Source organism: Babylonia areolata, chromosome 21 (genome assembly GCF_041734735.1).
Source record: "Babylonia areolata isolate BAREFJ2019XMU chromosome 21, ASM4173473v1, whole genome shotgun sequence".
NCBI lineage: Eukaryota > Metazoa > Mollusca > Gastropoda > Neogastropoda > Buccinidae > Babylonia > Babylonia areolata.
Window position 1 is genome coordinate 11592899 of NC_134896.1, and position 72089 is coordinate 11664987.

At 41.1% G+C, this 72089-nt stretch overlaps 3 protein-coding genes, 1 long non-coding RNA gene and 1 pseudogene across 4 annotated transcripts in view; all 5 read left to right on the forward strand.

Moving 5' to 3' along the window:
• The window catches only part of LOC143296013 (tubulin polyglutamylase TTLL5-like), a 98822-nt gene extending 97704 nt beyond the window's left edge, over positions 1-1118 (forward strand). The window contains exon 34 of the mRNA XM_076607752.1: positions 1-1118. This exon is cut by the window's left edge and continues 1308 nt beyond it. The gene's annotated coding sequence lies outside the window, so the exon portion shown is untranslated.
• A 10901-nt stretch (positions 1119-12019) lies between these two features.
• LOC143296208 (ribosomal RNA processing protein 36 homolog) lies at positions 12020-22666 on the forward strand. The gene is made up of 9 exons (XM_076608027.1): positions 12020-12158; positions 14089-14104; positions 15651-15711; positions 16247-16321; positions 17170-17233; positions 18567-18674; positions 19351-19425; positions 20424-20541; positions 22344-22666. Exons 1-9 carry the CDS (start codon positions 12129-12131, stop codon positions 22472-22474), a joined length of 678 nt encoding a protein of 225 aa, XP_076464142.1. The 5' UTR covers positions 12020-12128; the 3' UTR covers positions 22475-22666.
• An 8372-nt stretch (positions 22667-31038) lies between these two features.
• On the forward strand, positions 31039-33803 carry LOC143296046 (uncharacterized). Its single transcript, XR_013057101.1, has 2 exons — positions 31039-31204; positions 33060-33803. It is a non-coding gene; the product is annotated as an uncharacterized LOC143296046 (long non-coding RNA).
• A 5873-nt stretch (positions 33804-39676) lies between these two features.
• On the forward strand, positions 39677-58200 carry LOC143296231 (kelch-like protein 11). The gene is made up of 9 exons (XM_076608060.1): positions 39677-39727; positions 46884-47077; positions 47607-47697; positions 48064-48263; positions 50427-50620; positions 52341-52482; positions 53149-53490; positions 55655-55859; positions 56774-58200. Exons 2-9 carry the CDS (start codon positions 46901-46903, stop codon positions 57367-57369), a joined length of 1947 nt encoding a protein of 648 aa, XP_076464175.1. The 5' UTR covers positions 39677-39727; positions 46884-46900; the 3' UTR covers positions 57370-58200.
• On the forward strand, positions 40091-40205 carry LOC143296766 (5S ribosomal RNA; annotated as a pseudogene).
• Positions 58201-72089: the final 13889 nt, after the last annotated feature.

Below are 72089 nucleotides of genomic sequence, written 5' to 3' on the forward strand. Positions count from 1 at the left end.
TTTTTCATCATGTTTGTTTGTTGTTGTTTTTTACCACAGTGATTTGCATGCTTGTTTTTGTACAGCTGACCGACAATGTCTGGGTTATTTTCTTTTTTTTCATTGTTGTTTCTGTCATTTTTATTCTCCTTTTTGATTGCTGTTTGAAAATAATATGGAACTTTGTGAAACTGTGATTAGCCTGATCACCCAAACATGTCCAATAATCTTAATGATAATAAATTGTATTTATGGGGCGCTATATCTTGTGCAGAAACAAATCAGTGCACTTTCACACCCAACTTCCACATGCATGCATTACTCTGATACAAAGGGATGAAACACAAAACTTATTAATAAAAAAAAAAACAAACATGTAGGTCGAAGACTAAAGAAACTATGGACAGAAAGAGGGAGGGTATGGAGGGCCTGTTTTGGAAACAAGTAGTTTTCAAGGTCAGACTTGTGAAAGCTGAGTGCAGGGACTCATGCTGGACATGGCCACAAACAAATGGCTGTATTAGGTTTTTTTCTTGTACAACATGTTTCTTTGCATTACTTTATCAAAAACAAGTTGTAGTCAGTCTGAGATGCTCAATAGGGTTTGTGCGGTTCATGTCTTTATCACAAAATAGTAGTCTGTGAACTGAGACAGTGAAATTGTGTATAGCTCATTTTGGTTTTGTTTGGTGAAAATATTTGAAAAAAAAAATGTATACATATTTTTATTTGTTTGTTTGAAGCCCATTTGGATATTCCAGACCTTGAATTGTTTTTGAAGTAATTTGTGTCTAACCTGCCTAACTTCTTTTCTGACCAGGCCAAGACTTGCCACACTTTCTATACTGACGATAAGAGTGTTGGGTTTTGAACATGGAATTGTTGCTTCTATTATAAAACTATCTTCTGCACATGCTTTAAATACTAGCAAAAAGTGTTGAGTTTAAAACGGGAATCTATCACTATCTCATTTGTGAACACATATCCCTATTGATTTTTCTCTTTCAGTTACATGCTGCACTCCCACAGCAGGGTGAATTTGAAACTCATTTTTTGTATCCTAGATCAAGCAATAAATGTGATATGAATCTTCTGTAGTCTATATAGCTGGCTGAAAGAGACACTTTTTGCAGCAGATGAAGTACACAGCAAGGGGATTAACTCACTCAGTACGGCCAGTCCTCTCTTCTCCTCTACACAGACCCCTCAGATGTCCTGTGGGTGTCTGAATGACCCAACCTTTAGCTTCCGTCGTCAGAATTGTGGTATTCTTTTGTCAACATTCACCTCTTCAGTATAAGAGCCTTCCACTTGCAATATTTTGATGATGGTAATTGGGGTGAAACGCTGTTAATGTCGTCTCTTTCGCCGTTCGTATGGAGAGAGTTAATGCTCAGCATCCTATCTGTCACATAAAAAAGGTGGCTAGGTAATATATTTTGAATCAGAAAACCTTTCATTTAAAACTCAGGATAGTAAAACAGCTGGATCGGGAACAAAATTTCATTGTGATCACTCTTACAAAACTGAGCTTATACTACTACAAAGATCTACTACAGTGTGATCGCTTTTATGATGGTGCCATGGCAAAATCGGCTTGGTGGTAGACTTGATTGATCGATTGATATGGGTATTTATGTAGCGCCTATCCTCGGTGGGAGACGGAGCTCTAAGCGCTTTACAAACACGGGGTCATTTACACAACAGGCTGCCTACCTGGATACAGCTGACTGACGGTTGCCATTTGGCACTCATCATTCGTTTCCTGTGTCGTTCAGTCATATTTCAGACACATACAGACTCAGGAAAACATGTAATATTTAACATTTTACGTGTATGACCATTTTTGTTTATTTACCCCACCATGTAGGCAGCCATACTCCATTTTCGGGGGGGTGCATGCTGGGTATGTTCTTGTTTCCATAACCCACCAAACGCTGACATGGATTACAGGATCTTTAACATGCGTATTTGATCTTCTGCGTGCATATACACACGAAGGGGGTTCAGGCACTGGCAGGTCTGCACATATGTTGACCTGGGAGATCGGAAAAATCTCAACCCCTTACCCACCAGGTGCCACTGAGATTCGAACCCAGGACCCTCAGATTGAAAGTCCAACGCTTTAACCATTCAGCTGTTGCGCCCGTCAGACTTCTGATGTAGTGTTCACAGTGATCAGGGTTCACGGCCGCATTTCAGCATGGCTGTGTCCTTGGGAAAGGCACTTTAATCCAGTTTTCCTCACTCCACCCAGGTGTGAATGGGTACCTAACTTTGGTTGGGGAGGGTTAAATGGCAAAAGGAGAGGATTAGGCCCAGCCTTGCTATGCTGAGTCTTACACACAGTTAATATATATGAGTTCACAGTCCTGATGGCCATGAAAAGCTAGGGAACATTCAACTTTTTAATAGTGTTTGTCCAGAAAGTGCAAGAAGCTCCACTTGCATTTGCAGCTGTAGGAGCCAGTCAGTGTTCTTTTCTCTTTTTTTTTCTTTTTTTTCTTTCTACTGGTTTTTCTTTGGTTTTTCTCTATCTTTCTTTTTTCCTCTCTCTCTTCTTCCATCTCCATTGTAACAGATTACTTTGGATTCTGTTTCCAAAGTCTTTCTTTTTCCAGCTCAAAAGCAATAGATCACTCTGATTTAAACATACATGGATGACTATCAAGTTTCAAACAAATAAAAATTTGTATTCCATTCTTTTTTTTCCACTTACCAGTAGTGGAATGGTGGCTTAGAGGTAACACGTCCGCCTAGGAAGTGAGAGAATCTGAGCACGCTGGTTCGAATCACGGCTCGGCCGCCGATATTTTCTCCCCCTCCACTAGACCTTGAGTGGTGGTCTGGACGCTAGTCATTCGGATGAGACGATAAACCGAGGTCCCGTGTGCAGCATGCACTTAGTGCACGTAAAAGAACCCACGGCAACAAAAGGGTTGTTCCTGGCAAAATTCTGTGGAAAAATCCACTTCGATAGGAAAAACAAATCAAACTGCACGCAGGAAAAAATACCAGAAAAATGGGTGGCGCTGTAGTGTAGTGACGTGCTTTCCCTGGGGAGAGCAGCCCGAATTTCATACAGAGAAATCTCTTATGATAAAAAGAAATACAAATACAAATATTTTCTGTTTGACTTTGCTGCAGTATTACATCATTTGTCTTTGGTGCTGTAAATGTTCACATGCTGATTGGCCATAAATTTCACTTCCATGCATGGTCGGCTGTATGTAATCTCTGGATAGCAACTGTTTTGTCAGTTGTTTTTGCTCTTTGTGGTGAGCTACTTATTTTGTATGCTTATCAGGCCACCATGGTGGGGGGGGGGGGGATGTCATATGTATTCACTTGGTTGACAAATAAAGCTGTTTTCACATAAATGCCGGCCTTAAGATAACATATAATACAGTTTCATGTAAACAGTTTTTGGGTGGATAGCCAAAATTATGTTTCATGTTTAGTAAGTGATAGCCCAAATTCCTCACCTCCTGCCTCCCCAAGCTTTTTATTTTTATTTTTTTTTATTTTATTTTTTTTTAATAAATATGAAATGTAGTCTTGTGACTGATAAATGAATATCTCTTTTCTGAGCAGTTGGCAAACTGTTTATTCAAGAGGCATTCCAAAAGTTTTGAATGGTTGACCACAGCTGTTGATTGTATCTGTGTTACTTTTGTCTGTGTTTGGAGGCCCAAGCACCAGGTGTCCATGTTTGTGTGGTCCTCATGTCACTTCTTCAGGGGAAAAGTCCACAGCAGCATATCTTTCAGGGACTTGGCGAAATGCGTGTTGTGTAAGTGTGCATTGAACTGTCATTTCCTTCGTGGCACTTCTTTGAGTTGTTAGCCTGTTGCCTTAAGTTTGGCTGCACATGGCTTTGTATTTGTTTGTCTGGTTGTCTTTATTTGGCTATATGTTGATTGGATGTCATTATTCTGTCATGTGGTGATGGACCTTATTCAGACACAATTATATTGATTGATTGTTTTTTTATTTGGGCATATGGTGACTGATTGTCCTTATTTGGGCATATGTTGACTGAATGTCCATGTTCGGGCATACATTGACTGGATGTCCTTATTTGGGCAAATGTTGACTTTTTTAGCCATATAATGCTTATAAGTCCTTAATCTGGTCACATGGTCACTGTCCTTATTTGGCCATATGTTCACTGAACGTCCCCAGTTTGAACATGAACAACTTGACCACATGTGATTTTCTCTTTGGAGACAATGATGGTAGCATGACTTTGTATGGTAAGTGTCCTCAGTCTGGTCATATGTTGACTGGATGACTGGATGAAGTTTTTTTTGTGTCTGTAGTCTTTATTTGGCCATGTGTTTATTGTTTGTGTTTGAGTGGTGGACTGGGGACAGCACAAATGTGTGTGCTTGATTATGACCTGTCCTTCTGTGCATGGTTTGGTGCATTGTTTCTTTATGTGATGGACCTTTGTCACTTTTCTGGCAGTTGGTCAGTTCTTTGTGTGGGTGACTAGTGGTCATTCAAAAGCGATCAATTGATTGTCGCATTCATGGAATTCAAAAGGGATCGACCGAATGTCGTGTTCATGGAGTTTGAAAGTTGACTTACTGAATGTCACATTCATGGCGATGTCTTGTGTTTTAAAACTGGTCAAATTGTAATCACTCTTGTCAGCCAGCCAAAACTACGAATGTGTCTGCAGTGTATATAGTCTGCACATGCTCCTCATGACACAACACATGCCTGTGATTCCAGAACTCTTTAAATGTGAGGAATGAAACAGTATGGTGTGGTGTTTTGTGAATTTTCAGTTATGCTCTGGCATGTATGTTTTGGATAAAGGTGTTTGTTTTTATATTCTCTTCTGTATAGATTAGCTGAAACTTAAGAGTGATTTATCTCTGTTCCTTTTATTGTTGTAAGGTACAATGTATTTATTTATTGTGACAGTTTTATGGGATATGATTTCTACTGGTATATTTTGTTTACTTTTGAATTTTTCTTATTATGATTTCTACTGGACTTTTAAAACTGATTATTGATACAATCAAAAAATGTGTTGTATTGGTTCTATGTTAATATCATTATGTAGTGATTTTTATTTGGGATCATATTAGTATGTTGAGTGTATGTTAATCAAAAGTGTATGCCATCAGTATTTAAGCAATATGTAGCCTAGTTTATTTATTTAAAGTAAATTGCACTTTACCCATTACTCTTTTTATTTCACCACGTGATATATTCATATTTCATATCATCAGCAGTCCAGCTATTCTAGTTACTGTTTCAACAATCAAGGGCTATGTTTTTTATTGTGTCCATATTTGTATTGATGTCTCTGTATGCTAATAAGAAGACAGTGTTAGCATGCACAGTCAAGCACACACACACACACACACACACACACACACACACACACACACACGTGCGCACAAACATAAATGCAACTTGCATACATGCAAACACAAGTATGCATGCACACACATACAGACACACACACACTGTCACAGCTTTCCCCCTTCCTTCCCCCTTCCTCCTGTTCCCCCTCACCACCACCACCCTCCACACACGCAATCCCAGCCCCCACTCCCCAATCCCTTCTCCTTGCCATATCACCCATGCCACATCTTTTTTCTTTTCTTTTTTTTTTTTTTTTTAATGTCAGAGTGGAAAGACTAGACGTAAAATTGAAGGTGACTACAACTACCACACACACAAGCATATGTGACAGAGGATTGCATGAATTGGTTCCATTGTTGAGTGCTGTACCCTGGGTACTACACCTGTGGATTTTGGAGCAGAGTTTTGTTTGGTTGATGGGTCAGCCTTTTTTCCTATTCCCCCACATCATGCACTGGGCCTTGTGTGTATGGAAGACGACACACTGATCTCAGTTTTGTCGTCAAAACTATGTCAGGGATTGTAGATCAGGTAGTCCAATGTGTTGAGTTTATCCCACTGAGCAGAGAAGCAGCTGGAGTCGTTTATTCACCCCATTATACTTGGCTCATTGGAGCTGGGATGGAAGATTGATTCATTCACGCGTCTGTGTTTGGCTACAGTGAACATGGATATATCAGGAATGGAAGATTAATTTATTCACTCTGTTGTGTTTGACTCCTGTGAGCAAGGATCGTTGTGTTTTTATTGTTCAGACACTACTTTTTCAGTGGAAATCATTTTCTTTCCAGATATTAACCAGAATTTTTTTTTTTTATTCCCCTCAGATTATAAAGAGGATGAGGAGGGGGTAGGGAAGCAACTTAACTCCTGTGCAGAAAACAAATTGCGCTTGATCATGGTCTTGACAATGGTCTTTCACAGCAAACGTAATTATACATTAATGAACAGAAACTCAAGAAAGATATTCCACAGCCAGTATGAGAAAACCAGTCCAGTGAAACAGCACCAAAAAGAAAAACAAAAGGAAATGAAGTGGATGCATACATTAAAATGTCAAAACATAAGGATGAATCATTTCCCTTCCTCCCACCCTATCTCCCATCAATATATATAGATATATATATGTGTGTGTGTGTGTGTGTGTGTGTGTGTGTGTGTGATTTAAGTTTATTTCAGTTGGTTTTTTTGTTGTTGTTTGTTTTTGGGGTGGGTTTTTTTTGTTTTTGTTTTTTTTTGGGGGGGGGGGTTGTTGTTGCTTGTTTGTTTATATGAAAAGTATGTTAATACTTTGAGACTTTGTTTACAAGTAGCTATAACTCCTTTGCATTCCATTGACACTGACATAAAAAAACTAAGAATCTTTTTCTTTTCTTATTTTTTAAAACAGGAATTACCTTTATTGGATACTTTTGGTCACAGAGTATGTGTGTCATGTCTTTTATTCTGAGTTTTGTTGGACTGAAATCACAGGACTTGCTTTGCTAAAAATCAAAACGGTGTTACCTGCACAATTGTATGAAGTTTTGTTCAATATCTGTAAGCAGCAAACACTTTTTTTTGTGCATAAAGTGAAAGTCAGCCATATGCATGTGAATGGGTGCAGATGCTTGATATAGAAATATTGGTTTGTTCTTTTTTCTACATTTCTGACCGGCCATTCTTATTTTCACTTCTTTCCATGAGTGAGCGGTTACATTATGAACTCTTAAACAACCATTTAGATAGCCATACTCCATTTTCTGAGTTGACTGCTGGATGTGCTCGTGTTTCCTCTGCTAACTGAACACTGACATTGATCATGGGATCTTTAACATGTGTACTTCAATCTTCCCAAAATCATAATCCTTGAATGAAAAAACGTTTTGAGTTCTGAGTTCTGAGCTCAGTATGGGTATACACATGAAATAGTTTAAGGCACAGGTAGGGTCTGAAGACATATTTATGTGGAAGACTGGAAAAGTCTCCACCACTAACTACACCACTAACCCACCAGGTGCTTCTAGATTTCAAACCATGGACATTACAGACTCATGAAACACAAGTCTAACACAATAACCAGTGGCTGTGATGTTTTCTCAAGGCCTGATTAGCACATTGGGTTATGCTGCTGTTCAGGCATCTGCCTAGCAGATGTGGTGTAGCATATATGGAATGTCTGAACGCAGTGACGCCTACTTCAGAAACTGAACTGAAACTGTGATGTCTGTCATACAGATTGTATACTTGATAGTTGTACATGATCTGTTGAAAGTTGTTTTCTTCTGTGCATGTGTATGGATCCAGATACTTGATCTAAAGATATTTGTTCTGTAATTGATAGTTATGCATGACATGTCATGGAATGTTTTCCATGTGTATGTCATATTTTGTGGAATGTTATGCTTCCATCACTCAAAAGAATATATTTGTGTCTTGACAATTATTGTCAGATTCTTATGTGTGAGTGAGTGTGTGGGTATACACATGCATGAATGTTCTCTCTGTGTGTGTCAGCATTATGGATTCAAAACAAGTGCACACATTATTTAACACAAAATCCCATGGTACCTTTTCAGGCCATAAATCCTCTCCAATGATGGTATGCATGATACAATGTCTTGTGACAGAAAACTTAAATGTTCAACATGGTCAAAATAAAGTTGGTTATTTTTCCTTGGAACCATATCATATACATGGAATAGGTCTCCTGTCGCGGTTAACAACCATGTGCTATATTGTCTCAAATGACAGATGTCCATAACCAGCCACTATTGCGAAATGATTAGCAACACAAGCAGACAAGTATGAGGTCTTGGATTTGAACCCTATCAGATACAATTATCATACAATTATCATAATGGCTTTATTCTGCTTTTGGTCTTTTTTCCCCTATAGGTGGTTCCTAGCCAGAGCTGAGTGTGACAAGGCTAAGATGGACAGACTGGGGCTTCTCAGACTTGATAATACCAGAATGTATTCAGATTCATAGTGTAGAGTTCGTGCACATGCTTTGTTTCCACCAAAACATCCACCCACTTACATGTTTCATTTTCATAAAATCATAACAACAGTTGCCCACATGCTCAATTTTTATTAAACCAGTCACCCACATGCTTCGTTTACATAAAAAAAAAACACAAAAAAACGTAACAGTCGCCCACGTGCTACAGTGCAATCAAAACAGCCACACATGTGTTTCATTTTCATAAAAATCATAACTGTTGCCCACGTGCTCTCTCTTGATCAAAACAGTCATCCAGGTGCTTTTTTCTGTCAAAACAACCACCCACGTGTTTGATATACATATAATCATAAGAACAGACACCCACGTGCTCCCTGTTGATTAAAACAATCACACACATGCTCCCTTTCAATAAAAACAGTCACCCACGTACTTCGTTTACATAAAAACCATAACAGTCACCCATGCACGTGCTCCAATGCAATCAAAACAGCCACCCATACGTTTCATTTACATAAAAATCACAACAGTCGCCCACGTGCTCTCTATCAGCCAAAACAGTTATTCACAAGCTTCACTTCCATCAAAACATTTCCATAAGAAATATAACAACATTCGCCCACGTGGTCCCTTTCAATGAAAACATTCTGTGCTCCATTTCTATCAAAGCAGCCACCGACGTGCTTTGTTCCCGTCAAAACATTCACCCACGTGCTTCATTTACATAAAAATCATAACAGTCGCCCACGTGCTCCAGTAAAATCAACCAGCCACCCGCCTAGTGTTTGCCGTACTGTACCGTTACACAAATATATACGCATGCACTTCGTTTACATAAAAAAAACAAAAACGTAACAGTCGCCCACGTGCTACAGTGCAATCAAAACAGCCACGCATGTGTTTCATTTTCATAAAAATCATAACAACTGTTGCCCACGTGCTCTCTCTTGATCAAAACAGTCACCCACGTGGTTTATTTCCGTCAAAACAGCTACCCACGTGTTTGGTTTACATATAATCATAAGAACAGGACACCCACGTGCTCCCTGTTGATTAAAACAATCACACACGTGCTCCCTTTCGATAAAAACAGTCACCCACGTGCTTCGTTTACATAAAAATCATAACAGTCACCCATGTGCTCTCTTTTGATAAAAACAGTCACACTCATGTTTTGTTTATATAAAAATCAAAACAACATTTTTCCCACTTGGTATGTTTCGATCACGACAGTCACTGAAGTGTTCAGTTGTTGTCAGAACAGTGACCCACGTTCTTCATTTAAATAAAAACATAACAACAGTCACCCACGTGCACTCTATCAACCAAAACAGTTATTCACAAGCTTCACTTCCATCAAAACATTGATTCACATGTTTCATTTCCATAAGAAATATAACAACAGTCACCCACATGCTCCCTTTCAATCAAAACAGTCACCAGCTTGCTTTATTTATACGAGAATCACAACAACGTGCTCCCTTTCGATCAAAACAGTTTCCATCATGGTCTCTTTAAAAATAAAACATTCACCCACGTGCTTTTTAACATAAAGATAAACAACAACATTTGCCCACGTGCTCTCTTTCAGTCAGAATGCACACGTGCTCCATTGCCGTCAAATCAGTCACCCACGTGTTTCATTTACCTAAAATCAAAAGAACAGATGTCCACGTGCTCCCTGTTGATCGAAACAATCACCCACGTGCTCCCTTTCGATAAACAAAAGTCACCCACGTATTTCGTTTATATAAAAATCATAACAACAGTCACCAATGTGCTCCAATGCAATCAAAACAGACCACCCACATCACAACAACAGTCACCCACGTGCTCACTTTTGATCAAAACAGTAACCCACGTGTTATATCTACATAGCAACAAAGTAACAGTCCACAGTGCCACAGACACTTCAGAGCCCAGATTAGACTTATCAGCCATTTGCAGACCTGCCCAATGTAAAGCTCATGCTCTGCATGCTTTGCTTGCAAAGGAGAAACAACAACGTATCATGCCACAAACCAAGACTTTTTCTGCATTCAGGATCTGCAGCTACCATATTCACTCAGCTGTCCATGAGCAGGCTTTTCTTCTTCTTCTTCCTTTATACAACCAACATCATTATATTGATGGTTCTGTTGTAGTTTGGGGAGGTTGCAGAGGATTGCACTGTTGTGAGGATTGGGAAAACAAATTTTTTTAAATAATATATATATATAATTTAAAAAAATAAAAAAATAAAATAATAATAATAATTTTTGCGACCTGGCCAGCCAGTGTACGTTCAGCGTGCACTGACATGATGCCAAGCCTCTGCATCAGCTGTGAGCGGGGAGAGGGGGGGTGCAGGGGGGCGGGGGGGGGGGGGATTTTAGGGTGTATGGGTGGTTAGGAGGAGGGGGGAATGGGAGGGTGGGGGGGATTCACTTTTAGAGATGAGAGGCCAGTCTGGACTTGAAGCAGTCCAGTGACTCGGCTGTCACAACTTCCTGAGGCAGCTTGTTCCACTGTTTTACTGATGTGTACATCACCTTTGCCCTGCCAGTTATAGGCAATGCATTCTGAGTATGTTAGAATTCTAATCACAGTACCAATGATTTGCACACAATAGATAAAATATGAATAACATTTTTTAGATCACTCATGTTTGATATGAAACTGAGACTAAGCCGCTCAGTTTACGTTTTTCCTGAGATAGCAGTCTGCATCTTCTTGTTGATGTGTGTACAGTCTAACACACAGGTTGGTGATTTTATCATTATATTCTAAAAACTAGCAGCCATTCTCAGGCTACACTGTAGCCCCAATCCAGAAGAACTGAATATTTGAAAGACTTTAAACATGAAATCATTGTCTACCGTGCTGAACTGAGGCATTGTTGAAGTCCTGGTATATTAATTATGATTTTACGTATTATTCATCATATGTGTAAGTCAAATTTTATCAGACCATAAAAATGGCTGGCCAAAACGCCAGGCAAGTAGGTCTTCACTACTCAGATATATTTGATCTTTTTTTCCTTGTGGCCCCATATGATGAATAATGCACATTTGTCGTCACTGTCCGAGTTAGACTGGATACGATGGGTCTGAGCCGCCGGCCGGTGAATGTTTTCGTGTAGTTTGATCATAAGCGAGGTGGCCGAATGGTTAAGACGCTTATCTGCCAATACAGTGTCCGTGAGCCGGGTCCGAGTTCGAATCCCGCTCTCAGTCACCCTTCATCACTGAGCGGTTCTTCTACTGACGGAACTTCTTCAGTTGACTGGACTCAGTTGAAATCAGGTTAAGCCGGTGTCAGTTCAGTAGTCATTCGGATGAGACTGATGATAAACCGTGGTCCCCATGTGTGCATCACGCATCTGATGCACTGAAAAAGGACATTTGCAACAGAAGTGTTGTCCTCTGGCAAAATTATGAAAAAGAAATCCGGGCAATCTGATAGCGCGGCCGGCCGGGGTTTGCCGTACTGTACCGTTACACAAATATATACGCATACACTCCAGGCCTGATGACCAGCGAGTTTCGATATGCTGCTGTCGGGCACCTGCCCAGCAGATGTAGTGTAGCGTATATGGATTTGTCCGCACGCAGTGACGCCTCCTTGAGAAACTGAAACTGAAAGTAACCACGAATAAGAAACGTTACTACTTTTTGTCGATCGATTATTATCTGAACAAGAAAACGTATAGCTGTGGTGTGTGGTCAGAGACAACCGGAAACGACGAAGGAAAACGAAAACACATGCGTGATAATTTCGTTGGGAAAGACTACGCCAGTTAAATTGTATTATTTCAAGCAGATTTTCATTGCCCAGAAGCATGGTTTCCAGATCTACAGATGGAACTCTGGTAATTATTTCATTGACATCTTGTTTTGTTTGAGATAAAATATGGTTTCATCAGTTCAGTTTTCCATATAGAATTTATTACCTATCGAATGCTATAAAAATTAAAATGCTGATCTTCTTGCATTCACGTGATATTTTTCAGGACATCTTTGCACTTTTCATTCAAGCCATCGTGCCAACAAATAAATGAAAACGTCAAAAGAAATTCAACAAAGCAAAGATAAAAGCTTGGAAGAACAGAAGGGTAACACTGTATTCACATGAAAAGATAATTGTGGAGGACCAACACACTGGTAGTCGACAGGCCATAGCTCTAAGTTGAGTACCTGTTAGAGATGATTTTATGCTGATCATCATTTATTAGACTTAGATTTTCTTTTAAACTAATCAAGTAGTATTTTACTTGCAGTTTCAGTGTTAGGTTTGAGCCGTACAAAAGACTTGGGTAGAGTTATTAGCTGGTGAGATCAGAACAGACTAATCAGGAGATAATTTCTTTATTTAAACAACAACAACAACAACAACAAAACAGGCAGAAATATCAGATACTACAACAGTTTTAACACAGGCAGATCAATCCCACTGTTCAGTAATCTATGGGTGCAAATCATGTTGTCTCACAGCCTCTGTGAAGTCTGGTCCAAATAAAAAAAGCAACAACAAAAAAATCAAAGTATAATAGTTTATAACGAAAACAGTGAAATATATTCATGAACATTTTTCCCCTCCCCATGACACATCCCATCATCAAAATTGATATAGTACAGATTTTAACAGGCAGTGCAACAACCAGTTTTTCATATTGGAACAAAGTTAATGACTGTTTGATTTTCTACAGATTTAAAGATTGGTTAAACTTATTTTTCTGAGCGTCATCCCCAAAGAAATCCAATAATTACTTTCTATTTATATTGCCAATTATTGGCAGGTGAAGAAAAGGATGCTGAATAATCATGTTTTAGATTCTTGAATAATGCAGCATTTTGTAACACCCCACACTCAATTAGATTAGAAAAATCTTCATTTCTCAGGTCTTGCTCTTGTTGATGAGGAAATTTCTTCATAGATCTTATGTATCAGTATTAATATTTATCTTACACTGTGCCATTATATGTTTGTGTGTGTGTGTGTGTTTGTGTGTGAGACTCAGTCAGTGTGTTTGTCAGGGTCACTGCATGTATGGTGAGTGTGTGTTGTGTGTGTGTGTGTGTTTTTGTCTGTCTGTGTCTCTCTGTGTGTTTTATTGAAATGTGCATGTATCATAATTCCTATGATCACACTTTGCGGTGTTCTGTGGTTGAAATGCATACAACACTGCAATTCAGCTATCATGTTAACACAACATTTTCATTTGTAGAGACCTTAAAACATTCAGTGTGTGTGTGTGTGTGTGTGTTTTGTGCGTGTGTGCGACTCAGTCAGTGAATGTGTGTTTGACAGTGGCACTGTGTGTTTCTGTGTCTGTGTGTCTGTGTGTGTGTTTTATTGAAATCTGCATGTATCATGTATGATCACACTTTGTGGTGTTCTGTGATTGAAATGCATTTAACACTGCAATTTAGCAATCATTTTAACATTTTCCATTGTGGAGACCGTAAAACATTCGCCACTGTGTGTTTCTGTGTCTGTGTGTGTGTTTTATTGAAATCTGCATGTATCATGTATGATCACACTTTGTGGTGTTCTGTGATTGAAATGCATTTAACACTGCAATTTAGCAATCATTTTAACATTTTCCATTGTGGAGACCGTAAAACATTCATGTATCATGTGTGTCTGTGTGTTACTATGTGTGCTTGCACATGTATACTGTTATCTATGCATGTGTGCTTGTACACAGTTGTAGCAGATCACACATAACATTATTATGATTGTACATTTTTAAAAAATACAAGTCATTATCTCTCTTTGTTTTGTTTTTTAATTTTCAGGCCAAGTTGCGAGAGGGTGAGTTGATGTTTTCATTATTACTTTTAGAAATTATTTAAATTACAAATTTGCCATGACCAGACACTGAGACAGTATCATGAGTATTACTTCTTTGATAATGTGTCAAGTTGCCAGACTGGAGATGTTGTGCTGGCTTGCTGTGGCTGCTGCCAGACAACATCAAGAGGTGTGCTGCTCTTTCTTGAAGTGGATTTTAACATTGATACATGTATTGGCAAAAAAGTCCTTAGGCCATTAAGGTCAAGTTGTCTAGGGCTTGGGTCTTGGTTCAGTGATGGTTGCATTGTTCGAGGGGGTGAGTCCTAGATGTCTGGGGTGGGGGGCAGGGGGGGTCAGGGTCTGTCTGGCATTCTAAGGGGGGAGCCTTGGTTGTCAAAAGTGGGGTGAAGTCCTGGCTGTTCTTGTGGCATTTTGAGGGGAAGTCGTGCTGTGTGCTGCTCCACCAGAACAATGTTTGAGAACTGGATCATGTTCGACACTGCCAAGGCAACCATTTTGTCAGTGTGGTTTTGACTGTCTTGATGTTCCCATGTTTTCTGTATTTTGTTTGGCTTCCATTTGTTCCTTAGCCTCAGAATACATCAAGTTGGATTATGTACAGTTGATATTTTCATTTTGGTAATGGTCATTTGTGGAAAGTTTCCTAGAGGTGCAGTTGGAGTCCTCATGCCTGAGTGAGAGAGATGCAGAAATTGTGGCACTCCTGAAATGAGTAGTTAGTCTTTTGGATGAGACAGTAAACCAAGGTCTCATGTGCAGCATGTATTTAGTTCCTCACAAAAGGACACATGACAACAAAAGGGTTGTCCCCGTAAGAATCCACCTGAGAAGCAAAATAAACATTAAACTTGCAGACAGAACAAAAAAAGAAGAAAGAAATGGGTGGCCCTGCGCTGTGATGATGCACTCTCCCAAGGGAGAGCAGCCCATATTTCACACAGAGAAGTCTGTTTTGAGAAAAAGTAATACAACAGAAATTACAACACAAAACAATATGATAGAGTTGCCGTATGACTGTAGGTGTTTAAAAAATTAAAGTGGTCCAAAAATATGAAGAACATCTTTGTGATACCCATGAACATTTGAAAGATGGATTGGGTTTAGACATTAATTTTGTAGTTGCTTTTGTAGCATAAGCATTTTGGGGGATTGAGGGGAAAATCCTTCTGCTCCCCATCCCCAACCCATTCAGCCTGTTTCTTCAAGCAAACCTGGGTTCCATTATCAGTATGTGTGATAATCATAAATGCAATGTTTTTGTGAGGAATGACATTTTCATTTCAGAAAAGATGAAAACTGAAAAAATTATGGAATGTTACTTTTCTTTTCTTCTCTCTCTGTATCAGACTAAAGTCTCTTAAGTGTTCAAAAACTGCTTTTTAATGATTTGAACACAGTCTCTGTTTCTCTCTTGTTTTGATTGTTGGCCATCTAAAGGAGTGTGATGCATGCATTTGTGTGTATATATGTGCATGGGTGTGTGAGTGTGAATGTGTCACTGTGAAGGTACATTTAATTAGATGTTATCTATATTTAATTGCAGAGTTGGCTGACCTGACTGCAGAGGAAATGCAGTCTTTGAAAGAAAAAATGGGCCTGAAAGCGTTAGTATGAAGTGTAACAAATCTGTGGCATCATATGATCACAAACCAAACATTTTTTTAAATGCAGTTGTATCTGGCACTTAGTACTTTTCACTTCTTGTACGAAAAGTTTGGCCTTCACATGTAAAGGACCTTGAATTTTTCTGCCTTTTTCTAGATTACGGTTGTACTGATTGTAGATAACTCTGATAAGGAAATAATCCTGGGGTTCTCCTTTTTTCAAGCACTAATATGTATAACATAAGTTTTTACAAATTTCTGATAGATCTGTATGTGTGTATATGTTTTGAGAGAGAAGGAGATTTGGACATATGCATTTGTATGACAAGTGAAATGTTTCAGTGTTTGTGTGGTGAGAAAGAGATTACATGTGTAAGATTTCAGTTTTTGTGTGGTGTGAATGTTTATAAATCCCTGTGTGTGTGTGTGTGTGTGTGTGTAAATCTAGCCTATCTTATTTTCAGATCTTTTCTGATTAATTTTGTTGTGTGTTTACTTGTTATAAATTAAAACATATGGTACTCTTATGCTACAGTTTTCGGCGTGTGTTTGACCACATTGAAGAAGCAAAGGTGAAAAAAGGCCCACAACCCAGAGCTAACAAGAACAGGTTGGTTGCTGAAATGGTTTCTATGTTGAATTTGGACATTGTGTTATTGTGTACACCATTTTAAAACATGGTTACATTTGACGTCCAGGTGTAGATGTTTTGCTTTAAAATGTTTATTATGTGGTTAAACTTATATTCTGTTTATCTATATATTTTTTTAAATGATGAACCATATCATATTATATTGAATTACTTTTTGTCACAACAGATTTCTCTGTGTAAAATTTCTGCTGCTTTACATGGGAGAGGGTATAGCCACAGTGCAGAGTCACCCTTTTTCTGTTTTTTCTTGTCTGCAATTCTATTTGTTTTACTATCAAAGGGGGTGTATTTTCTTCAAAATTTTGCCAGGGACAACCATTCGGTTGCCATAGGTTCTGTCATTTGAGCAAAGTGAATGCTGCACATGGGACCTTGGTTTATCGTCTCATCCAAAAGATTAGCACCCAGACCACCACTCAAGGTCTAGTGAAGGGATGGTTAAAATCTGGGTCCATATGGGACTCAAACCTGAGGACATTCACATCCCAGTCCGAGCATTACAATGCCACCACTCCATGGGTATATTGTATCATTCCCACTCTGTCAGTTTACATTTTTGTTCACAATAGTTCTTGGTTTCACTGTATTTCAGCCTGTTTTTCCTTCTTTTGGGAGGTTATAATTGTTTTGTTGTTGTTGTTGTTGTATTTTTGAATGATTGTGACATATATTTTTTGTGTATCTGCATAAATTATTGTATGTTTTCGTGTGTATATATGTACAAGGAAGATGTGGGGAGGTATAAAGCCCATCTATATTTTCTTTCTTTCCATACTGATACTGTTTATCTTTTTTTATATTTTCAGGCCTCTTGAAGTATCTAGCAAACACCGTCATGATCCTCTGAGCAAACTGCCGCAAATGAAGAAGGTAATTTATTTATATCATTTTTAATGTTTGTTTGGTTGTGTTTTTTTTTGTGTATGTCTTGTATTGTTTTAAAAAAAATATATTCATTTTTGATTCATTCAATTCATGTTTTAAGTCCATTTCTTCCCTAAAGGACTGTTACCTGGAAATCAGTATGCCATGGTTCTAACTGACTCATTGAACCTCCTACAAAAAACTGAAACTGGAACAGGGAGCCCAGAGTGGCATGAGGCAATGCACAGCTATCAGATGCAAATGCCTACATGGCTAGACTGCTCAGAACATGCAGAGAAATGAGTGAGCTGACAGGCTTGCTGGTAATGCAACAACAAGCAGTCTGTATCTGGGAAAATCTGATATCCTAAGAAAAGTAAAAGAATACCTCAAAAACCAGGTACAAGGCCATCACAGCATTGATCACCTCACAGAAAGAAAGATAGAGAAAAGGAGCAGCTGAAAGTAAAGCATGAAAGGTAGAGCACAATCCTTTGCACATCAAAAGAATATTGGTATATATTTGCAAACCAGCAATGCGTAGATTTCTTCAAAATGGGACAGAATCTCTTTGGGCTTTCCCGGATATATTAGTTTCAGCAACATGCTAGATGCTATTTCATGGCATCAGAGGTCTTTTCCCACCCCTCTTGTGGCAGATTGGTGGCAATATATGTGTGTGTGTGTGTGTATACATGTATGCATCATGAGAGCTCTTTGCCTATACATGTGTGTGTGGGTGGTTAGGAGCTGCAGTATGTAGGAATGTGTGTGTGTGTGTGTGTGTATTGGGGTGTAGGTGTGTGTGTATGTGTGTGTTGAGGGTATTGTGTGAGCTGCTGAATAAAGGAATAAAACCCTCCCCAGTACCAGATATTTTGGGGCATTTCCACTAAACCGATAGTAGATACCTTTGATGACCTGTCTGATAAACTATACAAGATATCAAGCATTGTCCAGCCCTTCACTGTCAGAATATTGAAATATCATCTGCAGCAACACCTGAACATTGTCACCCTGAACAACTCTGGTCACAAAGATGCTATTGTGAAAACATACATTCGAAACTCAGTCACATGATTCAGTTTGTGTCAAAACAGGACAGTGGACTTGTTCACTTCAAACTCGGTCAAGGGGGAAAGTTAGTCAGTTACTTATTGCATGGGAAACTTGGTTGCAGCTGTCAAGCTTTGTAACAATGTGAAAAACAGTCCATTTAAAATGACCACTCAGTGTTGACTCGGGTCATGTGTGGTGGTAAACTGTCTTGTCAACTGAAGTCGCCCATAGTAGTGAAAGATTTAACAAAAATCTTCTTTATGTTTTTTCATATTTTCAGAGGGTGGTGAGAGATCCCCGTTTTGATGACATTTCAGGGACATTCAGGGAGGACATCTTTGACAGGGATTATTCCTTCATCAAGGATCTGAAGGCTGAAGAGAAAAAGGTACGATTTGTGTGAATTTGGTTTTGCACATGTCAGTGTGTGTGTGTGTGTGTGTGTGAAGTATGCAAGTGTTGGAAACAAAGTGTACACATAACTGCGATAATGAACTGTTAGGTACTTATTTTCTTTCATTTCATACAGAGAAAACAAGTCCAAATAATGCAAGGTGAATGGTGTTCAGACTTTGATATCAAATTTCAGATCATTAAGAAAAATGAGAATACAAAAAAAAAACACAAAAAAAAAATAACTTGACTTCAAACTTTTTCATCTTAATTTTACAGGAATTTTTTAGTCATGCAAAAGCCAAAAGTCCTTCACCCAAGTATCTTGAACAGGGTTCTCAGCAGTGAACGGAAGGAAGTGAATAGGTTAGAATATTTGTCTCAGCGAAAAAAAAGTCATACTGTCAGTTGATCATCCATTCAATTGGAAAAAAAAAAGTGATGAGCATTGAATGTTGATCATAGGATATCTCTTAGGTAAGGAAAATGTTCAATCTGGTCTGGAAAATTTATGGAATTTGGTTTGGTCACATCTGTGGGAGCCTGGATTGTTTGAAGACAGGAAAGATGTCTTCTAATCATTTTCCTAAATGGTGTGTGTGTGTGTTTGCATGTGTACATGCATGTAAATTCAATATATATATATATATATATATTTCTTTCTTTTTCAGAAAGTCAAGAAACAGCTGAAGAAAGAGAAAAATGAAGAGAAAAAGCAGAAATTGAAGCAGATTCTGAACAGAATGGTGAGTCGCTTTGCAAACACCATCAGCTGTGTGGAGTCTTACAGCTGTTGTTACTGGCTCTAATAGCAGGTTTTTTAACGTCAGTAAAGAATCACCTATCACTGTTGTCCTCAGATGATGTAAGCTGATCTGAATTAAGACAATGGTCATTTTTGTAATGTTTGTTTTTAAATTGTGTACTTACTTCACCATTTATTCATTCTTTTATCTATCAGATTCAGTACAATTACTGAGAAATTATCAGCCTGTAATTTTTGTGGGTTTTTTTAAGCTGCAACTGTTGTCCGTTTAACCAAAAAAAACAACAAAAAAATGCTTTGCAAATACTGTAATAGTACAGTTAGGGTTTTACGTTGTGAGTTGGCTTGTTATTCCTTGCAGTCCATGCTGTAATCTGCATATTTTGTTTACTTTGCGGGATGGTGACTAAGCCAGAGAGACCATGGTTCAGACATTTGTTAAATTTGTGACAGCTGGCTAAATTCTAGTTTGAAATAGTTATGAGTACAGCTGGCTAGATTCTGGTAACAAATGATGAAGAGTACACCTTCCTATTTCTGATTCATGTGGTAAAAAAATAAGGCTGCCTAAATTCTGGTTTAAAAGTTACGAGTACTGGCTACATTCTGGTTTTAAATGGCTTTGAGTACAACTGCCTAAATTCTGGTTTAAAATGATGAAAAGTACAGCAGCCTAAATTTAGGTTTAGTCACAAGTACATCTGGATAAATTGTGGTTTTAAATGGTTGGGAGTGTAGCAGCCTCGACTCTGGTTTGAAATTGTTACAAAACAGCAAACATGGGAGTTGCAGCCCACAGATGCAGAAGAGTTACTTTGCTGCCACAGAGTCCTGGAAACTAGCCTGTTCTGGTCATTTTCAGTTCCAATGAATTAAAGGGCTTCACCAATAATTGGATAATTTTGTTTTATTTAACCCAGCAAAAAAACAACAACAACAGAACCAGATGATCACAACATATCTGTCTGTCTCATTCAGGCCCAAGAAGAGCAGACAAAGGAAAGCAAACAGAACAAAAAGAAGCTGCTGCAAGAATGGAAAGAGAAGGAGAGAGAGAGGGTGAAGGAAGGAAAGACTCCCTACTTTTTGAAGAAATGTAAGTCAGTTTTCCTTTGATTTTGTGTGTGTGCATTTTGCATTTGTGCTTGTGTGTGTGTGGAACTGTATGTGAAGGGTAAGCTCTTATTATTAATGAATACTTTGCATCCTTCAGGATCATCAGGCGTAAGCTTAAGTGGTTCAAAGATAAATTTAATCCTGAAGAGACTCTATATGGGAGAGTCTGACCTGTAGTTGAGTATGGGACATCAGCATGGGCATCAGCTGCAAAGTCTAACCTCGACCATCTCAACAAGATACAGAACCAGGCTCAGCGTGTCATAACTGGCGCCATGAGATCCACCCCAATCCTGAATATGGAGGAGACCACTGGGCTACAGTCACTGGAGGACAGAAGGGACACAAAGATCCTCATCCAGGCAGCAAAATTCAAATGCCTTGAAAACCATCCAATGAACAACTGAATGAGCAGACCCACCAAGAGCTGGCTGAAAAGAGGCAGCTTCATCCACCAGTCAAGATGCCTTGAAAGACAAACCCCAGTCTCGATGAAACACGAAGCAAAGCCTATCCTGGCAAATGTCACCCACCCATCTTGGAAGAGGCGGGTGTTCCCAACAGTCGTCACCAGCATTCTCGGAGTGGAGAAGAGAGGAACACAGTCAGACACCCAAAGGAAGGCCCTGGCTGTGGAGTACATCTGCAACCAGTACCCCCAGGAAGACTGGACCCATGTCTTTAGAGATGGCTCCGCCACAGAAGTAACGAGGGATGGTGGAGCTGGAATCTTCCTCCGATACAAAGACAGAGATGAAGAAATTGCAGTCCCAACAGGAAAATACTCCATCAACTTCCAAGCTGAGCGAGAAGCCCTCCGTGAGGCAGCCACAATAGTCTCGCAGAACTCCACAAGAAGAACAGGGCAGGTGGTGGTGTTCTCAGACGCTCTCTCCATGCTCCAAAGAACAGAACCATCTCACTTCAGCCCTTGTTGCCCTGAGTGCCAGAGTGGAGAAAGTGGTGATACAGTGGGTACCAGCACACTGTGGCATCAGAGGCAACGAAAAAGCAGACATTCTGGCAAAAGACGGTGCACAGAAGGAGCAGGCCAACAAACTGGTGTCATACGATGAAATCAAGACAATCATCAAGGCACAGCAAGGAATAAAGTGGCGCCTCCAACCCCCCAAATATAACCCAGAAGACAGATACCATTTGCTGGAATGACGGGAACAGGTCAAGATCTTCCACCTGAGAACTGGACACAACCGCCTGCTCCACCACATGCACACAAAATTTGGCATTGGACAGAGTGGAGAGTGCCCTTGTGGTGAGGGACCAATGACAACTGACCACATCCTTCAAGACTGTACGACGCATGCAGCATCCAGGAGGAAGTACTGGCCAACACCAACAGCAGTGGAAGCCAAGCTGTACGGAACCCTGAAGGAGCTGCGACGGACGGCAGCCTTCATCGAGGACACCGGGCTGCTCATCTAACGGGAGGCAAACGCGGAAGAAGAAGAAAAAGATTATTTGTCTGCTACTTTTACTCTTTTTTTCTTCTTTATATAATGTCATTTTATATTCTTCCTAATTTCTTATTTCACTGGTGGCTTTGGGAAATCACTGGTCTGTTGTTGCTTGCTTGTTGTGTTTTTTTTTTCTTTTTGCGTGTTTGTTTTTTCTTTTGCTAAAATGAAATGGTAAATATATTGTTGTTGTTGTTTTTTAGATAAAGAAAAGGAATGGTATATATACAAAAAGCCCCTGGATATGTGTATGGATGAAAAGTGTAACTGGTCAGCTGATTCATCTTTCCACGTATCATTTGTGCAGCCGATATGCGCAAGTTAGAGCTTGCTGACAAGTTCCGCTCGCTGAAGGAGAAGGGACAGGTCGCCAGACAGATAGAGAAGAAGAGGAGAAGGAATGCTGCCAAGCAGAAGAAGAAGGGGATGCTTGATTGATGTGTCTGGGAATTTTCATTTTTGTGCATTCTCTTTGTGTGTGTGTGAGAGAGAGAGAGAGAAAGAAAGAGAGAGAGAGAGAGAGTGAGTTTATTTAGAATAAATAGTTGTCATTTATGTGTGTATGTGAGAAAGCGAGCATGTCTTTATTTGAGAATAAACAGTTTATGATCTTCAAGTGCTATGTACAAATCTCTGTGCCTTCTCTGTCAGTCTGTGTGTGTGTGTGTGTGTGTGTGAGAGAGAGAGAGAGAGAGAGAGTGCATGTCTTCATCTACAATAAACAATTATCTGTGTGTTTGCATTGGAGTGAGAGAGTATGTTTCTGATTGTCAAGTGGTGTTGTGTTAAAAAAACAAAACAAAAAAATGTAATTCTGCTGTGGAATCTCTTCCAGTGTAAATGTATGTAGAGAATCATTGTTTTTATCTCTGGATGGAAACATCTACTGTTCTTGCTGTTTGGATGGAGACATCTACAGTTCTCCCTGTTTGGATGGAAAGTTGCCAACATATATTTGGGATGGAAAGTCAGCAACATGTATTGTTTTGAATGGAAAAGTCACCAGGCTGTATGGATGACAGTCACTGGTCTGTGTTTGTGTGTATGTCTATCTTATCTGTCTTTGTATTACATTTGATCAGAGAATGCATCATTCAAGACAGAAAGAACAGACCCATATATTGGGGGTGGAGGTTGAGGGGAGAGTAGGACAGGGGATGGGCATGAGAGATTGGGGGAGGATGAGTAGGTGGGGGAAATGGGGGGAAGGGACAGTATGACAGGGGGTGGGGGGGGGGGATATGTGCTGTTTTGTCTTTCTTTTGTGTAAAGCGTCTTCAGGTGATTAGGTCAAATAGAGAGTTACTGCAGGGGGTAGGAGGTCCAGCAGTGGAAGGGGTAGCCAGACTGAGGGCGACGGGAGTAGGAGCATGTAAGAGGGGGATAGTAGGAAGGGAGGAGATGGGGTAAGGGGGAGTAGGACAGGTGGTGAGACAGGAAAAGGGAGAGTAGGGCAGGTGAGAGATGGGGTAAGGGAGAGTAGGACAGGTGGTGAGACAGGAAAAGGGAGAGTAGGGCAGGTGAGAGATGGGGTAAGGGAGAGTAGGACAGGTGGGAGATGGAAATTGAGAATAGGACAGGGGGAAGAGATGGGGTGATGGGAGAGTAGGAGAGAGGGAAACAGGGGGAGTAGGACAGGCGAGAGATAGGGGAGAATGGGAGACTAGGACAGGTAGGATGGTAGGGGGAATGGAGAGTAGGAGAGGGGAAAATAGGGGGAGTAGGACGGGTGAAAGATAGAGGTGGGGGTGGGAGACTAGGACAGGTGGGGTGGTAGGGGAAAGGGAAAGTAGGACAGGCAGGGAGATGGGAATGGTAAGGAAGAGTAAGATGGGGGGATGGGAGTAGAACTAGGACGTGGGGTAGGATGGGTAGAGGGAGATTAGGACAGGGGTGGGGTGGGGATAGGACAGTAGGCCAGGGGGAAGAGATTGAGGGAGGATTAAGATGAAGACGAGTTTGGGGGGGGAGGGGAGGGGAGGGAGAGTAGGAGTGGGGAAGAGATGGGGGGGTGGCTGGAAGAGTAGGATAGGAGGGAGACGGAGGAGGGACAGTAGGACAGGGGGTGGGTGGGAGGGGATGACACCCAATAATTTTATTCCCCCATTCTTTGGAGAAAAATGCTTGCTCTTTTTTTTCTTTTTGTTTTTTTTGTGAAGCGTCTGCAGGTGATTGTGTCAGATGTAGGGTTTTTGCACAGGGTAGGAGATCGATCTGACACAATCAGCTGCAGATGCTTCGCAACAGAAAGAAAGAAAAAGACGATTTAATTTCCTCCAAATAATGGAGTACAATTATTGGTTGTCCTTCCCCCCTACCATCTTACTCATACTCCCCAACTCTCCCTTCCACACCCCCATCTCCCACCTGTCCCCTCCTCCCTACCCTAGTATCCCCACTCCCACCCTACTCTCTCTCCCTCCACTGCCTTACCTCTTCCATCTGATCACACAGGGCAAAAAAAAACCACACATAAAAAGGAAGAAAGACCACACATTTTCCTCTAAAGAACAGAGGAGTATAGTTATTGGGTGTGATCCCCGCAGAGATCGCCCTATCTCAGAACTAGTTTGTTGCAAATATTTTTTCGCTACAATGCCACCCAACCAAACTCAAATACTCATAATGTCCTGGTGTGTCCTCTTTTAGCACATTTTAGCGTCTTTCCTAATTTCAATTCTTTTCGTTTTCCGAACATTTACTGCTTTATCAATTATACTAAAGCCCTATATTCATTTCATACAATGTTCTTACATAATTTGGTACAGCATGATTACCATATTTTCTTGGTTTTTCACCCTTTTACAAAAACAAATTTTACATAATTATCTTACAAACATAAGACGTTGCATGACAAAAAGATAAGGTGTGATACATAACTTAAGTTACTCAGCTGCTCTCAGCGTGTAAACACATTAGCAAACAATGCTTTACCATCGTGTCAAACCGCATGTGAAGTGGAGACATCAAATGATTATGTCGTTTGGGTAAAAAAAGCCAATCGGTTCAGTTGGAAATTACTGCCCTTTGATTAACAGAGGGAACAGCCACCTTCACTACCCTTTGTGCCAAAATTCAACAATCGACTGAGTCATATCCGTTCCTCACCACCCCACTTTCCTGTCTTTCTCTGTCTTATTCCTCATCAAGATCAAAATATAATCTGCTCAGTCTTTAGGATATCGTCTATCAAGCACGGAACTGAACATATCTGATCATCAGTAGCTTAAAAAGATGCACACACATAAACAAACAAATATAAATCTATCTCCATGCCTCTCTCACCCCTCTCTTGGTGAGTGTGTGTGTGTACCAAGAGATAGGAGAGGTAGCAGGTGAGGAAGGGATGGAGAAAGATATATAATTTATGTATTTATTTGGTGTGTGTGTGTGTGTGAAAATGTAAATTTGGGACACTAGTTTACATTCTTCTTTGTGTTCCTTCGAAACCAGTATACACATTGCTGGTCCTAATATTCGTGAATAGATTGTTGATCTAGTGGAGAAAATGTGGATAGAGAGAGAGACAGACAGACAGAAACAGAAAATGAGGGATGGAGAGAGAGAGAAACGAAACGGACGAAATTTTATTTTACCAGGGTAATGAGATAAGCAGAACATATGCTTCTTTTTTCCACCCAGCCCTCCAGTATAAAAGAAAGGGGGAAAAAAGATGGATGTGTGGGGTAGGGTTTCATCAAATAACACAAGAACACAAAACTATTAACACGAAAGATGTCAACGACAAATTTCACTGAAAGTCACATGAGAAACTTATGAAAAAAGACAACTACAAAGCAACAAACTGAAGAATATCCCCACCCCTACCCCAGTCTCATTCCATCCAACCCCATGCACATAGTGAAAGCCTTAGACATTCAGTCGTAAATATGATTATAATCAAAGATATTAAAATTCACGATGATATACCAATGACTTTTTTTTTGGGGGGTGGGAGTGTGTGTGTGTGTGTGTGTCTCCAATAACACTGGTCAACGTGAAGAAAAAAAATGAACAAAGCATCTAACTAGATAATCAACAAATTGTCTACATTGAAGTTTTTATTTCCTGAAATATAAATATTTTGTAAGCTGATTTAAAGGAAGAAATACTGCTTTAATTTTGATAATCGAAGGTAAAGAGTTCCAAAGTGTCCCTCCTGAGTAAACAAGGCTAGTTTTAAATAGGTAAATTCCGGGTTTTTGGATGACAATATTATCTGTGTACCTTGACTGGTTTTGTTGAAATCTTACAGTTAGTGTTAGAGAGGCAAATCCGTTCATTATTCGAAACATCATCACTGCTTCATTATACTGTAGTTTGTATGTTAGTGGAAGAATTTCCATGGTTAAATAATCTCCGGGCGCTAAACTAGTAGATTCTGACAGTACAATCTGAAGAGCTCGTTTATTGATTCTAGATAGTAGTGTCAATGTATTGGCACTACACATGTCATACAGAGTTGAGGCGAGTGGATTCCTGTATATGCGCGCACGTGTAGGTGTATGTGAGTTTATTCAATAATCTTTAGGGTAGCAAATGGTAATGCTTACTCTGGAAAAGTTCTAAAAAGTTCTTCTTCACTGCTGAACTCACAACAATTCTGGTGGTGTTAAAATGTATAATTTCGTTTCCGAAAACCGTTTTTCAGATTCTATTTTGTGTTGATAGTAAATCAGTTCTTCATGCCATCAGATCTTTAAAAGACACAGTCAGGTCAAAACACATTGAAATAACTGACCATTTCGTTCACGAACTCGAGGCTTATTACACATGTTGCGGCACATATTGTCGCGAGGCACATAATTATTGTCGTCGGCAATGTATGGCAGGAGAGACACAACAAAAAATCAACTGCGCCGGCGACACTGCATGCAAGCTCAGTAAAACATATATTGCGGCATATTATGCCGCCGGGAATCACCCCAACAGTTGTGTTGTTGTGGTGGTGGTCGTCGTGGTGTCAGTGTATGCGTGTGTGAGTATGTGTGAGTATATGCGTGCGCGTATTACAAGGTGTGTTTGTGTGTGAGAGTACGTTGAAGTTGTGTGTGTGTGTGTGTGTGTAAGTGGGTGCTTGTGTGCGTGCGCGCACGGCGGCGATCACGCCCTATGTTATCTTATCTCTGGCGTTATAATCTTTGCCATCTTGTTATCTCAGCCTCTTGGCTGGGTCGTAAAAACTCACAACTTTTGTGTCTGTTGTGCTCACTGTGTCGATGTGTGTGTGTGTGTGTGTGTGTATGGGGGAGGGAGGGATGGGTGAGGCGGGATAAACTTTACGGGTTGGTGATAACATATCGACTGAGGTCCAAAAATGTATACGTGCACGCGCGTGTGTGTGCGTGTGTGTGTGTGTGTGAAAATAATCAATAAAAACGAAACGAAAATATGTTTTTTAAATGCAACGAGCGGTAATTGCTACACACAACTGATTAACTGCCTTCTTTATAAGAATAAGAATAAGAATAACTTTATTATCTCCAACTGGAGAAATTTGGTCAGGTGCATTATCACAACATAGACAAGTAAACAACATGGGGAACATAAATGTAAAAGTCAACAACAGCTTTTACGAATATTACGAAGACACAAATGTAAAAAATATCACATACACCGTTTCATACATACATCCACACACTGCAGGTAATAATTGGTATTCTTAAAAATTTCTGTAAAAACAGAAAGAATTAAGAAACATTATTTTGAATATAATTATAAGCATAGCCTGCTATATTGCACATTGATTATAATAGATAAGAATAGAGATAAATTGCGGAAAACCACAACCAGATAATCAGCACACACCCGCACCCACCCACCCCCACCCACCCCACACACGTGGTTTACTTGATTAAACAATGTGTGTGTGTGTGTGTGTGTGTGAGGCTCTCATTAGTTCCGGATGAGACGATAAACCGTGACCGAGGTCCTGTGTGCAGCATGCACTTAGCGCACGTAAAAGAACCCACGGCAGCAAATGGGTTGTCCTTGGCAAAATTCTGTACTGGAAAAATCCACTCTAGTCGACTGATAGGAAAAAACAAATAAAACTACACGCCGGCAGGACTCAGTCAGTGAAAACAAACTACAAAAAAGATGGGTGGCGCTCTCAGCCTGAGTGTAGCGACGCTGGCAATCTCCCTGGAGAGAGCAGCCCGAATTTCACACAGAGAAATCTGTTTCGACAAAGAGAGAGAGAGAGAGAGAGAGAGAGAGAGAGAGAGAGAGAAATACAAATATAATAATACTACTACCTACTTCCGTAAATACACCGAAATCAAACAACGCTAAATGCCCTAGCCGAGTTCCCAGCATTGACTTGCATAAACCCAATCTTGCTCAGTAAATCTGGTTCACGACCTGACTCTCAGTGGAACTGGTCTAAAATCAGCGTGGTATGATAAACAAACTGAAGTACGAACAAACATATTTTTGTGACTCAGCACCACTGAAAGAAAAAAAATCGCCAATCGGCTATAGCGCCTTAGCTGGCAGTCAGGGGAAAAAAAAAGTATTACCTCAAGTTCTGACTTCAGCGGCACACAAAATGTCCCACCAAACCTCTTCTTTCTGACTGGTTCATTTTCTTGTCACTGACAACCGCTGAACCTCAGTCAGCCAGTAGTAGGGGCAATGTAGCATAAGTGCATGCTGCGTGTATACGGACATGCACAGTCAGTTGACTGAGCCCTCGCCGCGTGTATTTAAAGGGAAGACCTGCTGGTTCTGTTCGACCCCAGCCACAAAAACAAACAACCCCCTTACCATCAAACATACAACCCCAGCCACACACACAAACAAGCCCCTTACCATCAAACATACAACCCCAGCCACACACACAAACAACCCCCTTACCATCAAACATACAACCCCAGCCACACACACAAACAAGCCCCTTACCATCAAACATACAACCCCAGCCACAAAAAACAAACAAGCCCCTTACCATCAAACATACAACCCCAGCCACAAAAACAAACAACCCCCTTACCATCAAACATACAACCCCAGCCACACACACAAACAAGCCCCTTACCATCAAACACACAACCCCAGCCACACACACAAACAACCCCCTTACCATCAACCATACAACCCCAGCCACACACACAAACAACCCCCTTACCATCAAACATGCAACCCCAGCCACACACACAAACAAGCCCCTTACCATCAAACACACAACCCCAGCCACACACACAAACAACCCCCTTACCATCAAACATACAACCCCAGCCACAAACACAAACAAGCCCCTTACCATCAAACATACAACCCCAGCCACACACACAAACAACCCCTTTACCATCAAACATACAACCCCAGCCACACACACAAACAACCCCCTTACCATCAAACATACAACCCCAGCCACACACACAAACAACCGCCTTACCATCAAACATACAACCCCAGCCACAAAAAAAAAACAAGCCCCTTACCATCAACCATACAACCCCAGCCACACACACAAACAACCCCCTTACCATCAAACATACAACCCCAGCCACACACACAAACAACCCCCTTACCATCAAACATACAACCCCAGCCACACACACAAACAACCCCCTTACCATCAAACATGCAACCCCAGCCACACACACAAACAACCCCCTTACCATCAAACATACAACCCCAGCCACACACACAAACAAGCCCCTTACCATCAAACATACAACCCCAGCCACAAAAAACAAACAAGCCCCTTACCATCAAACATACAACCCCAGCTACACACACAAACAACCACCCCACCACCAAACACATACAACCCCAACCGCACAAACAAATACGTGCACTTAAACAACTCCCACCGAACAAACTTGACCTTAAGGGTGTAGGCGCCATTAGGTCGTTAAAACTCCAACAATCTGGCACTGATCACTTTCTTGGCATTTCTCGTTGAGAGCGCCGACCCAAAGCGAGCAGCTCCAAAAAATGACAACAAAAGTCAATAGTATCAAAACATCGGCGATCGTTCTTTGCCTCCCCTCCCAGCCCCTCCCACACACATATAACACTCGTGTATGCTCAGTAGATCTACACGTACGTTCACACACGCCCTGAAAGAGAAACACACACACGCGCGCGCACATGCACACACACACACATATCTGTGAGCATGCCGTGCAGATGCATGTATTCTTTGTCTCTGTCTCAGTCTGCATCTTTGTCTGTCTCATCTTCTTTTTCTCTGTCTCTCTGTCTTTGACTGTCTCCGCGATCTATCTTACACCCCCACCCACCACCCCCATCCCCCGCGCTCCCCCACTCTCTCTCTGTGTTTCTCTTGAGTTTTTTTCTCTCTCTATCTTACTCAGTAAGTCAGTTGCTCGCCCGTGAAAATGAAGGGACAACGCACTCTTGCATTCTTATAAACGAAACAATAGGGGGACGGGGGGGAGGGGGGGGGCAGACACAGACACATGGAGGCAGAAAGACAGACAGCCGGAGAGCGCGCGGGAGGGTTTCTGGAGATGGAAAAAGATGAAGTGTGACTTTGATTTCATATATCATGATGAGCAGTGTTAATGCTAACGAGGGTGTTTGAAATGACAAAGAGTGTGTGTACCGGATGACAATTAGGAGTGTATTCTGGTTTAAAATCACACTGAATTGTGGATAGACGACGATGATTTCTTTTGACTAAAACAGGCACATTTTCTGACAAAAAGACACACACACACACACACACACACACACACACACTGGCACAAACAAACAAACAACTGAAAAACAAACAACAGCTGTATTTATTTTCAACGCCTCTGCTGGCAGTCGGAAGATAGTGTGACCTCACGCCGGCTCTAATAACTTCAGCATGCATAGGTCCCAGTAAGCAAACCTCTAATTTTCTTTTCACTGCCAACCAAAGTCAGTTGAGGCATTCAGCACAAGTGTATGCTGCGTGTATAAGGCACAGGCAGAGTTGGAACCCTCAGGTATAAAAAGGGGGTGAGCTCTCCGGCTACACTTCACCGTCTTTCAAGTCTCGCTGTGAGCGCCCAGTGAGTGCTGCTCCAAAACAACCCCCCCCCCCCTCCTACACCCAACTCCCCACCCCGCCCCGACACACCCTCAGTGTGGATCGTTCCTGTGACGTCATTCGGTCGGAGGGTGGACGGAAAGGTGATTCGTGGAGCATGTCAACACAATAATAAGGTAAGTGACAATAATTTAAACGATTTTTGTAGGGAGGAGGGGATCAGTGTCAGTTTCAAAGTATATTTTTCACTCTTTCTAATCATTGTTTTCTACAGATGTAGCCTCAGTTGTCGAGGAAAAGCAGGAATGTTGATTTTCAATGAGTTTTTGGCGTGCGTGCTTCAGTGAAACCAAAAGCAGAAATCTCTCTCTCTCCCCCCTCTCTCTCTCGCTCTCCTCTTTATTTCTTTTTTTTTTTACTCTGTCTCTCTCGATCTGTCTCTCAATGTCTCTGTCTGTCTGTCTCCCCAGTATCTCTGTGTGTGCATATCTTTGGAGTGGATTCACACTTATGTGCGAATTACAAATGATGATTATTGTTTTTTGAATAAAAGAATATGGTGGGCCGTAACCGCGAAAACAGCTGTGTGAAAACACACTGTAAAAATAGATCTGATTGCAAGGAACAAAAATAAACCTGGCGGTAAGGATTATAAATAGATTTGTTAGAATGCGATGACGAATTTGTTCTTTGGAAATGCAGCAAGGAAGAATAATATCAGTCTGAGGGTAAGGGGTTTATATATCAATTATTTGGTGACGTAAATTGGTTTGTAAGAAAGGAACAAAAATAAGTCTGTTAATATTGGCAGTATGCTTAATATTGATAATGATACCGCCGTCACCACCACCGGCCACTAAAGATCGTGGAGAAGAAGAAGAAGAAAGAGAAGAATTCCCCCAGAACAAGAAAACTGAAACCGAAAGTAGAAATCCCAGTTGTATGGTGACTGCTCACCATTGGCCAATTGCCATCTGTCTGTGTACCTTTTTCAAGTTTACTTAACTAGAATTGATAAATGATTTGGTAGATGAATGAATAAACTGGAAGAAGAAGAATCTCTCTTTCTCTCTCTCTCTCTTTGTGTGTGTGTGTCTCCCCCCCCCCCCCCCCCTCTCTGTGCTCTTCTTTTCGTTTCTTTTACTGTTGTTCTCTCCCCCCCCCCCCTCCTCCACTTCCTACTCCTTCATTTTCTTCTTGAACAGGCATGATTTGTGCAAACATGTCAGAAGACAATCAAAATTAGCGAGCCGACTGATTATAGCTTCTAGTAAACCACGAATCGGAACCACGGCCAAACTTCTCAGTGCTTGGCACTGGGACAGCGCGGCTGACGAGCTTTATTGGCTGTAGCTGGCGCAATTCCCAGGGTGGGCGGCGCAATGGGAGGGTGGGTGAGGGTGGGGGCTTGAAACGGTGCGGACCGTTCATAGACCTGTACTGGCTAAACATTATATTATCTAAGTGGTGCCGTCATGTGTGCAAGTTGATTTATTAGAAACGCTGTGCACTAAAGTTTGGGAGTTGAGTGCCCCTGTAAAAGCGTCAATGGCGGTTGTTGTTTTTTTGTTTGTTTCTCTCTCTCTGTGTGTGTGTGTGTGTGTGTGTGTGTGTGTGTGTGTGTGTGTGTGTGACATTGTTGTGTATTTGGAAATGTTTGTTCGGGCACGAAAATATTATTTTGCAGTAATCCTCCATACTCCAATAGGAGTGAAAGGATAATTAAAACTTGAAACTTGTGTGTGTGTGTGTGTGTGTGTGTATGTGTGTGTGTGTGTGTGTGTGTGTGTGTGTGTGTGTGTGTGTCTAACGCTCCTATAATAACAGAAATGCGACCTTTGCCTTTGCTGTTGTGGGTGTGTTTGATTTCGATACATTTTGAGAAATTGACACAGTTTGCTTCCTCCCCCCCCCCCCCCCCCACCCACCCACCCCCCGACTCCCTTTTTTTTTTCTTTTTTTAATATTTTTTTTATAGGCCTACCTCACAGCATGTCATTCAGTCATTTTCTTTTCTTTTCATCCAACCAGATTGCAGAAGAGACCACTGACATCAGTCCTCATCAAAGTGCACGAGAGAGAAGTTCCGGTTCTGTCTCACGCTCGCTTCCTTCGGTCCAGCAATGGAACTTGACAGAAGAACAACACAGACCAGTAATAAGTTCTGCTCCGGCGTTTCAGCCCACGTGTCTGCTCCCCTCCCCCGGAACTGGTGTGACGTCTCTGTTGAGGTTGACGTCACAGCATCTGAAGAAACTCAACTCAATCTCCGAGGCTGGCGTCACAACTGACTCACATTAAATTCCAACGCGTGCAGAGACTGACACCACAGCTTGAGATTCAACTCACCAATTCACTAACTATCAAAATGAGTCCACTTCTTATATAAAACAGAACTTGAGGAAAACGAGAACAAATTTAAGTGTTCATCATGTGGCAGAGACAGCATGTAAGACACTTGAATCTGCCACCACGTGCTCTCTTTGGACATTCAGTGTCATTTCCAGTCGGATGGAGGGCACGTGCTGGACTGAACTGACGTCACATTGCCAACTACAGACACACAAGACCAGTCTGTCAGGCACTGTATATAAACTGTACATAATTTTTTTCTTCTGTGTGGTGTGCTTTTATCATTTTACCATAACATTCTTTATCATTTTACCATATCGTTCTTTAATATAAAAGCTGTTCTTGAATGTTGTTACCTCCAGATCTGTGCAACATGATTCTGTGAGTGGCATCAGAGATTAAACAAAATGTTAATGACTCTTGTGTATACACACGTGTGTGTGTGTGTGTGTGTGTGTGTGTGTGTGTGTGCCTGAAAAGTGAATGAGCCTGTCTATCGATTTCTCCTTCTTCAGTGATGTCTATTTTCTGCCGCCTTCTTTTCCGTCTCTGTTTCAGTCTGTGTTTTCTTTGTGTCTCTCTGTATGTCTATCTCTCTCTCAATGTCCTTTTTTTGTCTTATCTCTTCATCCCACAGTCCCATAGTGTGTGTGTGTGTGTGTGTGTGTGTGTGTGTGTGTGTGTGTGTGTGTGAAATCCACAAGTCAGGAAAATACCAGACACGTACAGCCAATGCAGGGCCAGTAACAGGGATATTAAAGGGACTTCGGTATAGGTGTATACAGAAAATCCCGGCCAGAATCAGAACCTGGACACCGCACCCCAAGCCTAAAGGGTTCATTGGATAATGCATGATGTGCTAATGTGATATGACAAAAAGCAACAGTACACTTCACTCCACTCCACTCGCCACACTCCACTCCACTACACTACGCCACACTCTACTCCACTCCACCACACTCTACTCCACTCCACTTCAACACAATACGATGCAGCACAGTGCAGTGCAGCACAGTACAATAAAATACTGCGCTACGAATGAAAGCACCCATCCCCCTCTCCGAGAGTCTTTTTTATTTATCATTTATTGACAAATCTGTATCACATAGCATTCCTTTCGTAATACTGATCCCAACAATTGTTTCCTGTAGCACTGTGATACAAAGCGATGTTCAGTTGTTTTCAAATCACAATTAAAAAAAAGAAAGAAGAAGAAGAAGAAAAAAACAACAACAACTGTGTGTGTGTCAGTGTGCCGGTGTGTGTGTGTGTGTGTGTGTGTGTGAAAACAATCAATAAAAAGACTTGAAAACATCAGTGAACAATCCATGCACTGAACACTGACGCCGGCATAACCCTACCCCTCAAAACCATATGTTTTAAATAAATCATACAATTAATTAATATCTTTTCCCACTATTTATATGTTGCTAATCGCATTACATTATATTACTTATCAATGCTTAATCATACCGATTCAAATCTTCATGTTGATTAGTCAAATTCGCTTACAGTGTTATCATTAGCATTTCGTTCTAAGGATGTCATATTGTAATCTCACTTTTTAAAGCAAAATTTCACTAATTACAATTATTTAACACTCACACACACACACACACACGCACGCACGCACGCACGCACACACACACTCACTCACTCACTCACTCACATGCGTGAACAGTTACTTTTCCCGCACCAGTAGCCGTCTTTTTCCCTTTGTGTCTTTGTCAAATAACACTTGTGGTTAAAAGACGCTAAACTGAAGAAAAAGAAGAAGACAACAACAACAACAACACACACATACACACACACATACACACACACACATGTGCGGGGGAGTATCGACACGGGGGAGTATTGGCACGGGGAGTATCGACACGCCGGGGGAGTATCGACACGCTCCCGACCAAAACATCCCTTGGGAAATAGTTGAGCATAAAATAGGAGTGGCACTGATAGGATTAATATAAAAGGAGTATCATACAACTACACCTGACAATCTGCACTGTATATTGATTAATGTAAAGGAATGTGACCCGCCCTTCCTACGAAAAACAAAAACTGAAAAAAATAAAAATTATGGAGCTGCAGGAAGGCAACGTATTCGTGTTCCTGACTTAAAGGTGAATTCAGTGCTCTCAGTTCTCTCTCTCTCTCTCTCTCTTTAGACGGCTGAAGAACCGTCTTTCTGTGCCGCTCCAAACACACTGAGCTGATACTAGAAATTCACTGCTGCGATGGCCGCAAAAGGCTGGGACCTTTGACCTTTTAACCTGACTGCCTGCCACGAGCTGCAAAGCGACACAAGTAGCCTGCATTTCGTTCTCATTTCAGTTGTCTCTCATACTGTTGGTATTGATCTCATCTGCAAAACTAAAACACTGGGGAAAAAATCTTTCCTTTTTAATTTTAATTTTATTTTTATATATATATTTTTTTTAAGTACATCTTAGAACCGAAAGTCACTGCTCTTGTGACAGTTATATGAAAGTAAGGATCGGAACATTGTCGGTCCGGTGAAAAACTAAATTTTTACCCCTTAAAGAAAAGTACACAGGTCTGAAGAGTGACTTGCACAGTTGAACGAATGTGTCTCTTTTGTCAGGTGGTCGAACGGGCGTCTTATTCTGTTGTCTTTAGATGTTGCTTTGGCTACATGGTCTTTGAAAAAGAGCTTGTTGTTTATGTGGACAGCTTGAACACTGGCAGCAGGTGGTGAACATGATACTGACGACTGAACTGGCCATTGATCGACGTTTCAATGCCCACCTGTCCAGGAAGATTAAGCTGGCACAATCTCTCACCAGCTCCTATGGTTTCGAAGACCCAAACACCAGAACAGCACACATTCTTCAGACTTGTCCCCTCCCATCTGAAGGGGCTCAGCGCCGGGACACATGGTGTGGCCCGGCGACACCAACCCATGCACACCAGGCTCCATATGGCTCTGTCTAGACAGGACGATGTCATTCATCAGGCGGGCTTGACTGACACTGTGAAGGGGCGAAATTAACTCACTTTTTTGTCGAGTTCATTTTACATACTGTTGTTCACTGCACGGCTGCTGGGACTGGTGAAGTGAGCCCCGCAAGAATTCTAGCTCTCTCCACTGATCGGCTTCCATTCTTGATCACGTGAGATTTTCAAAATCTGTTTCAAGTTCCTCAAAGAGATAATTATGGTTCCATGCTACACTTGGAGTAGAGTGCACCCCCGCCCCCCCTCTGCTTTCCTCCGGGTTTTGAAAAAGTTCATAGCCATCTAGTGTAATTTTACATTCCTGAACAGGGTATATCGACAGCTGTTTTAGTTGACCTTTGTTATTTCAATGATACTGTAGGGTTGAACAGTTCAATCCAGGCTGTGCTTGAAGCTCGATCAGCTCTTTAGTTCATCAATCATTCAACATTTGAAAACAAACACGAACAAAACGAATAGCTTGACGTAAAAAAATGACTGGACGAATAGTCTGAGTGACTGGAAGTGTGAACATTATTTGAATTAAAGGAAACTGAAAACTTTAACAGCTGAGTTGAGCTGACCATTCATGCTTAGCATACATTTGTGACCTCCCTTGCATCCTCCTCGGATCCCCAAACACAAGTTGCAAAAATAAATTATTTACGAGGAAGTATATTAGTTACCATTATTTCAGTTTTTCTACAATATATCATGATGTCTTCTTTTTTTTTTTTCTTTTTTTTACCCTACAGTCCTAATAGATGGGCTGCTTATGGAACTGATTTGTGACTTTCCCCCGCCTTGATTGAGATCACCATTTCCCACAGAAAGAATTCAGGTGGCCCCCGGTTGTTTGTGCGGTCAGTGCTGACGCCGCGTGTTTGGCCGGGTGCTCACTCAGTCGCTGGCCGGGTTCGCTGAGCAAGTTTTTCAGCGTTATTTTATTTCAGTAATTTGCCTTATACATGTATCTCAGTGTTTTACACAAGCCTCAGTAGTGTACACTCCCAAGGCCTGACCAACGCGTTGGGTTAATGTCATTGTACTGAGGTCGAGCTGCCGTTTCTTTTTCTTTTTTTAACAGCATGCACTGCAAAGTCGGCCGTGCAGCATGATACAGTATGGATCAGTCCGCACGCTTCGACACATCAGCGGGAGGAAGGTGGCAGACTTGTTAATTATAATACGCTTATTTCCCAGTACAGTGTCCGCCGGTGAGGTCTGGGATCGAATCCGGCCTGGTCTCGCCCTTTTCGCGGCGGCCAAGTTTGACTGGAAAATGAAAACTATGAGACGGTTCAGACAAACGTAAACTGAGGTCCCGGCAGTGTACAACGGTACACACTTCGCAGTGGCTCCGCGGCTGGAAAGGAACCTATGGCGATTAAAGTGTCATGTTCTGACAAAATTCTTTACTGAGAAATCCACCGTGACTCAATGATACTATGTACACAAATCTCTCTCTCTGTGTGTGTGTGTGTGTGTGTGTGTGTGTGTGTGTGTGTATATATATATATATATATATATATATAGAGAGAGAGAGAGAGAGAGAGAGAGAGAAAATTTATGTATATACATATTACATATACATACATACATGCGGCATACACACACATACAAACACACACACACACACACGACACACACGCACTCACACACACACACACACACACACACACACACACACATATATATATATATATATAGAGAGAGAGAGAGAGAGAGAGAGAGAGACGCCTCCTTGAGAAACTGAAACTGAAATGAACTCCATCAGCATACCGTCTGACCCACTGGACGATGGGTGGATCCAGGATGGGGCTAATTCAGGTATAAACAATAACGTACGTACCTTTCTTCTTGTCAGGTTCTTGTTCTCGTTCTTCTCGTTCAGTCTTGTTCTTCTTGTTCTCAGTTGTTCAGTCTTGTTCTCGTTCAGTCTTGTTCTTCTTGTTCTCAGTTGTTCAGTCTTGTTCTTCTTGTTCTCAGTTATTCAGTCTTGTTCTTGTTCTTCTCGTTCAGTCTTGTTCTTCTTGTTCTCAGTTGTTCAGTCTTGTTCTTGTTCTTCTCGTTCAGTCTTGTTCTTCTTGTTCTCAGTTGTTCAGTCTTGTTCTCGTTCTTCTCGTTCAGTCTTGTTCTTCTTGTTCTCAGTTGTTCAGTCTTGTTCTTCTTGTTCTCAGTTATTCAGTCTTGTTCTCGTTCTTCTCGTTCAGTCTTGTTCTTCTTGTTCTCAGTTGTTCACGGTCTTGTTCTTGTTCTTGTTTTTCTTCTGTCAGTCTTTTTTTTATTATGTCATTTTTACGGTCGTCTTCTCAGTCTTGTTTTCCCTTTCATCTCTTAAATCCCCCATTTTCATTTTCGGCGGAATTGTAAATAAACACAGCCTGACCAGCTGCAATGTGCAAGACTGATTATGATACTGAACTGCTCGATTACAGACACTTATGGTTGTATGAAATATGATTTCATTCATTAAAACATTTTTTATTTCAGTTCCGGGGTGACTTGATTTGGTACACCGCGGTATGATATGGTAGCCTACGTATCCCCAGGTCGTATGGGAGTGACATGACCAGACAGTGTATTCAAGAGTATAATGTAATGTGATACATGACAGTACGTCACAGTGCCGTCGGATACTGTGAAATTCAAGGACCTATGTTTTACCGGCGGCAATTTTCAGTTTGCACATGAATGAAGCGATACAGTTACCGCGGGCATTAGCACTGAGATGTTGTACTGAACCCATTTTCGGCAGTGGCTTTCGACTTTATTTTGTACGTTATTTTACTCAGTCAGTTTGGATGCGGAAACAGCCACTAAACTATATTTAAAATTAATGTGCTGTCATCTCAGTCAGTCGCCGCTCTTTCGGTTTGTGGTCCCGCCCGAACTAAGAAAATGTTAACAGAAAGTTTGAGGCGACAAGTGTCGGTTCAGGTTTATCAGTGTTAGTGGGTCATTTTGCGTCGAATTTTGCCTATTTCTTGATTAGAAAGGTGGACCACACGCAACATGTCACGGTCATATTTCATAAGCCTCCATTGCAAAACACGCGAAAAAAAAATCGTCAGTTTAGATAGGTGCAATAATATCTATTCAGGACGCTAAAATAGGACATTATGATATGATATGATATGATATATGATATGATATGATATGATGTAAAATGAGATATATGATTAATCTATGAACTTTATACAAAACGATAAATACAGGCTCTTCGATCCCTTTCAAAATTACCTAGGGTATTATTTGGAAAGTATTCAACAATGACTTTGACACCGGCGGCGTGGATGTTCCGATCCACGTATTTGTATAACTCCAATAACAGCGCCCGCAGTTGAAACGTGCTCGACTTCCGCCAAGATTTTGCACATGTTTTATTTGTGAGTACGTTGAACTGCAGAGAATCTCCTGCATTATGTAGCATGTGCTCTTTTTCCGATTTTTAACTGAGACTTAGATGATGAGGAATAATTACAATTGTTATACATTTATCTGTCGAGGATCAATTGTCCACCGATGCTTTTGGCAGTGTCCAATGTTTTGTTTTGGTTCAAATGTTGGATGACGATGTGTTCAGCAAACAAACACAACAGTCATTGCTATAAACTTTATTTTGTCAGGTCGAAGCACTGAAGGCCTGACCAGCTGTTTATGCGTAGCTCAAGCATCTGCTATTTCTTTCTTTCTTTCTTTTTATTTATCTTTTAAAATGTGTGATTTGTGGATCAGTCCGCACGCTTTGACACCTCGGCCATACCACGTTGAAAACACCGGTTCTTGTCCGATCACCGAAGTTAACGTCGGGCCCGGTTAGTACTTGGATGGGTGACCGCCTGGGAACACCGGGTGCTGTTGGCAACCTTTTTTTCTCAAGGCCTGACTAAGCGCGTTGGGTTACGCTGCTGGTCAGGCATCTGCTTGGCAGATGTGGTGTAGCGTATATGGATTTGTCCGAACGCAGTGACGCCTCCTTGAGCTACTGAAACTGAAACTGATTTGACACCTCGTTCAGTGAGTCTTTGAAACTGAAACTAAAACTGAAGTACCGAAATCATCAATGTGCTGACTGCTCCGGATAGTAACTGTTTTATTCTGTGTTACGATTGATATAAAGCAAAAACGTAGAAAAAGAAGAAAAGCAATGCACTTTATGCAGCTGAAAGACAATAATTTGAATAAATCTACAGTGTCGTCATTACTATTACTGCAGTACTTGCAGGCAAGCAGCATCCTCTTTGTGGAAACGGGAAAGCAAAATCTTCACACTGGCATCATGTGCACACCTGCTTGTCCCTTCATTGATACTTATCCTTCCTTCCTTCCTTTCGGTCGCACTTGTCACAGAGTCAGGCTGGCCTGCGAGACAAATGTCGTCGTGGCTTCCAGGTCTTGTCTGCAGCCATAGAGCTTGGTGCGTAGTGGGGTCGCTTCTGGCCACACGGTGTCTCTCAGTCCCTAGTGGAGGGGACAAGTCTGCAGAACGTGTTCTGGTGTTTGGTCTTCAAGACCACAGGGACAGGTCGGTGATGGTGCCAGCTTCAGCTTCTTGAACATGTGCGCGTTGAGGTGGCAGTGTCCTGTGCGTAAGCGCATAATTGCTACCTGCTGCCAGCGTTCAAGCTCGTGATATGCATCCCTTGTGGCTTGTGGTCGCAGTGCTGCCTTCACAAGGGTCTTCTTTTCAGTGAAGCTAACACTGTTGTTTGGTTGTCTTTCTTTCGCTCCGAGTTTGGCGAGCTGGTCCGCAATTTCGTTGCCCGGAATTCCGCAGTGGGCCGGAACCCATTGCAGGACTACTCGTTGTTGCTGGGCAACTTCTTGTAGTTTCTCCTTGAGACGAGGAAGTTTATCTCCTGCAAGGGCTTCCAGGACAGACAACGCATCTGTCAGAAAGACAACTTGTGGGCATTCGCTCTCTGAGTCGTGAACCATTGAAGCGGCCTGCACGAGCGCCTGAACCTCAGCTGCGTAGTTTGAACAGTACTTTCCTGTGGGTATCCTTGCTGTGGATGTGTGGTGCTCAGGAGACTTCATGTACACTCCTGCCCCTCCGTCAGCAACAGCGTTGGTTGCAGAGCCATCTGTGTACACGTGAATCCAGGATTCTTCAGGGTACCTTTCAGCAATCATGGCTTGTGTCAGAGTGCGTTTGGCCGTGTCATCCTGAGAATCTCCTGGAGCGACCTGAGGGACTGATGTTGAGATATGAAAACTTGTGGAGTCTTCATTCCATGGCTGCGGCAGGTCGTTGGGACTCAGTGGAAGTGCGATGGAGGCACACCATCCCGGTGCGCCCTGGCAAGTCTCTTGCTTTCATGGATAAAGCTACTGCACTTGAGGCGGTTCTTTGTCAGTCCGTTCATCCTCTTCTTCATCGGATGATCAGGCAGGCACTGGAACTTTTCTGCTTGGACCATGATTTTGGCGTCTCTCCTTTGTGCAAGGGGTTGTGTGGCAGTAATCTCCTCCATGGCCTTGATTGGTGTGGTTCGCATGGATCCGGTGATGATCCGTAGGGCTTGATTTTGGACCCTATCCAGAGACTGCTGGTGGGTCTTCGCTGCCGTAGACCAGGCTGTTGAGCCGTACTCAAGGTGGGGCCTGACGGTTCCCTGGTAGACGCGCTTGAGTATCATTTCGTTTGCTCCCCAGCTGGTTCCGGCTAGCTTTCGCATGATGGCCAACTTGCGTCTGGCTTTTGCTTCAGCACGTTTGATGTGTGGCTTCCAGGTTTGTCTCTTGTCGAAGGTGACACCAAGATAGGTAGCCTCCTCGTCACTTCTCAGGGGTGTGTCGTCCAGTTTGATGGTTCCTGGTTTTTGTTTTGGTGACAGTGTGAAGAGTGTTGTAGAGGACTTTTCTTTGTTGATGGCTACACACCACTCCTCTGCCCATGCTGCTAAGCGGTCTGCTGCTAGCTGCATTCTGTAGGTGGCGGTAGTGGCATGTTCCTCCTTACACCACATCACTAGGTCATCAGTGTAGAGTGCAGCATGGATACCTTTGGGAAGTGTTTCAATGAGGTCATTGATGAAGATCAAGAAGAGGGAAGGGGAGAGGACTCCTCCCTGTGGAACTCCGTGTCGCAGCAGTACTTTCTTGCCTTTGTGTCCGTCAACTGTGACCCTTGCCCTGCGGTTGTGGAGATAGGATCTGATCCAGCGCAGCATGTTCCCTGCGACCCCACATCTCTGCAGCTTCACGAGGAGGCTGTCAGTCCAGACTTTATCAAAGGCCTTTTGCAGATCAATCCAGGCAGCAAGAACTACCTTCTGCTCCTGGAACGCATCTTCTGTTTCTTGTGCGAGGTAGGTAGCTTGGTCCTCTGTGCTGTGAAACTGACGAAAGCCTGCCTGTTCAGAAACCAGGATGTTTTCAGTCTCGAGATACCAAAGCAGGCGCTGGTTCACCATCCTTTCTAGGGTCTTCACAACGCAGCTGGTCAGGCTGATTGGTCTGTAGCTGGCCGCCTTCTTCTTGTCCTTTCCCTTCTTAAGGATAGGAATCATGATGGCTTCTCGCCAGACTTGAGCCAAGGTCCCAGTTTCCCAGCTGTGGTTGTAAACCTCCAGAAGTTTCAGGACGGCGGTGTTGCCGAGGTGCTTCAACATCTCGTTAGTGATCTCATCTGGCCCTGGGGATTTCCTGGTTTTTAGTTTCCTCAGAGTTGTCTGAAGCTCGTAAAGAGTGAGGGGCTGCTTCATGAGTTTCACATCGGTGTTGTGGGTCCGTTCTCTCTGTTCCCTTCTTGCTTCTCTTGTTTGGAGAGGGCTGACAGGTACATTGCTCTCCTCTGCGTAATTGTCAGCAAAGCGGTTGGCTGCGCGTCGTCCTGTCAGTAACTCTCCGTTCTCCTCCAGCGTAGTTGTCTGAGCTCTGCTGCCTTTATCATTGAGTTGACCTACAACTTTCCACAGCTTCCTTCCATCTTTCTCAAGGTTCAGCGCCGCTGTCTTCTCTCTCCAGCTCTGGCGTCTCGCTTGTACTTTTGCCTTGAGGAATTTGGCTTTCGTCTGCTGAAGTCGCAGGTGGTTCTCATCTGATGGATTTCTTTCTGCTTCCTGTCTGGCTTCTGTCATCTCGTCCTGAAGTTCTTGAAGCTGGTTTGACCAGTAGGGTTTGTAGTCTTTGCGAGCTCCACGTGGAATACATTCTTGGGCTGCTTGAAGGATGCAGCCGTTCAGCTCTCTGACAACGTTATTGATGTCTCTGCCGTGGACATGGATGTCCCTGGTAAGAGCATTGGTGCGGTGTCTGAAGAGACCCCATTTGGCCTTCTTGTAATTCCAGCGTGGGGGCACAGGAGTGTTGGTGGTGTTCCTGTTGATAGTGATGAACACTGGCCTGTGATCGCTGCCTCCCAGCTGATCCCCTACTTCTCTGCTAACGTCTCCGTGGAGGTCGTCAGTGCAAAAGGCAAGGTCAGGGGTAGTGGTGGAGCGCCATCGTCTGGAGTAGAAGGTTGGGGTGTCGCTTGGGGAGTTGATGAGAACGAGATGATGGTCGTCTTGCCAGTCTTCCACTTCTTCACCTCGGCGGTCCATATGGTCGTAACCCCAGCTCTGGGAGTGGCTGTTGAAGTCACCCACAGCAAGAAAACTTGTGTCTGGGACCTCTATGGTGTCGAGGGACAGTGGACGGTCATCGGGGCAGTAGAAGTTCAGATGTGCAACTCTGTGTCATTCAGTTTGGCCCTAATCGTTTGGTACTCGGCATTCTCCATGTGGACGGCTGATTCGCAGGAGTGTATGTTGTTCCTAACAAGGGTCAGGATACCACCTTTGTGTCTTTCTGCTCTGTCCGACCTGAAGCACTGATAGCCTCTGACTCTGAATGCTTTTCCGCTTTGCAGGTGGGTTTCTTGAATGCAGCAGATGTTGATGTTTTTCTCATGCAGGAGGTGTTCTAGCTCCGTCTTTTTGTTCATGACTCCTTCTGCATTCCAATGCATAACCATGAAAGGTTGACGCTTCTTGGATGAAGTTGATGTGCTGCCAATCGCATTCCTCCGCTGTCTCCTGGCGTGCCAAGACGGACAAGGGTGACCTCCAGTCGCTGAGGGCGGACTCTGTTGAGGCGCGGAGCCCGGCGCTGCACCACCCTGGAGGGACCTCAGTGGGCGAGCGACATCGGTTTCACATGATCTGTCCAACTCTGTCTCTTGTGCGTAGTTGCATGGCACTGTGGTTTGTTAGAAGGCGCGCGCTGGCCCAGTACCGCTGTCTTCAGCCCTCTAGGTTTCTGTAGGGGTTACCCCGCCCTTAGCTCATGGCCTAAAGACCTACCCTGTGAGCACAGGGGACTGACTGCCAGTTAGTCTGGCCCCTACCCCACGCGGACCTGTCCGGCTTGGTTGAACCTGCCAGGAGTAAAACTCCCGCCGGCATAGCTCCGGGGGTTGTCAGGGCACGCAAGCCCCTGCACCGCGACAAGGCGGCAGTCGTTACAGGGGATTGATACTTATCATATATGTGTATATTGGCAGCTTAAGTTGAACTGCACATCAACTTGTTTTGTTCCCAAAAGCTGACAATGCAAAGTTCTTTTCCAGTACCACAAAGCCATCCACAGACATCTTGCATTTGTTCTGATTTTTCCTTTATCTGAGTTTAGTTCAATGGACACAAAAAGATGTTACAGTTCGCTTGATTTGCCTGTAGTTCAAAACTACTATTTTGAATTAAATGAACATACATCAGGAGGGAAACACCTTTCTTCTTGATTTGCTAACTGTACCACATGTAAGGCACATGAAAGGGGGTTTGCTTCACATGCAAAAAATGAATCAGAAAATTAGACAGGCAGAAGCAGTGTTCCCAGTCACCTGACTTACACAGCTTCATATGCCATGCAAAAATATCATGGATAGGGTTAACGATGGAGATGGATTTCTGTTGTAGGATATATTGCTAGAACATGAAAGTGATGACAATGACAATAAACTGACAGCACCATATGATGCTTGTTCAGTATGTTGAGTAGTAGGTGTGTGTATGTGTGTGTTTATTGGTGCATGCATGTGTGCGTACAAGTGTTCACAAGCGCGTTTTATATATATATATATGTATGTATGAATGTGTGTGTGTGTGTGTATTTATATATATATATATATATATATATATATATATATATATATATATATTAATATGTATACATGTGTGTGGATGAGTGCTTGTGTGCATCTTTCAATTGTCAACATTGTTGTAGTTGTCATTTTTTCGTTTGATCTTTTTTTATCTGATGCATTTCTTGATTTATTTAATGACATGATTTCTTTTCATTGTTCTCTCTTATCTGCATATATTATTATATATGCATATGTTTGTGTGGGGATGTTTGAGTGAATGTTTTTAGTGCTGTTGTAAAGCACATAGAGGTTCAAGAATAGAATAAAGATATAGATATAGATAAAGCTGTCAAAGCAGACAACATTTTTGAGCGAGTGACTATAATTGACTGGGGCAGATTGCCTGCATGTGAGTGAACTGATACATACATATATATATATATATATATATATATATATATATATATATATATATACACACACACACACACACACATATACATAATATACATTACCTGCAATGTGTGGAGTGAATGTGTGAAATGATGAAGGCAATGCTTTTGTATTTCCTTTGTCATTCATTTAAAAGTTAATGTGTTTCTACAACCCTGTTTCAGTATTGAATACTTGTCTGTGTTGTGATACTGCACTTGACCAGATTTCTCTGTCTGAGATAATAAAGTTATTTTTATTTAATCTTTACTGTTTAGTGACTGGTTGTCAGGAGATGCTTCATGTTCGTGGATGTGAGGCCTTAGCATAATTTGAAGATGGCAGTTTGCTTTGATAGATCTTTGTCTCCTTGCAGCAAGGCTGGCCAGTCCAGATCAAATCCTGAGGCATCTCCTGAACACAGTGTGGACAAACTGATGGGAGACCCTTGTAGAATCTTTTGCACATGCTTGGTGGCATGGTGGCATAGGGGTAAAGCGTCCACGGAGGAAGCGAGAGAATCTGAGCACACACAAGTGAATCCCTCACTCTGCAGTATTTTCTCCCTCTCCACTTGACCTGAAGTGGTAGTCTGGGTGCTATTCATTTTGATGAGTCCTGTGTGTAGCATGCACTTACTGCACATAAAAGAATGAGTGCATTCTGTAGAAAAGTCATTTTTGATAGGAAAACAAATGTGCAGACAGAAAAAAAGAAATTAAAAGAGTGGTGCTGCACTGTGCGATGTGCTCTCCCCAGGGAGAGCTGCCCGGATTCACACAGAGAAATTAGCTCTGACTAAAATGACTTATACAATACAATACAATAAAATACAATTTTACAATATTTCATTTTCTCAAGGATGTCGATCACGTAAGCCGTTAAGGTCTTCCTCTAAGTAGGGATCCCACATAGGGCTAGTGAACTACAGATTACATGTACAAGTCTTCTTCCATGGTTTTGGTATCATGTTTATGTGATTTAATTTTCTCTTCTCATGCTTTTTATGCTACCGATGTTGTCTCTGTGATTGGCAGAAACTGGGTTGGAAACCATGCCGTGGGCAAGTTTTGAAGGGTCCGAAAGCAGTGAAGGTTCTGTGGTTTCCTCCAGTAGAGTGCGCCAGGTAGTCGCAAAAGACTTCAGGGCTGCCATTCTGCAAAAAGTGCTCTTCAAGCAGAGCGTGGAGGGGTCACAATTCTGTGATGCCACCTTGGTTATTGGTGACAATGTGAGTCCTGTTGTTCTGTTGTTGTTTTTGTTTGTTTTCTTTTTCCTGCTCATTTTATTTTTGAACTCAGTGATGCGTGATGTTTTCAGATAACACATGGTCATTGGTGTGATGTTTTGTCTCTATCTTTGTTACTGTACGTCCCACCTTTGTCTCTCTCTGTCTCTTGCCTCAGTCTTTCCCCTCTCTCCTTTAGTGCATCATCTTTCTTTTCCTTCCTTCCTTTGTTCTTCTCCTCTCTCATTCATGCATGCATGCATGCACATGTACTTTATACTTTTTCTGTTTTTTGTGTGGAGAGTATAGTATTTCTCTGCAATTTTATTTTTATTTTTATTTTTTATTTTTTTTTTTTTTCCACCTTGCTATTTGTTTGTATTCACTTTTCCCCTCCTTTTTTCATTTATTCCATGGACTGATTTATAGATTTCATTAAGAGGGGCAGGATGAAAACAGGCCATTATGTGCGTGCTCCTTTTCCCCACATTGAAAAAAAAAAGTTCAGTTTTTGTTATTTCTTTGTTTTCAGGTGATAAAGGCTCATTGGTGTGTGCTTGTGGAGTGTCCCTATTTTGAGGCTCTGTACAATTTCCACAGTGCCATGAAGGAACCTCTGACAGGTGAGATAGTTGCGTTACAAGATTAGATACATATAAAGAGTATTGAGGTCAGCTCTTCAACCTTTCTGTATTCAGTATCACTTACAAGTCATTAGTTGTACAACAGAAAAGTAGACAGTATGTCAGGTTTGCAGAAGAACAGTAGAATGTTGAAAACATCAAACTGAAAGTTTAGATTTAGAGAAGAATAATGATGATATTAAAAAAAAAAGGCCCCCCCCCCCCACACACACACACACTCTCTCCTCTCTCTGTCTCTGTCTCTCTCTCTCTATATATATATCCCTTTCCCTTACCCCCACCCCCAACACACACACACTCACAGACTCAGCAGTGGAGCCTGAAAGGTCTGACTGTTTGGTGCAGGCGAGGTACGTCTGAGCTTTGGCAGTGACGAGGTGATGAAGGCAGCCATCCAGTACCTGTACACGGGGGAGGTGCGTCTCTCAATGGACAACATTGAGAGCTACCTGGCTGTGGCCGACTACCTGCAGATTCAGGATCTGATGGACACCTGTGTGTCTTTCCTCAGCCAGAAGCTCTACGACCTGGACAACTGTGTGAAGGTGAGTGTCGCCTTTGCTTTCTGCCTCCGCTGAACATGTTGCAGACACGGGGTTCACAAAAAGTTATGAACCACTTTGTCGCCTTTGCTTTCTTCCTCCGCTGAACATGTTGCAGACACAGGGTTCACAAAAAGTTATGAACCACCAGGGAACTTTTTTGTGAATGCAGGGTTCACACAAAGTTAGGGACCACTACAAACACAGGGTTTACACAAAGTTAGGGACCACTAGGGAACTTGTTGTAAACACAGGGTTCACACAAAGTTAGGGACCACTAGGGAACTTTGTTGTAAACAGAGGGTTCACACAAAGTTAGGGACCACTAAAGAACTTTGTTGTAAACACAGGGTTCACACAAAGTTAGGGACCACTAAAGAACTTTGTTGTAAACACAGGGTTCACACAAAGTTAGGGACCACTAGGGAACTTGTTGTAAACACAGGGTTCACACAAAGTTAGGGTTTGCTTTCTTCCTCCGCTGAGCATGTTGCAGACACAGAGTTCACAAAAAGTTATGAACCACTTTGTCGTCTTTGCTTTCTTTTTCCGCTGAACATGTTGCAGACACCGGGTTCACAAAAAGTTATGAACCACCAGGGAACTTTTTTGCGAATACAGGGTTCACACAAAGTTAGGGACCACTACAACACAGGGTTCACACAAAGTTAGGGACCACTAGGGAAATTTGTTGCAAATACAGGGTTCACACAAAGTTAGGGACCACTACAACACAGGGTTCACACAAAGTTAGGGACCACTAGGGAAATTTGTTGCAAACACAGGGTTCACACAAAGTCAGGGACCACTTGGGAACTTTGTTGCAAATACAAGGTTCACACAAAGTTAGGGACCACTAGGCAACTTGCTTATTTTTCTTCTTGAGAGCATGGTGAAACGATGCTGAAATTGACAAAATGTTGTGTACGCAGTCAGTGTAATGAGCATGACTTTAAACATACAGAACCAGAGGCGTTTTCTTGCATGTGCACTTCCATGTTTTTTTTTTTACAATGAAAACCAACAGCCGTTGTTTATAAATCACTGAATAACTGTTAATGTTTGGCGGGAACATTTGTTTTCAAACACCTCTTTCAGGCTGTTCGTGGTGTATGTGTACCTGAAACGGCTGTTAGCATAATCAGTTAGAGGACAGTGGTAGACCACATGCAGTTTGCATGATTTAAATCAACTCTCTTTTTTTGTGTGGATATTTTATAAAATCATACCTGCTTTTATGACGTAGTCCTTTTCGTGAAGTCAGATTTAATTTGACTACCTGCCAGTCATGGCTTTGCTCCCTGGGACAGGCCATTTTAATGTTGTCGAGGAAATTTGGAAGCAAAATTGAAAATGTTTCATGTATAATTTTATGTTATGTATTTAATTGTACTGCCTGCCTGTTGTGGCTTTGTTCCTTTGAGGCTGACCCCATTTTGTTTCTTTTTCTGTGTGAATATGGCTTGTCAGTCTGTGACTAAGTTGTAAGACTGAATTTCATTCAGTTGATGTGTGAATGAAAAGAGCACAATATTTGGTGTTGTTCTATCACTCATACCCCTCACACTCCTCTCCTCCCCAGTGCCAACCCCACTTTTTTCTGTCTTTTTTTAAAATTATTAAATTGAAATAGTGTGTTTACAGAGGAGAAAGCTGGCAGAATGGTTAAGACGCTTATCTACCAATACAGTGTCTGTTAGTGTCTGAGTTCAGATCCAGGTCTCACCCTTTCTCCCCGGAAAATGAAAATGAGCGTCTAGTTATACGTATAAACTGAGTTCATGTATGCAGCACTCACTTGGTGCACTGAAAAAGAACCCATGGCAACATAACTGTTGTTCTGTGGCAAAATTCTGCAGAAGAAATACACTCTGATAGGAACACAAATATGTATATATGCATGCACTCAAGGTCTGATTAAGCACGCTGGGTAATGCTGCTGGTCAGGCATGTGCCTAGTGTGATGAAGTGTATATATATGGACTTGTCTCAATGCAGTGATGCCTGCTTCAGGAAGTTGACAGGGAAAGAACTGAAACCTTTCAAACGGTGTGCCTAGTGTGGTGAAGTGTATATATGTGGACTTGTCTCAATGCAGTGATACCTCTGTCAGAAACTGACATGGAAAGAACTGAAACCTTTCAAATGGTGGGTCTTACTTTCCAGATCTTGCTGATAGCCAGTCTGTACAACCTGGACGAGAAGTACGAGGATGTTCTGAGGTTCGTCCATGGTAACCTGCAGGAGCTGATGGAAGGGGACCAGCTTCTGGACCTCACCAGCACCTCTGTGCACTCCTTCTTCACGGAGCCCACTCTCTCCTACATCAGTCGGAGCGACTTCTTCAACTTCCTTGTCAGGTGAGAAAGCTTTAGTGGACTGGAGGGTTGGGATTTTTGTTTTGCTTTGTGGTTTCTTGAGGTACAAAGGTTTCTTGTTTCTAACTTTAGCACCCCCAGATTGTGGTGTGTGTGTGTGTGTGTGTGTGTGTGTGTGTGTGTGTGTGTGTGTGAATTTCTTTTTTTTAATTTCTTTTTTTTTTTTTTTTTTTACAATTGTTGATGATTTTGGGTTAATACCATTTCCAGCTTCTTTTAAAGTTCTTAAGAACCCCTGGCTTAGCAGTTATAGAATCATCTGTTCATTTATGTATATTTTCTTTCATGTAAGACGGCTTTGATTTTTATTTAGAACCGATTTATTTAAGTGATTTTTTTTTCTAAATATATTTTGGGATGGGAAATAAGACTTATTTATTTATTCATTCAATTCCATTGTTCATGTCAGGATGTATGTACCTTTAGTTAAGATGTGGTGGGAAAAATCCATACTCTCCAGTAATAAGTGTGTAGCCACCATGAATCTCTCTCTCTCTCTCTCTAATGCATGCGCACACAAACATGCACACACAAAAACATGCACACACATACATATATATGTACACACACACACACTCACACACACATACAAACACAACACATGCACACACACCTGCGTACACACACCTCACAGGCATGTGGGCACACACAAAACAATACAGGGAATAGGGAAAGCATCATGCTAAACCACCACTTGCCTTATGCATTGATGTGGTGCAGTTTGTTTTCACTGTATGACAGGTGGACGGAAAGAGATGAACAGAAGGGAGAGTGGAACACTTTACACTGTGTTAATGTGACGCGGTGCGTTGTCACTGTATGACAGGTGGACGGAAAGAGATGAACGGAAGAGAGAGCGGAACACTTTACACTGTGTTAATGTGACGCGGTGCGTTGTCACTGTATGACAGGTGGACGGAAAGAGATAAAGGGAGAGTGGAGCACTTTACAGTGTGTTGATGTGATGTGGTGTGTATTCACTGTATGACAGGTTGACGGAAAGAGATGTACAGAAGAGAGAGCGGAACACTTTACACTGTGTTAATGTGACGCGGTGTGTTTTTACTGTGTGACAGGTGGATGGAAAGAGATGAAGGGAGAGTGGAACACTTTACACTCTGTTGATGTGACGCGGTGTGTTGTCACTGTATGACATGAATGGAGAGCGAAACACTTTACACTGTGTTGATGTGATGCAGTGTGTTTTCACTGTATGACAGGTGGAAGGAAAGAGATGAAGGGAGAGTGGAACACTTTACACTGTGTTAATGTGACGCGGTGCGTTGTCACTGTATGACAGGTGGACGGAAAGAGATGAACGGAAGAGAGAGCGGAACACTTTACACTGTGTTAATGTGACACGGTGCGTTGTCACTGTATGACAGGTGGACGGAAAGAGATAAAGGGAGAGTGGAGCACTTTACAGTGTGTTGATGTGATGTGGTGTGTATTCACTGTATGACAGGTTGACGGAAAGAGATGTACAGAAGAGAGAGCGGAACACTTTACACTGTGTTGATGTGACGTGTGTATTCACTGAGAGGTGGATGGAAAGAAATGAACCGCATAGAGATCGGAACACATTGTGTTGATGTGACGTGGTGTGTTTTCACTGACAGGTTGACAGAGGGAGACGAGCAAAAGTGAGCTGAACACTTTACTCTGTGTCACTGTCATGCTTTGTGTTTTCCCTGCATCACAGGTGGACGGAGAGAGATGTGCAGAGCCGAGCGAAACACTTTCAGGAAATGTTCCAGGCACTGGATCTTCTCCTGGTGTCCCCGTGCTTTCTGCTGGACACCATCATGGAACAGCCCCTGGTGAAGGCTTCACAGGAATGCATGGTGCGTTGTTCTGCCCTTTCTGTTCAAGAGGAAGACAGATATATGGAGCACTGCGAATCAGTTAATGGAAAGCAGAAAAACGAAATTAAATCAAAAACAAAAACAAATATCAGGTTCATGATGATCTTTTTTTTCTTCTTCTTCTTTCTCATCTTCTCCTCCTCCTCCTCCTCCATATTCTCCTTTGCTGTCTGCTGTTGGACATCATCTGTAAATAGAGTATGACAGTCAGGCATGTCTGACCATGACCATTAGAACAGCAGAGGAGGAAACTGATGTCCCAACTATCTGGGCTAGAATTTTATTATAGTGGAGAGTGTCTTGCCCAGGTTAGTCCCCACTCCCTTTGTCAAGAGGGCTTTAGAGAAGTTGGCATTGGGATGGTCCCCATAGGCCAACTAGCCTCCATGTCTACAGCTCTAAACACCAGTGCAGTCTTGCCTTCCTAGTTTGAGAATCATAGTCCTTCACAAAAGACCAGGCTGTAAATGAATTGCAATGGAGAAACCATTGATCATACAACACTCATGTTGGCCCGACTGTAAGCCTATGTCAATCTCTGATATAAGCCGAAGTGTTCTGCCCTGCTGTTGGAAGTGCTCTGAAAATGGACATGAACACAAACTAACCACCCTTTGCTGATCTGATCTTATCTGCTGATGGCAGACCCTGTGCAATCAAGCCCTGAGTGATGGCAAGAAGGACGTGGGTCCCGATGGCACCCCCCTGACGGATGTGATCATTATGGGCGGGGGAGGTGGGGACAAGGCCTTCAGGTACGAGTTCTACTCCCCGCACTGCAGCACCAACAAGCTGGTGGCCTATTTTGTGCGGGAGGACCGCTGGGCCCGGCTGCCCAACCTGCCCTACAGCATGAAGAAGCCGGTGCTAACGGTAACGGAGAGGGGGAAGCTGCTGGTGGTCAACGCCTTCCAGTCTGGCACCTTTGAGAAGGCGCAGGAGATCCTGACCTTCTGCCCCCGCACCTGCTCCTGGGACATTCAGCAGGTGAGCGAGCTGCGCAGGAGGGGAGCGAGTGAGGAAGTACCGTAAAGTTCAGTCTGTTGAGCGCACTGGTATATAAGCCACACCCACTAAATTTAGGAAAAAATCGAACTTTATCCATACATAAGTCGCACGGGCTTATAAACCGCACTTATTTCCGGTACCGGAACTCATACTCATACTACAGAAAAGCTGTCAATACTGTAGGTTATGAAATAAACACAAGCGGGAACAACACAAAGAAAAGCAAGCGAAAATACTGCTAGGGCCACAAAAAAATAATAAATAAACACAACGAAAATAAGATCCATAATTTAGGGATAGTCACATTTATTCAACGTCATCCTGCTCACTGAATCCACTGAAATCTTCATCTTCAGTGTCTGAGTTGAAGAGAACCAGCACAGCTTCGTCCACCATCTTATCACTGACTTCAGCCTCGCTTTCACTTCATGAACATGAAGGTGGAGGTCGCTGCTGGTTCGTCACTTGCACTGTCGTCTGCTAGGTCGATCACCTTCAATTTGAAGGCTTCATCGTAGGCATAACGTCGCGTTTTCGGCATGATGAGAGTGTACGCTTGTGCAGAGTAGAACTGAATGCTGATCTGAAGGCTTTAATGTGTGCGGATTTGATTTATAAAACGTGAACAGTTAGCACACTATCGTGAAGCTCATCCAAAAATTCATGGACAGAAATCATGATTTTGGTGAGTTGAAGGGCAGCTAAGAATAGACGAGAATGTGACACTCCCGGGATCGTTAAAATCCTCAAATAAGCCGCATCATTGTATAAGCCGCAGAGGTTGAAGCTGGAGTAAAAAGTCACGGCTTATAGACCAAACTTTACGGTAATAGGAGAGTGTGTGAGGAGGAAAGCTGGAGAGGGAGGAATAGGAGGAGAGTGTGTGAGGAGGAAAGCTGGAGAGGGAGGAATAGGAGGAGAGTGTGTGAGGAGGAAAGCTGGAGAGGGAGGAATAGGAAGAGAGTGTGTGAGGAAAAAAGCAGGAGACGGAGGAATAGGAGGAGAGTGTGTGAGGAAGAAGGCAAGAGAGGGAGGAATAGGAGGGGAGTGTGTGAAGAAGGCAGGAGAGGGAGGAATAGGAGGAGAGTGTGTGAGGAAGAAAGCAGGAGACGGAGGAATAGGAGGAGAGTGTGTGAGGAAGAAAGCAGGAGAGGGAGGAATAGGAGGAGAGTGTGTGAAGAAGAAGGCAAGAGAGGGAGGAATAGGAGGAGAGTGTGTGAAGAAGGCAGGAGAGGGAGGAATAGGAGGAGAGTGTGTGAGGAGGAAAGCTTGAGAGGGAGGAATAGGAGGAGAGTGTGTGAGGAGGAAAGCTTGAGAGGGAGGAATAGGAGGAGAGTGTTTGAAGAAGGCAAGAGAGGGAGGAAAGGAGGAGAGTGTGTGAAGAAGGCAGGAGAGGGAGGAATAGGAGGAGAGTGTGTGAGGAAGAAAGCAAGAGAGAGAGGAATAGGAGGAGAGTGTGTGAGGAAGAAAGCAGGAGACGGAGGAATAGGAGGAGAGTGTGTGAGGAAGAAAGCAGGAGACGGAGGAATAGGAGGAGAGTGTGTGAGGAAGAAAGCAAGAGACGGAGGAATAGGAGGAGAGTGTGTGAGGAAGAAAGCAGGAGACGGAGGAATAGGAGGAGAGTGTGTGAGGAAGAAAGCAGGAGACGGAGGAATAGGAGGAGAGCACATGACAAAGAAAATGGGAGAGGGAGGAATAGGAAAAGAGTGTGTTAGAAAGAAAGCAGGAGAGGGAGCGTATATGTTGAAAAATTCTTAATGCTGAGTGAACTTGGCACTGAAAAGATTGCTTAGGCTGCCCAGCCATGGTGTGAATGGGTGCTTGTACAACAGTCTGCTGTTTTTCCATGCAATTTCAGCTTCTTTTTTTTTTTCTTCCGTCACCTATCATGTGTGTGAATGAATTGGACATGACAATAAGAACACCACAAGACTAAAATACACCCCATGAACATCCAGGCAGAAAAGGTTGTTGCAGAATTGTGAATTAACTTCAAGGTTAGAAACGGTGAAGCCTGTGTTATTATGATTACAAAACTTTCTGTTTGTATGTATACTTAAATCTCATATTGGTGGTCATGAAAGGTTGTGAAATACCATTCATTAGGAGTTATTTTTTATGCTGTTGCTGATGCCATTTTCAGATCAGCTTTCCACCGGATCACACCAATTTCGAAGTGCACTTCATTCTGTCACGCAATGACCAAGTGTATCTGGTGACCTCCAGCAGACTGGAGGTGTCTTCTAGTCGTCACCAGCCCAGTCGGGGTTCCAAAAAGTCACAGCAAAGTGAAATCCAGGGGACAATTCACCACTACGTTCTGCTGCTGGAACTGGACATGACAAGCGGTCAGTGGCACGAGTGCCTGTGTGTGTGTGTGTGTGTGTGTTTGTGTGTGTGTGTGTGTGTGTGTGTGGATATATATATGTTGTGTATATAGATGTGTGTGTGTGTGTAAGTGCATGTGTGATATGTTTGTTGTGTATAGATGTGTGTGTACTGTGGTGCGAGTTTTGTCTGATATATTTGCAAATATTTTAGTACCATTCTACCCATTTTCTTTTCTTTTTCAAAATTTTTTTTTTTTTTTTTTTCAAAAATGTGTTATCTTTCTCTGATTGTGAGTTATCTCATCCTGTCAACATTGAACATATGATATTTATATTTTTTCAATTCATTTTCCTTTAAGAAAACTTTTTTTTTTTTTTTTACTTTTGAGAATTATTTTATTTTACTTTTTTAAAGGTTGGTGATTATTTTGCAAAAATTACAAATAGTTCCAGAAGTCAAAGAGTTAAGGCCTTAAAAAGTCTGTGACCAAGATTTAGAATAGTTTTCAGTTAATTTTGGGTCTCCATACTACTGAAACAAAATTCACATATTTCATATTTTGTGTTTGTGTTAAAGCTCAGCAGCAAAATGTTTCACCTGAATTCAGAATGAGAAGTAAGATAATAAATGGAAAAAAGCATGATCCTGAATTATTGAAAGGATTTTTCTGACCAAATTCGCTTTCTTCATCCATGTAGTAGACGCTGATTCATGTGAAGAGCACAGGCTGGCACTCAAATTATTGTGCCACGTCAGGTTCCCGACGTGTTAGGTTGGCCTTTGGTCTTTTAAACTAAAGGTTTATAAAAAGTTTAATTTTTTATAGCTAGGAATCAGTATGAAACGTGGACTGAAAAATGAAGCAAAATCCTACTCCTTTGGCACACGGTGTGGGAAGGACATTGTGCTGATACTACTCTTGTTGTTTCAGGGAAGCTGCATCCCAGGTTCACATTTTTCCAGCGCTCCTTGCAGTCTGAGATCCAGGTGGCGTGCAGCCAGGCGAATGGCAGGGCCAACACCACACTCAATGGGGACGTGCTGTATGTGCTGGGCTCCAAGTGCTTCCACTACAGGGCCACCGCGCTAGGGCGTAGCTTCACCAAACTGAGTTACTACGACGTCAAGTCTCGGTATGGGAGAGAGGTGCACATCAGAGACCGCTGTACCTTTGAGCCCATGGGTATTGACCTCCCAGAGGGTTTTCTGAACATTCGTCTGGGGAAGGTGGCGCGAAAGTTTTTTGATCTGAAGGACAAGAAGATAGTGCCCACCAGCAACCACACCGTTCCGCTGCCGCCGTGCAACGCCTCACGGCAGTACCACTGCTACATATCGGTGCGTGATGAGCTGTATATCTTTGGGGGGAAGGACTATGTGAGTGGCTCCCCAGCGCCGACCTGCCTCGGTGGTGAAGTACTCCTTCAGCAGCAAGCAGTGGACAGTGTTGGACTCAGTGCCCATGGTCATCGAGAGCAGTGGCATCACACGGGGCCGGCTGCCTGTGGACGTGTTCCGCTGCCATAAAAACTGCCCCCACTGCAACCCGAGTGGCGGACGCATTAAAGACATGTTCGACAAGCAGCTAGAATCGGAAGACAGTGAATCTGGTAATGATGAACAGACGTCTTACCTGTACTATGACTCTGACAGTGGCAGCGATTTGTGGCGCTATGAGTTTGATGAAGATGACATTGATGAAGATTTACACTTTGCATGGTGAGATAATGCGAAGTGGTAAGTTGAGGAATGTATGGTTGTGTGTGTTTGGATATGCTGAGAAATGTTTGGTTTTGTGGCTTTATAAATGATGCATGCTGGGAAATGTATGTTTATTTTGTCCCTTTGTGAATGTTGTATTCTGAGAAACTTGTGTTGATTTTGTTCCATTGTGACTGTTGTATGCTGAGAAATGTGTGTCGATTTTGTCCCTTTATGAATGATGCATGCTGAGAAACGTGTGTCGATTTTGCTCTTGGTCTTCAATACTATTGTCAGGGTGATACAAAGGAAAGAAGAGATGAATGCAAATCTGCTGATCTCCTATTGTGGCTTTTTCGTTTCTTTGTGTTTTTTAATAAGTGGAAATGGGCGCAGTATTCATAAATCTTGGTTGTGTGAGTGTGTGTGTGTGTGTGTGTGTGTGTGAGAGAGAGATTCCAGTTATATTCCTCATGGAGAAGGGTTGTATGAGGAGAAAGTAGGGTATGCTGTGTACTTATCTATACCTTTTAGCAAAAAAATGTGGATTGCAAATGACATAAGCAGACATTTTGGTGACCACCCGTTCCTTGCAAAGAAAATAACATTGGTCACTGGAACTTGTGGGGGTTTATGGTGGGTTCTGTTTTTGGTTTTTTTTTTGTTCTTCAGGTAAATGCAACGAGTGAATCATAGTATGTCTGTGTTCTACAGTCGCCTTGCTCTGACACAGCTTGGTTTAGTGTTTGATCATTCTTATTGAAGATGTTGTTCTTTTTAACCATTTTATGTCAGTTTATTTTTAAATTCCATTTTTTACAAGACATAGATGATAAGCATAAGTGAATTATATACATAAGAAAGAAAAAGGTGACAAAACAGATGAAACATGAAAAAAAAGTAAAAAAAAAACAAAAACAAAAGAAAAATGCATAATGATATATAAAAAAAACTTATAGTGTTCTGAGATAAACTACTCTGAATAAATAGACACGCCATGATAGATAGCATATGATCCTTTGCATTTTTATTAGCATGGTCTGTATGTCCATGTTTTAATTGAAGTAAACAGCAGATTGTAGGGGGTTGGAGGTGAAGTTGGTTATCAGACGGTTATCAGACCTCAGTGTGTATGGATAAGGTACAGGAATAGAATTTTTTATATATATATAAATGTGAAGATATAAAGAATGATCACACAGAGAGAAAAGAAGAAAAAGGGTTGTTTTGATGGTAGACAGTGGTGTCTGGCACCTCCCACCAAGTGTTTTCTATTGAAACTGTCCATCAGTCATGTTTATGTAGTTCTTTACATGCTCTCTTAATATTGCATTTTATTTTCAGTCGTCGTTCATGCTGCCTGATGTTGATAGTAGCCCCATGAGGAGACATGGTGAAAAGAGCTGCTGAGTTGTTTTGAGCCATTCTCTCCCACTGTGCATCTGTGTGCAGATGGCATGTCATTGCCTTATGAGCAGCTGTCTGAGCAAGTGGTCGGATATCATGTTGCTGCATTGTGAGCAGTGCGCAGAACAGTTGGTCAGTCAGTCACCAGCCACTGTGGTATTGGAAAAACTGTGCAAATGGCAGTGATTCTTTCCCCTTCATATTCTTTTTATTTTTATAATTTTAACATGAGATCATAAGTGGAACATAACTTGAAAAGAAGAAGAAAAAAACAAACTGCAACCAAAAAAAAACAACAACAGTAAACTTGTTCTTGTTATTTGTTTTGTTTTTTCTCAGCAAAAACAAAAACAAAAAAACCTAACAACATGGTGGCCACACATTGCACCATAAAGGACTAACTCCCGATTTCTGCTGGGAGTATTGGTATTAGTGATGATGTAAAAGATTTTTTAAAAAGTTCTTAGAAGGTGAGGGATGTCAGTTTACATATGATAAATGCAGGTAATCAGTGTCAGGACAGTGAAATCAGTGAACCAAACGTGTTGAGGAGAGAGAGGGGTGTGGTTTTGTTCTTGATGGAAGAGGCAGTGATCAGAATGGTGGGGGGAGAAAAACATGCAGAATGAAGTGGCCATGCTGAAACAGATGAACCGCTTTATAAACAGGGTTCCCACAGTGTCTTGGAAGTCTGGAAAAGTCCCAGAAAAATAGGACGACCATTTTCAGGGCTGGAAAAGTCTTGGAAATAAATGTTTTGCCATACAAAGTCAGGAAAAAGTCTTGGAATTTTCATGATTCCTTTCACCACACCCACAGTATTGAAGAAGATGAAAAACAAAGGCAGTAAGTGGTCAGAATTAAACATTCCCCCCAAAAGCGGAGTATGACTGCCTACATGGCAGGGGTAAAAATGGTCATACACATAATAGCCCATTCACATATCATGAGTGAACATGGGAGTTGCAGCCCATGAACGAAGAAGAAGAAGAATTAAACCTTGATGTTGACAGATTTGTTCTATGACACTGTCTCAACAAAATGCAATGAATTAAGCTTTTACATCGTGTTATTTTTGAAACTAGAATAGTAAAGAAAAATGTTGAGCCAAGCTGAATTGCTTCTGTACAAAAACTTATAACTGCCAGTTTTGATAGATGTATGGGTATTCTGTAGCGTATGTGTTTGTGCATATAAGTTTGGATGTTTCAAAATGTAATGTATGTGAAAAAGAGGGCGCTAGTCAGGGATGCACAGGGGAGGTAACCTACTTCGGGAGGTTTTTCGGCCGTAGCTACTTTTGTTTTCTCCGCATAGGCGGGTAGTAGTTAGCACAGGACAGGAATCAGACCCCTGCCGGAGTCTGCACTAGTGGGTCACGGTAAGTATGTTACTTAAACGTAATTTTAGGAAGAAAATTTCCTTTTTGGGAAAAAGCATGGAAACAGTTAAGAATTTTGTTTGTTCAGACTTGTGGGAACCCTGCATTGTTAACGTTGGACTGGTATCCAGTTCACCAAGGTGAGAAGGAGCCACACAGTTCTGTGCTCTTGGATTTCTGAGTCAGTGTTTTTACTTACCGCTTGTGATTTGTTTATTTCTTGTGTATCCTTTGGCTATGACTGCTACACTGTGTTATTCGCAGCATTTGTAATCAACTTGGAAATGTTTCTGCTGAATTGTTTTGGAGAAGCTATAAAAGATCTCTAATATGATTTCATATTTAGAGTATACATGTAAAATATCATGGTGTTTTCATAGCAGTTTCAGTTTCAGTAGCTCAAGGAGGCGTCACTGCGTTCGGACAAATCCATATACGCTACACCACATCTGCCAAGCAGATGCCTGACCAGCAGCTTAGTCAGGCCTTGAGAAAAAAACAAGAAAAGAAAGGTGAATAAATAATAGATAAGCTTACATAAATAAATAAATAAATAAATAAATAGCATGATAGCTATAGGAACGGATTGAAACCCAGAAAGATACAACTGCAATATTTGTCTGTATATCAAAACAGTGGAATATTGAATATTTGATTAACGTAGACTGCCTTTGGTGGTGATGTTCACATTCCATCTATTACACAACTTTTGGTTCAACAAAAACTCCTTTCTGATGCTGAACAAAAGATATCATTGGGATTGATTGGTGCAGTATGCATTTTGCCTATTTTTTGCAATCATTGTATCAAATTTTATTTGAAGAAATGAATGATTTTTTACCCTTATAGCTGATGATTATTGGATTGAGGAGTGTAGACTGCTTTGGTCCATTAATGCCTCCCCTGCACGCCCTCATACCTTTTTCCTTTCTGTGTATATTCTTCTTCTGCTTCGTTCATGGGCTGCAACATCTGCATTCACTCGTATGTACACGAGTAGGCTTTTACATGTATGACTGTTTTTAGCCCGCCATCAAGGCAGCCATTTCTGTGTATATGGTTCTTAGAAAGTTGTAGAAGTCTAGAGAAGTCTTAGAAAGATGAGAGAACCATTTCCAGGCCTGGAAAAGTTCTGGGATAAATATGTTTTTGCCCTTCATGGTTTGGAAAAGTCTTAAGAATTTTCATCAACTAAGTGCTTTATTTAGTATTTAAAAAAAAATCAACAGTTAATAAACAAATGATGAAAACTGAACATTGTTGCCAGGATGTCTCCTGATCTCTTTCATTTTTGACTCACTTGTGTTAACAAAGTGAGTCTGTGTTATGACCTGGTGTTCGGTTGTCCGTGTGTGTCTGTGTGTATGTCTGTGCATCCGTGGTAAATTTTAACATTGCCATTTTCTCTGGAAATACTTGGCTCAAACATAGTATGAAAAAAAATCTTCACAGTCATGCCAATTACAGGTTGTAAGTCTCCTGAATGAAGCTGTATTTCCGAATCATTTACAGTTTATTTCGTTGAGATTCGTTCCAAAATCTGAAAATTCTAAAAACTGCTTTCCACTGATTTACTATAAAGTAGGTTGTGTTTGAAGACAATATGACCTTGTTTTTCTTGTTCACAATTAAAAGGAAAGAAATACAAATTCTGGACAGAACATATACAGTGATACTAACTACACCATTGACGTGTTGATTGCATATGAAAATTCTAAAGTGGACACTGAATTAACTGGAATGAACACAGAAGAAAAGTACAAAGTAAATTTGAAAAAGAATATGCAGAACAGGTTTTGTCTCTACAGATATTTTGTGGTAAATTTGATCAGAATCAGGCACTCTCGCTTTGCATTTCGTTTTTTTCCCCCTTTTTTTGGTTGTTGTTGATAGTTCTATTTTATATGTTGCATTCCATTTATCATTAATTTCATTATGTTTTTAAGTAATCAAATTTTATTTGTTTATTTTGTTTGTTTTATTTCATTTCATGTTAATGTTTTGCTCAAACCTAAGGTAAGCTCTCGAGGCCTGACCAGCATGTTGGGTTTATGTGTAGGTCAGGCCTTTGCCTCTTTTTTCTTCTTCTGTTATTATTGCTATAACTGTTACTGTCCTCCTGTGTGTGTGTGTGTGTGTGTGTGTGTGTGCGTGTGTGCGTGCATGTGTTCCACAGCAAATGTGGTATGGGATGCTTTGACACCTTGAAACTGAAACAGTAGTTTCATTATTTGATGTTTTCGTCATTACCTACAATAAACACATGGGATTATCCCAAATCAGCCCTCTGGAAAGCTTTGCTGCACATTGTAGGAAATGGGTGCTCAGGTAGTATTCCCGGTTTAATGCTTCCATATCTCATAGTATTACATTGACTTTGTGCATGTAAGATGGCAGTAAGGTTTGCGATCTGTAATGAGAAACTTTGCATTTGTTCACTGAAAAGAGAAACATTTCGTGTGTTCATAATTCTTGTGAATTTGTTGGGGTTTTTTTTAGTCTGTGTTCATAATTCTTGTGGGTTTGTTACTTTATGTCTGTAAAGAGAGATTTGGGATAAGAAAATCAACCATTTTTGCCAAATGTTTGAAGCTACTCTTTTACCATGAAAGATTACATTGTTACCTCTCCCTTACCAGCTCCATCCAGTTTGTTGTTTTTGTTGTTGTTAAGCTGCTTCTATGACTGTTATTTTTGTTTTTGATGAACAATTTTATTTTCGTTTTTGTTGCACATACATTTTTGATTTGCAAAACGAGAAGACAAAAGAATCGGATGCTACAAGAATAATGCAAGGTTCGTCTTCGCATTATTTCAGATTTTTTAAAGGCCATATTTAAGTAGAATAGAAAGAAAGATAGACACATGGTACGCATGTACACGCATGCATACATACATTCTCAGATCATAACTCATCACATCACACAAAGTATTGCATTGTTATTTTTATGTAACATTACATTTAAAAAAAAGAAAAAAAAAAAAAGGGGTGGGGGAATGGGGGGGTGAGGGGGGGGGGGGGGGGGCATTCACATGCTTATACAATTATATACATTGTTTTTGTTCTTCTTTAATTAAAAAAAACCCACCCAAAAACAAAAACAATTTCATGGATTGCAGCCAAAAAGAAATTTTAAAAAAAGGGAAAAAAAGAAGACCCCTGTGTTGTGACTTGAACTTGCTGTTAAGTGAAGTGTTGTGAATGTGAAATAAAGTTCAAAATAAGCTGTACCTGTGATTCACTAGTTGGAAGACTGTTTATTTTCATTGTTCACAGAAAATCTACAGTTCACTGTTGACTGAAAATGTACTGTTTGTTTCACAGTTCGCCAAAAGTCTCCTTTGTCTTTTTATTGTTGACAGTACAAATGTACTGTTTATATTGACTGTTGATAGCAAATCAACTGTTTATTTTCACTGTTGACAGAAAATGTACTGTTTGTTTTTACTTTTGACAGAAAATCTTCTAGTGAAGCATAGCAGAAAATCTGTTGTTTATTTTCACCTGTTGATAGAAAATCTGCTTAATTTATTTTTCATAGTGTTGACAGAAAATCTACTGTTTGTTCCACTATTGACAGAAAATCTACTGTTTGTTCCACTATTGACAGAAAATCTACTGTTTGTTTTCACTGTTCACAGAAAACTAACTTTCTTCACAGTTGACAGAAAATTAACTGGTTGTTTTCACTGTTGACTCAAAATCTGTTTTTTATTTTCACTGTTGACAAAAAAATCTACGGTTTGTTTTCACTATTGACAAAAAATCTGTTTGTTTTCACTGCTGACACAAAATCTATTGTTTGTTTTCACTGTTCACATTTCAACACAGTACATTGTATTAAGCTTTTATTTGTTGTCATCATTGAAAAATTCATATATGATAAACATTGTCAGGCTGCATTATCAAACAGTACAAAAATTGATCATGACTTTGATAGATGTGTGGAAATTCGATGTGCTTGTGCATGTTCAGGTTGGACGTTTTTGGGGTCCTGGCAAATGTGATGTAGGATTTTTTGAAAAAGCGTGTAAAAAGTATGGAATTTTGCTTGCTGAGACTTGTGTCATTGGATGGATGATGTGAGGGAAACACTGAAGATGACACTGACCCTTTTTGAGCAATGCAAATGATACCGCCATGTTCTGTGTTCACCAGCAGTTGCCATCAATTTGACTTTGTATTATATGCCCCAGAATTGGGAACATTTTTTTTATGCGTATTACGATGATGATTTATGATTATGGTGGTGATGAAGGTGCTGCTATGGGGGTTCTGTTTGTGTAAATCTTTTGCAAGTCTTGAAATCGAAAGCGTCGTCTGTTTTCTTTTATGATATCTTGTACTGTGCATGTGTGCTTGTGTGTAAGTTTGTCTGCATGCGTGTGTGTGTTTGTTGGTTCGTCTTTATTTTAATATCTAATAACTAAACTGATTTTAGAAATGTAAAAAAAAAAATCTGTGTGTGTACATTATGTGTGTGTATGTGTGTTAGAAAATGCTCCAGTTGTATAAGTGTACTTACGTGACAGGAAAGAGATTCAGAACAGGACAAGCAACAAACTTTGGTATAAATTTGAGTGGATTTTACCATGAAATTTTGCCAGGAACAACTCTCATGTTGCCATGGGTTCTTAGTCTTGTTGCCATGGGTTCTTATTCATGAGCTAAGTGCATGCTACACACAGGTCCTGCGTTTATCGTCTTATCTTAATGACTTGTGTCCAGTGGAGGGGGAGAAAATTCTGCCATGTGTGGGATTTGATCCTGTGCGTTAAGATTTTCTTGCTTGCAATCCACTTCAAGGCAACCAGTTTTGGCTGTCAAAAGGTACAAAATTTGTTCATCCTGTTTCAGTATAAGATGTTACAGTGGTTGGTATATTTGACAAGGGGAATTTTGGGAAAGGAAACATCAAAAACTAGGGATACGAAGGGAGGGGAATATTAGTATTAATAAAATTTGTTGTTTGATGCATCTCATCACATTGACTGAACAGCTGCTGATTGATGGAACAGCTTGTCATATTGCTCTCTGTTTTTTTCAGCACTGTACTGCAGTATCATTCTAATTTATTTCATTTTTAGTGTTTTTTTGGGTGACCCAGAGTTTGGGACAGTTATTCTCTGTATTTCAATAAATGTTAATGGGGATGATGAAGATGTAGCTAAGGGGGTCAGTGTAGGTGCATTATTTAATTTTGTATTTTGAGGTTTTTAAAAAAAAAAGGACTACCAATTAAAAATCAACTTCTTTTATCTCGCCAACCTGTCCCCTTTATTATTTTTTGAAAGTTTGTGTGGTTTGTGCCATGTTCCATTTTTGATGTCTTGATATATTTGCACATGATGTGAATCTAGTTAAATCATATCCTGTTCAGTGATGGTTGCCCCATGGGATGCCAGGGGTCTTTCAGCAGAAGTAGCATCCCCGCCTTCTGGAAATTGTGTGCTAGAAATTTCCTCTTTTCTGATGCTCTTTTTATTTCTGCCTTTTTTCTTCCTTCACTGTTTTCTCCTTTTTCTGCCTTCCCAGTCCATTCTCTCTTTTTTTGAGCAGGCCTTGACATTTTTTCCCCTCTTTTATGCAGTCTATGATGTACTATCTGTGCTGTTTCATTCTGGCGATCAGACAGTGAGATTGTAAACAATAGGAAGGGCACTTGATGTCCATTCTGCAGTGTTATTTGCCTATACTGCCTATTTTTAATGTTTTTTGTTGGATTTTTTTTGTGTGGCTTTGAAGTATTGTTTTTTTTCCTTTTTTACAATTTATGTAATCTGGGGATAATAAAATAAGCAAAAGAGCTGACATCCTCAGTACAGCCTAGTTTTATTTGCCCAAAGAAGCTTAATGGTTAGGATAATGTGTCTTAAACTGTGTTTGGTAGGTTTATCTCAGTGATCTTTGGAAACATTTCATGTCAGTTTTGTGTTTAATGCAGTTGGACATTTGTGTAGTTGGGCAGTCCTTATATGGCCCTGTATATTGGATGACTTTAAGCAACAACAATAGTGATAATATCCTGATGGAGTGTTACTAACAATCAAAGTGAGGGTGATAGTCCTAAGCCACAATAGTGAACAGTGAGCTGCATGTGCTTCAGTTAGTATAGAAAGCAAAATGTTTTGCTGCAATTTTTTGAGCATGTTTTTTTTTTTCTTTCTTTTGTTGTTTTTTGTTGAACAGTTTCTGATGCCTGTGTGTGTGTGTGTGTGTGTGTGTGAATCATTTATATATCATAAGGAATGTTACATTTATGAATGATGGTCCCCCTATCCCCCACCCCCTCGCCTCCCCAGTACTTTCATGATTGGTGACTAATTTCTTTTGGATTGATATGATTTTGTGTATGTGTTCTATGTGTGTTCTGTATAGAATGAAGTCCTTTAAGTAATTTCCAGTAATTGAAAGGAAATTTTCTATCTAAAATTACGTTTAAATAACATACTTACCATGACCCAACTAGTGCAGACTCCGGCAGGGGTCTGACATTCCTGTCCTGTGCAAACTACTATCCGCCTATGTGGAGAAAACGAAAGCAACTACGGCCGATAACCTCCCGGAAGTAGGTAACCTCGTCTTTGTCCCGCTGGCTAGCGCCTTCTTTTGATGGCAATATGATGATTTAGATTTTTTTTTTTTTTTTTTTTTTTCAAATTTCACCTTCATTTGCCCGGTTTACCCCAGCTCACCATTCATCCACACCCCCATCATCATACAAACAATAATACTCAAATGTATACATTAATACTTTAACAAAATGTCTTCCAATCACCAATATGTGTGATGGGACTTTAATAAAAATTCCTCCTCCTCCTCTATAGACTTGCTCACATCAGAAGAAAATTGAGACCATCTATCATAGTGCCATGTTTAGCATTCTTTTTTTTCCTGACTTGTCTAACAATAATTAATTTTTTATTGCTACACAGGAATAGGCACTTGCTGTTCAGTCTGCAGTGTTATTTGCCAATGTGGCTTTTTTGTGTATTTTTTGTTTGGCTTTGAAGTATTATTTTTTTTTTTTAGGATTTTTTTCCTTTTTTTTTGCAATCTGGGGATAATAATTAAGCAGAAGGGCTGACATCCTCAGCACAGCCTAGTCTTATTTGCCCTAAGGAGCTAAATGGTTAGGATACTGTGTCATGAATTGTCTTTTGTGGGTTTGTCTGTTTTTTCAGTTTTTTAAATTTTTTTATACATGTGTCAGTTTTGTGTTGATGCGGTTGTGCAATTGTATGGTTTGACAGTACTGATACGGCCCTGTGCGGTGGGCTGGACTTGAGGAACAATAAACATGAATGTCTCACAATATTTCTGTGATGGAGAGGTGTGGTAAGGCCAGGAGACAAGGTGGTGTAGAGGATGGACAAGATTGTAGGCAAGGCAAAGGCAGAGAAGACGAGCAGCCGGTGGTGCTACCTCTTCAATTTCAGCCCAGGGAATAACCAATTTTACAATGTGACGTTGCTACTTATATGCTGTCTGCACGGACCACACAGACGTCATGGGTTAACATTAGAAACCCCTCTTGGTAAGCGAAGATGGTGGTAATTTCTAGTGTTTACAAAATTTATAAAAGACCAGTCTTAAAAATTCAACCATCATTGTACATACAAATTGTATCAATAAATTCTGTGTGATTCCAGCTGTCTCCTAGTACTATAATCTTCTAACCTTCACATTCTATTAAAAATCTATTAGCCAAAATGGAGAGCATTTGGTGAGTCGCTAATGTGCTTTTCATAGTATGTATGTTATTTTTCACAACTTCCAAACTATAAGATATAATTAATATCACTAGAAACTATGAGTCATGACCTTGCCAATGATATATTAAACATACACAAAGTACAGTTTATCCTAGAGAAATCGGCCAGTAAACTTCTTGTAGAAACACAACTTTTCCCAAGTAAATTGTCACAATCTAGCCAAATCTGAACTTCGTCTAATCTTTATTTTAAGCACAACGATGAATAATTTAGTTAAACAGTTTTGATCGAAATGGTCAAAGACATGCGATTATTAATATAAGAAGTTGTAAAATCTAATAATAAGTAAAATCGAAATTGCAGAGTTCCTTCGTTGATAGTTATTTACTGATGATAAATAGTGGAACGAATGAAGCCATTTTGGTGTATTCGTCACTAGTTTAAGATATCTGACTATTATTCTGCTAATACTACCATGACAAGAGGGAAACTTATATGACTAGAAAGCTTAGTTAATGTAGATTTTGAGAGTATATTTTGTTTTACACTAGACCTTAAGATTTGGAATAGCGAAGGGGATTTAGATTGAATGACGGTAAATTTAGGAAACATCCAGTCCCCAGCACTCACGAAATATTGATTTTCTGATAAACCAGATTTCCTGTTTACACTGTATCTTCATGAGAACATGAAAGTACTTAGAAATATTGAGTGATGTCCAAAGTTTCTTTATAACAACAGATATTTTAAGGAAATCATACCCCCCCCCCCCCCCCCCCCCCCCAAAAAAAAAAAAAAATTGTGAATTTGGGATAACCCTGTTAGTCTAATGGGAATGGACAGGAGTAACTTCCCATTCTTGCAAAGCAATGCTAACGTTTTTTTCTTTCTTTCTTTTTTGCTACCTGTTGCATTTGCAGCTGCTTAAATAATACAAAATGAAAAATATTGCACATTTGAAGGTGTTCTTCATTGAATGACCAAGTGACAAACCGTTTCCATGTGTTGTGATGGGGGAAATCATCTAATGCGTTGTTGTGAAAGACAAGTCACTGGGGACATGCTTGAATTGGTTCCATATTGAACCGTGTTTCTTTGTTTCAGGTATAATAATGATGCGCAATGCGCAATAAACAACCAGAAATGTTCATGAATGTGTGAAGTATGATGGTTATGATAATTAATGGAAGTGAGAAAGTGAGTGAAGAGGTCATGGTTCATTTTTTTGTTTTGAAGTTTTATAATCCCCTGGAATTGAGGGAACAAGGAGGAGGAGAAAAGAAAATGAGGGGTGTGTGGAGGGGGGGTCAGGGGATCTCAACTATTGAATGGGGGTCCTCTTTCTTGAGCCTGTGTCAAGTGTGAGGTTTCATTCTCAAGCTATTTTGTTTATGAGGCCTCAATCTTGAGTCCAATTAATTGGAGTCTGAGGCCCTTTTCTTTAGGTACTTTAACTGAAAGCCTTTTTTATGTTGTGTGAGGCAGCCATATTCTTGCACCCATGTGAGTACATCACATTTGGACTTGAGCAGAAGTATAGCAAAGTTGCTTATCGTCTTCTTCGGAGTGTGTGCTCTGCATTACTCAGATTTATGGTCAAAGTTTTCAGTGCCCAAGAATACATAGCCTTAGTCAAGTATTATTAGAATTGTTGATTTTAGTCCAGCTGACAACATGGCCATATCAGGGCTGCCCAATTACACAAAATGTTCTACCGCATTAAACATAAATCTGTCACATACACAAAAAACACCACATTACGATAAACCTAAAAAAAAAACACAGTTCATGACACATCATCCTAACCATCTAGCTCCTTAGGGCAAATAAGATTTGGCCATGCTGAAGATGTCAGCCATTCTGCTTAATTCTATGATCCCCAGATTAAAAAAAAAATCATAAAAAAGGAAACAAAAAAACAAACTTCAAACCAAACAAAAAATACATAAAAAGGCCACATAGGCAAAAAAACAAAACAAAAAACAAACAAACTGCAGAATGGACAGCTAGTGCCCATCCAAGTGTTTATAATTTCACTACCTAATCACCAGTGCAAAACAGCACAGACAGTCCATCATGAGCTGTGGAAAAAAGAAAAAGAAAAAATGACAGGCTTGCTTGAAAAAAACAATGGGGAATGGACTGGGAAGGCAGAAAATGGAGACAACAGTGAAAGAAGAAAAACAAGAAAGCAAGGCTTTCAAAACTCACTTGTGATAAATCAAGTCCCCTAGCATTGATTACAGAGTAATTTCCCTTCTTTACTATATGCACCAAAACGTTTGCAAAATAAATAAAAATTCCATGCTTAGCAAAAGAAGTTCCTGTTCGAACAAAAAATGATAATAATGACTCATCTTGTGTCAGAATAAGAGGTCAAAGTGCCAAGTTTGCAGAATACAAAAAATATAAATATAACAGTAAATGCAGTTTGCATATAATTAGGCTTTTTAAAAAAAATTTTTTGTGTGACCGTCCCAGACATGCAATATTGTTTTAAACAAGATGACTGAAAAGAACTGAATTTTTCCTATTTTTATGCCAAATTTGGTGTCAACTGACAAAGTATTTGCAGAGAAAATGTCAATGTTAAAGTTTACCACAGACACACAAAGACCACCGAACACCGGGTTAAAACATAGACTCACTTTGTTTACACAAGTGAGTCAAAAAAGAGCAGAAACAGAGAGAGCAATAGAAAGAAGGAAATTTCTGGCACAGAATTTCCAGGAGGTGGGGGATGCTTTTTACACTGAAAGACCCCCGGCATCCCCATGGGGGGGGGGGGAGCCTAGGACGAGCCTAGGACAAGGAAGGCCATCCACAGATTCTTCTCACATTGCTGTTATTATCTTCTGAGTTGAAAGACAAGTGTGAGTGTGTTATTTTGTGTTTTCAAACTGATCTGTTTCATGTACATGTAATACTGAAAGTTTGTTATATTTCCAGCGTATGGTCAACACATCAACACACAAACACCTTGATATTATACAAGGTTTATTTATTCTTCAGGTATACTGATTAAAAGATGGGTCAAATCAGAACTGTAAGAAATTTCTTAAACACTCGCGCTTAAAAAAAAAAAAATCAATCTTAGCATTCTTCCAATGACCACTGAAAATCAGACACTACAGCGCTTGCAAACCATTCACCTTTACACACCACAAATTAGTCTTCATGATAGCAAGAGCCAAACCATCTATAAACATGAATACACTTCAAACATGTGAATACAGTTAAAAACTTTCATGCAATTTCAAACGTTCTCAATGCAAACCATACCATCGGACCTTGAGAGAACAAAACTGTGGCCAAGTATTACTATTATCCTTTTCTTGCCACCTTTAACAAACCCTCATACCTTTACACCTGCAGTACTGTAAATGTTGCATAGTCCACAATCTGGAATGGGAAGAGTACATTCATGTCTCTTTAAAGATTGTTTGTCAGATATAGGTGGTTTATTCTACTTCTAGCTGATCAAAACCCCCCAATGAATTGAATATACTAGGTAGTGAGAAAAGCAAAATGAGCAGGTAAGGTGGGAAGAATAATTCCAAGTCTAGAGATTTGGCTGTTTATTGACTCATATCCAGTCTGAAGTCTCACCCAGTGGATAGCGTGCTGTCATCAGTAGATCCACTGAGTTACCTACGATGTATATCATTAAGTGCTTACTGCCCAAAAGCTGACTGAAAGTCTCTGATCAAATGGTTGCACCGTTTTGCTTGCTTTATTTATTCATAATTACAAACCTGCATTATCACTGTTATTCCATTATTTTAAACTGATTTCTGAAGGCCTTTATTATAAGACATAAAAAGTTATTTTTCGTTACCAAATACATCCTCATCCACCCCAAATCCTATCACTTGTCCAATTTTCAATAATGAGCACATCATTTTCTGACAAAACTTTTTTCTCCACCATTTTCATATGCAAGAATGCCTGGCAGATTCCAAAGGGAAAACACTTTCTTCCTTTCTCTGAGATGTCCATGAACATGGCTCCTCCCTGACTGGCTATTTTTCAGGCTGTACAA

Bases quoted from the DNA above. Each gene is read 5' to 3' on its own strand.
- LOC143296208 (XM_076608027.1), top strand. From the start codon at position 12,129: ATGGTTTCCAGATCTACAGATGGAACTCTG. The intron at 17,234-18,566 runs GTAATTTATTTA...TCATATTTTCAG, and splicing joins AACTGCCGCAAATGAAGAAG to AGGGTGGTGAGAGATCCCCG. The intron at 18,675-19,350 runs GTACGATTTGTG...TTTCTTTTTCAG, and splicing joins TGAAGGCTGAAGAGAAAAAG to AAAGTCAAGAAACAGCTGAA.
- LOC143296231 (XM_076608060.1), top strand. From the start codon at position 46,901: ATGCCGTGGGCAAGTTTTGAAGGGTCCGAAAGCAGTGAAGGTTCTGTG. The intron at 47,078-47,606 runs GTGAGTCCTGTT...CTTTGTTTTCAG, and splicing joins CCTTGGTTATTGGTGACAAT to GTGATAAAGGCTCATTGGTG. The intron at 50,621-52,340 runs GTGAGAAAGCTT...CCTGCATCACAG, and splicing joins TTCTTCAACTTCCTTGTCAG to GTGGACGGAGAGAGATGTGC.